We start from the raw sequence: 72,089 nt of genomic DNA on the forward strand, positions 1-72,089 counted from the left end.
TTCGATATTGCAGGTTAGAAGTATGTTAGGATTAACAGTTGAGTGCAGTTCTGGTGCATCTTGAGATGGTGGTATGAGTTTCTGTTGAGATGTGTTTGTGTTTCAGTTTCTGATGTGTTGTGTTGCAGTGGGATGTTGGAGCAGGAATGCAGTTATATTGTGAAATGAATGCAGGTTAAGGTGTTGACTGCAGTGGTGCTTGAAGTGTAGGCAGGTTGTTGCCAATGGATATTGCAGCTAAACTGAAGCTAAAGGAATGATGTTGTGTAGCAGGCAAGGATGCAATGTGTATGAATGAAAGAACAACTACTAATGGGTTCGATTGCAGGATGGACTTAGAAGTGGGTGTGTGCAGTGCTCAGGTTAGAAAGCTGAAGTGCAAGAATGAAGCGCCAAGATGGTGCATGAATGTACAGTGCGATGCAAGATGGCTTTGGCAGCTAAGTCAGCTGAGTTAGCTTATGACTCAGAACCTGACTCACATAATTCAGATCCCGACTCAGTGACTTTGACTGAGTAGACTCGATGGCCTGACTAGTTTTTTCGGTCACCTGAGATGTTTGCGGTGGACTTTCCGGCCAACTTCCGGTTACTTTTCCGGCCAATTTGTGGGACTTTCAGCTACACTTTTGGGCAGAGCTTCTACATGGATATTTCTCACACTTGGTCTTGGTGGACTTCCATCTATTGGACCTTTGAAGACTATACCTAATTTGGAAGAAGAGGACCTACAAAAGGGAATGTCTTCTACAACTTTTATCACGTATTCTACTTGGAGTTTTTGGGTGATAGCCGCAACTAGGGTTTGCTTTAATATTTATTTTTCATCTTATTTATTTCAATTTTTATTGATGATGAACTCCAAAACTATGAATAACTAAAACTATTTTTGATTGAGGGTGATTTAAAACCCGAAATATGAACCTATAATTGATATGAAATTGTTGGAATTTCAGCTTTATAATCACCATTATTTATGCTTAAACAAGATTATAAGAACCCTTATACTGATAACAAACCATAACCCTAGTCTGATCATACTAAAGAACATCTTTATGGGTACACAGAACATACATATAGTTACTTCTATTAGCTGAATATAGTCTACATAACAGCACAATATTACAAGTCAAGAAGAAAGAATTAGAAGCATATCAGACAAAAAACATGAACATGACTTAGCTTCTACTTCTATTTCCTCTCATTCCATAGATGGGTTAATTGCTGAAAACAGATATCTATAAGAGGCTAGAAGAGAGCTTAGTCATAGCCTATGTTTCAACCAACCTGTCCATCATCAGTTGGTTAACACCTCACTAGGTGAGTCATAGGACAAGCAGCTGACTGTAATCCAGCTTAACACTAATCCAAATTAACCAAAAATATGATTACCTTAAGCTAAGCAGGAATATCTTAAGCCAAGTATGATTTGTTGCTAAACCAACATTAAGTCTAACATTCTCGCACTTTGGTTAGCAACAAAACTCTTTTGTAAAACTGTATGTTTGTATCTGAAAATTACGCTAAGATTCGACCATAGAGACCCATACACCATTTAAGAGATGCATACGCCATTTCTATTAATCAGAAAACTAGACGGACCATGTAATCTCAAGTGAACTACACTTTAAACTTTATGCATACATTTTAAATGGCTTTGCCTTATGCCTAAACAAACTGCACTTTAAACTTTATTTTTTCAAAAAAATAAAACTTAAACCTGAATCAATCTATATATGCTCTCACCGCAACTTTATATGCTTTTACCGCAATCAAATCTGATTTCTAGATACTTCCCGTCGAGATTAGTATACATATGGCTCAATTGAGATATGTCGTACAAGACATTTAACATCTCCGAAGAGATTCTAGTTGCTCAATTGAGTATGTCTGTCAATACATTTAACATCGCTGAAGAGATTCTACTGGCTCAATTGAGGTATGTTTGTTGAGAAATTTAACATCTCCTAAGAGATACATCTTCGAAGAGAATAACTGTCTCAATTGAGGTATGTCTGACAAGACATTTAACTGTCTCAATAATGAGTAACATCTCCGTCGAGATAAGTATACAGACCTTCTCAATAAGAGATATATCTCCGAAGAGAAAACTTTTGTCTCAAAATGAAACAAGTCTCCGTCGAGACCCTTAATTCATCTCTTTATTGGATTAATCTCTGAAAGTTTTATTCTGTATCTCAAAAGGGACCTTTATCTCTAAAGAGAATTTTATCTGTGCCCAAAGAGATATGTCTCCTAAGAGATTATTCTGTGCTCGTTACAAGCTGTCTCGAAAGGGACTTTCTGAATTGATCCCCCACCGATCTTCTGTTCCTTGAACAACATAAAAAACAATATAAATTAAATAGTTAAGATGATAATCAAAATAAATGTTATCATGCTCCCGCTGTTGTCCAGGACTCCATACAATGTTGTTTATACTTTAATCTACACACAATTGAAATATTAGAATAGATTCATTACCATCGGGTGCACCTTTGGGTAAACATTATGCATCTTTACTTCCAAGTTTCAAAACTTTATTTCATAACATACATGCTTATTATCATTTTAAATATCTATGCATACAAACAAAAACTGATAGCACATTAATAAGCATGCATAAACATCTTAAACTTAAAATACAAGACTCGGTATCATCGCAAAACACCTTTGGGAAGAATTGCGACATACATGAGTCAAACCTAATAAGTTCAAGATCAACATTTCATGCATAGAAATAACAACTCTATTAAACCTCTGGGTTCAATAGAGCACAGGATTCAATATGTAGGAAACATGATTCATTCCGAATATCACAAATATGAATTAACTTTGGGCAAAACTCATAATCATAGCATCCGGAAAAATCATAAACAAACCTTTCTTTTACCGACAACTAATGAAGAGCTTCTTTGATACTTTCTGGTTTCCATGGTTTTCATCTCTTTCTTAACCTAGGCTCACATATCCAGAGCTTTATATTGTAGCACTTTAAGCATTGGTTTTTGTGGCAATTCTTCAAAATTACTGAATCACAAAACTTCATTTTCATTAGAACACTTTCATTACTCTCAAAGTATCACTTTGGCAATACTTAGTCGAGTAATGAAAAATGCAGAAAATAACTATAATCACGATTAAAAACCAGATATACCTGTATGTTCTAATTTGTACCTCAAGGTAAAACAATACCTTGAACTTGACTGATTTTATCATGCAACCATTAGAGCCAGCACCCTTTTCTTTATGACAAATAGTTCTGTGGGACCGTAAAAACCATATTTGCCTTTTACCAACATTCTGCCATTATGTCACTACTTGACTTAACATTTGGAGAATTTTTTTCAATGGCTGGTCAGCTCAACCCCACATACCTGAAGAATGCCACCAGAACGTGCATCTCCAGTTAGATACATGGATACAAGCTGACCTCCCTCAAACTCCAACTTCTTCCATTCATAAGGCTTTGCAACTATGTTTCTTTCCTTAATAGATGCAACTGTGACTTGTAGTGCAACACTTCCGGTATTTCTTTTCTGCAATAACCCTTGCAAAACAACTAGACTACAAAATAACTTAATTCTTATTAGAAAACCCTTTCGTACTCTCAAAGTATCACTTTGGAGACACTTAGTTGAGTAATAGAAGGTACAAAATATTTTTTTATAATAACTTTCAGACAATCAAAATCAAATGACCATGTCTTAAGTCAAATCTGCACCTTAAGAGAATAACATACCTTAAACTTGACTATCAAACCTTTGGGTTTAATAGAAAAGTTAGATAACAAGATAACTCAATGACCTTCTAGCTTGTCCTCAAGAATGAGTAGCACTGTCTGCTACCTATAACATCCACAACTTCCCTGACATCTGTACCTGCTGAGCAGGTTATGTACTGAAGCCGCGAAAACAAAAGACTGTCATGTGTGGAACCTACAGGCAGGTTTGAAGTTGAGACTATGACATGATCCTTATCATCAGTCCTTAACTTAGTAAACTGTATATTTTTCATCCTAAGCAGACATACTCCATAACCAACAACTTTCTTTTCAAGGGACTTCTGAAATCACTATTTAGCAGCAATTACCATAGGTTCAAGTCTGTTGCTTTGTCACCTTACTCTTGCTGCCGTGTGTTGTAGGAAGCACCAAATATTCACCCACCTTTAGTTGATATAAACTGCAAGCCTCATGCATACAGTGAAACTTTCCAACAACACTTTTCAGAATTACAACCTTATGATCCTGGTACCCGAGAATAATCAGTCCATCTTGTGTAGCTTTGAACATGTGGGATTATTATTGTGCATGCCAATGCATCTCCCACTTTTCAATTAGACTGTTATACTAAAACAAGCACCCGGAACCATGATATCCCACCGATGAATAACCAACATCAGATTCCTTAAAACATATGAGATCATCAAATTCTGGCACGTGGACACAAACTTGACGGAGAATAGAAAATGGTTTCATTTTACTAACAACAACCACCAGCTTTTATTTGTTCCGAAAGAATCACATTTGTCCTGTTACTTGATGAGCACCGTGTACAACTTTTATCAAGATAACCACAGGTCCGCAGTAGTGGAAACCTTCATGAAAGTACCAGCTATAAGAGATTCAACGTGGACTCAAGTGGTGGTAGGGTCTGACAAGTTTCTCCTTTTGATATGCAACGTCATCATCACAGGAAAAACACTAACTGTCCAATAATTGCACCAGTATCACTACCCAAAACAACTACACACTTCCTTGTAGAAACGACAGCAGCTGATCCTACTGATGTAAACATCCCATAATTTGTTGTCACCTTAAAACAGAAACCTCACTAAATGATGGCATATCAAATCATGTTTAGAGACTAACAAACATCATACGATAGGAACAGAAAACTTGGCACAAAAATACTGAGATATGAAAGGTCATACCACCAACAACATGATTGTGAATATTAACATAACATGCAACTTGTGAGTTTCTGTTTTATGTATCACTGATATAAACTAAATTACTTCTCAAAAGGACATTAAAGTCTCAAAAACAAAATCAGTAGACATTCTTTTCACAGCAGAAACTCGTTCGGCCATCTAATCATTCCTTAACAACAGTATGCATGCAACACAAACATGATCAGAAAGTTTCACTCATCAGGATAATAACCATTTAATAGGTTACAAAACAGTAGACTTTGAAAGCTATAATAAGCCCATGTATATACTGATTTCATATAGGAAACATTAAACATGGCAAAATCTTTCATGTTTACAGAAATCAGATCATGCTATCATTCTTAAAGATGAGCATAGAGGAAATATTACTGAAAAAATACTTGAGAATAGTTTCATGTGATACCTAACCAAAAACAAAGTTTTGTATGTACCATAGTTTAAGAATATGAAACAACTAGAGGAAATAAAAGTATAATGTTGGAATTTCAGCTTTATAATCACCATTCATTATGGTTAAACAAGATTATAAGAATCCTTATGATGATAACAAACCATAACCCTAGTCTGATCATACTCAAGAACATCTTTATGGGTACACATAACATACATATAGTTACTTCTATTAGCTGAATATAGTCTACATAACAGCATAACAACATGAAACATAGGAATACCATGATACACAATATTACAAGTCAAGAAGCAAGAATTAGAAGCATATCATACAGAAACACATGAACATGACTTAGCTTCTACTTCTATTTCCTCTCATTTCATAGATGAGTTAATTGCTGAAAACATATATCTATAAGAGGCTAGAAGAGAGCTTAGTCATAGCCTATGTGTCAACCAACCTGTCCATCATCAGTTGGTTGACACCTCACTAGGTGAGTCATAGGACAACTAAGCAGCTGAATGTAATCCATCTTAGCACTAATCCGAATTAAGAGAAAACATGATTACCTTAAGCTAAGAAGGAATTAAGCCAAGCAAGATTTGTTGCTAAACCAACATTAAGTCTAACAGAAATAACTTGATCTCTTGCACTTATTCTCATTATTGTTTGATTTCTACCATGCTAATAATGCTTATGGATTATTCCTTAATTGTTTAAGTTCGAAAATAAGTAGTTATGTCACAATCTTATTGCTAGTTTAGATTTTCTTCGACCCGTAATTGTCTAGAGAAGATAAATACAAGTAGAAATATATGGGTATTGATGATGGGACTTTGTTAAGTACCCATATATAGAAATTGACACTAGTAGGTAATTTATGCCTTTGAATTTATCACTAGGAACAATCTTATCTCATAGAACTTAGAGCACTTGTTTGAATCATACCTAGTAAGCGTACCTCTAGGTAACTTAGATAAGTAGAAACCGGTAGTCGAGCGCTTCCGTATCCGGCGAGCTTAGGAGATAATAACGGGATAGTTGAGCGTACTAATTATCTTAGGGTTTTTAGTAATGAGATAATGCGAAGAACGTAGTTATATGTTAATTTGGTTTATATTCCATGGTCTAGAATGATTCCTTAATCAATTTCATCTCATATTTGAATACAACTTTGTGATTTTCAGAATTTCTACAACAAAAATTTTCTTTGCTAAGAATATTTGTATAACAACTTTTGCTCAATACCTCCCTTGGGACGAATCTGCTTTCATTATATTACTTTATAGTGTAAAGAGAAGTAGAATATATTATTTGCGAGTTGACACCTCTCCATAGCTCAACCAAACTATGGTCAGAATCCCCAAGAACAAATAAATATGCTATGTTACAACACTTGGATTAAAAACCTAGCCAGTTCAACTGTCATAATTTTTGTTACAGATAATGGAGGAAAAATCCATGCACAGAGGCTCTTCAAATGCGAAGTAGATTCTTGGACCAGAGAAACACGATGGAGGCAATCAAGGCTCTCAAATGGCAGAAACAACGACAGAACCGAACATACAACATAAAAATTCAAGGGAAACTCCTGGTGAAAAATCTGAATCTGAAGTGGAGGCATCCATCCAAAGCCTCTAACAATGAAATGACTGATGATGCTGCAGATTTGTTTACTTATTTCAGACAACTTACTTGCATCCCTCTAAGGCTTGATTAGAAGCCAAAACTTAATTCCCTAGCTACATTTTCAGCAACATCGACTACAGATGATAGTACTGCTAGCTCTTTTAATATTTGTAATCCTATAACTAGACCTAATGCTTCTCAGATCTCAAATTTGGGCATCTAAGTTTGTATACGTAATGTTTTCCCAAGGAAAAAAAATAACTAGCATACTACTCCCTCCGTTCCTAATTAATAGACTTGTTTTGTTGGTAGAGAAAATTAAGGAAATTAAGAGAACTAATCATTGAAAGTGGTCCTCATGACACTTATCAATAAAAGAAGTGAAGTGAAATGGTCCCCATAACACTTGTCAGCAAAAGAAGTAAAGTGAAATGGTCCACATGACACTTGTCATCAAAAGAAGTTAAGAGAAAAGTGGTCCCAGAAAACTAAAGTAACATTTGATTTTCCCAATTAGGAAACCAACTTGTTTTTTTGAAACATCTATCTATAGAAACCAACCTATTATTTAGGAACGGAGGGAGTACAAGAATATATATATTGAGTTTCTTTAAAGCTGTAATTTTTTGCAATGGAAACAAGTTTTGCTTCTTTCGTTAAAGGTACTTTGGACCATTTTCAGTTTTGTCGGAGGTTCGGACATCAACTTACTAACTATGTTTACTCATTCAATCACGCATCTAGTATTTCATGTTTCACCTGAAGAAACAGGTTGTCCATGCAAACATATTATCTATATGTTTACCTATTGTGGACCACGTGGGTCAATTCATCATGCATCCTGGGGTAATCTGAAGGTTAAAATTTACTCTCATTCGTGTTTAGCAAGTCAAGTAAGTTTTAATTCAGTGGAGAAAATTTTCTTCTGAGAACCAACTAGGGACGATTATCCAAACATATAAAGTCATTATCCTGAGATCCTTAAGGACATAGATATTTTTGAGGGGTTGGCGTGTTCTTAGGTCGATTTCTGGTATGAACCTGATGTATGGCATAGTTTTCCACTCTTGCAATGTAATTGGATGACTGGTATATTTACCACTTAGCCGATTGCGATAAAGATTTCACCGAGGGACAAATATATATTTCATCGTTTGATGGTATTTATATCACTTGATGGTCAGTAAAGCGCTAGCGACATGGAAACTATCGCTTGACTCTATGGTCATCGCTTAGAGCATCTCCAATAGAGGACGAGATTTTTATTTTCTTATGACACATAGGATTTTAGACCCTCATTTAAATTAAATTCATCTCCAACAGTAGGTCCTACAAAAATAGAATGGGTATCAAAATAAATACAAAGGTCTTAGAGAGAATTTTATCCACACCTTCGGAATGGCCTCCATGTCATGTTTTTCAATATTTTTATAATTATTGTTTTTATATAAAGTTTTTTAAACCAATAGGAAAAAGGGAATCATTTTTATTCTTTATCCAAAAAAACAAATCATAAAAATAAGACCCCACACCATTGAAGATGGTTTATGAGCAAAACATATTTATTCTTGCCACACATATAAAACCTCATAAATAAATATCTAAATAAAAATTCCACATAAGATTTTTAGCACCCATTGTTGGAAATGCTCTTAGTAGTTCATCACCCAACAGTCAGAAATATGCTACCCTCTATAAAAACTCAACTTCAAATTCATTTCAACTCACATCATAATTTCTAATCTAAGTGCAATTTCTTATTCTGCCACTCACATTTCTATTTCACAAGCAATGTCGTTCTCGGCGTTGCTTGTGAAGGGATTTTAGCGACTGATATCTATCCTTTTGCAACCATGCCTTTGTAACAGCGATTCTGTAACGCCAATACAGCGTCGCAGATTCACTGTTTTATTATTTTCCCTCTTTTCACTTTTGTAAACATTTCTTGAGCCGTGAAAAAATCTTTTGAGGGTGTTTTCAACATGAGGAGCTAAACCCTAATATTGAGATGATGGAGGAAGCCATGTTTCATGCTTGTGGTAATTATATTTAATTCTTATATGAGCATTCTTATTAATCGATTTATGATTTTTATTGAATGATGGTGATTTCAATTGATGGGTCATGCTTAGTTTAAGACTTTTGATGTTCCATGCTTTCGATTTACATTCATCACTTTGAAAATTTGCTGTTGGCAATGAATCAGAGTCACCAATTGAGCGATAATTGTTTAGAATTAATATATGAAGTGCATGAATGAGTGTATGGTGGAATCTTGAGTCCCAGTCTCTCGTAATATTAGTGTCATCTTTTGTATATATTTGCTAGATAAATTAGAAGTCAAGTCCAAAATCAATCTTCACAAGTCTGAGTTGAACGAATCTTTACTACAATTTTTCTATAACTGTTAAAATCACATCACCATGACCAACACTCCCACGAATTAAAAATGGTCTTGATAGTATGAAGATAATCAAGAATAGATGAGATTCACTTTTTAGCATTATGCAATTGATTCCTTAACAACGTTTTCCTAGCAAGAAATTGAGATATGAAACTATTTTCAAGAAATAGCCATAATTCAAAATCAGTAGTAAAACCACGAATGTCACCTGAAATTGTTGGAGTAATAGTAGCCGACTAATAACAAAGCGATCTAACTTCCTCCAGTAGATCCATCGTGGATTGAAAGTTAAGACACCATCAAGAACAACTTGCTCTGGTGCTGCAACAAATTCACCAACGATAACCATATAGATTAGTGGAGATCATAATATATTCAAACTGATCACGCCATAAGAGATAAATAGTTGAATCCAATTTGTTGGAAACAAAATTAGAGATATTGGCGATAGGTAAAGTGAAATGTGTGTTAACAGATTCAGCGACAGAATTACTTGCAATATTGTTGTTAATTGAAGACCAAGGATTTTGAAAACTTTTTTGTTATTGCTTCGAGTATTAGGGATGAAAGATTTCAATAAATGAATGAAGAAAAGAATAATGAGGGTTAAATTCTTATATCGAAACATAGAAAATGAATCTTGAACCATAAAATAATGAAGATGTTAAGAATTGATAATCAATAGATGAAGAACGATCTGTAGATAATGAAGATAAAGATGAATCAAATGATTGATGAAATTTTTTGAATTTTCATCAATCATTCGATTCATCTTTATCTTCATTATCTACAGATCGTTCTTAATGAAAAAAGATCATCCCTAACTGATACGTACCATGAAAAAGTTTAGAGAGAGAAATAATAATTGTTTTATTACTGAATAAACAGAATATTCATCTTATTGTTACATGACTTAATCAGAGTACCAGGCAGTATATAAAGAGAGTCAACAATAGTCAATAAAAAAGACCTTGACTCAGAGAGTCACAAGTCAACAAAGACTTGATATTATACTTACAATATTTTGTATCTGGTTTTGAAGCGTAAAATTAATATTCTTAACTGGAGTGTCAAACAGAGCACATGCAAGCATATACGAATACTCTAACGGATGACCTGTTTTTATCCTATTAGTGACGCCCCTCTATTGAAATGTGACGCCCCAATAATAGACTTCATTCAAAAAGGAGTTGGAGCCCAGCTTGTTGCTAGGTTATCAACTAAAGTTTTGTACCAGTGATTTCACCAAAATAAAATAAAATAGAAAAAGTAAGAAAAATAGAAAAAGTAAGAAATATAAAATAAAAAAAAAAATCAATTTTTATCAAGGGATTGGCACATGAAAGAGAAACATAAAGGTTTTTATTGTGGATGCATTTATAAAATCAGATAATTTTAATATCCGGCTAGTTTGGGATCTAGGTAAATTATTTTGGGCCTATCACTACGTGATAAAATAAGACACTTTGAAGTAAAATAAAAAAAACCCTTAGCCAACTATTTGTCTTAATGACTACTTTGCTTCTGCGTAATTAGTGTTAATTCGATTGATTAAGAGATGTTTAATTAAGTTAACCCCGAAATCAACTAACGTTAATTCACCATCAAAACTCGAAAAATTTTGATTTTTTTTTCACGGAAGTAAACCCAGAATCGGTATATGTTCCGGGTTGATGTTTGTATTTCAATGTGTACAACAAGAATGGGTTTTTATGCTTTAATACATACACCGATTATCTTAAACGGAGCTTATAAATGTACATATAAACCGATTTTCTTAAACAAAATATTCATTTATAGTTTGGGAAAATCAACATATTACATAGTTTCTTAAATTAGCACATTAAATAAGACAATTCAGAATATAGAATCAATACATCATGAATGAATTTCCGAGCATAACGATACAACACCACATATTCATTGTGATGAATAAACATTCATTCCCCTAACGAATTCGACATAGACGATTGAATTGTTCCAGCTGAAATTAAATAAATTACGCTTCCCTGGCAATGTTATAATATAATAACAAAAAAAAAAAACAGACAAAATGAAAATATATTGGTAAAATGAAAACTTTAGAGCCTGTTTGGTATAGTTTTCAAAAACAGTTTTCTGTTTTTAAAAACAGAGAAAACAGAAAACAGGAGAAAACGCGTTTGGTAGGGACATTTTCAGAAAATGTTTTCTATCTGTTTTCTGTTTTTAAAAACAAAAAAATGAAAACAACAAACTATTGTTTTCTGTGTTTTTTCTTTTTTTCTTTTCTTTATTGTTTTCTTCTTTTCAGAACAAAGTAAGAGATGGGGGAATGACTGCAAGTGAGTCATGGCTAATATCACTATCTCTTAGACGAATCTTTACATTTGATCCGATTTAGTTGGTTTTCCTTGTTTTCAAAAACAGTTTACCAAACAATTTTTAGAAAATAAAAACAAGGAAAAAAGGGTATGTTTTTAAAACAGTGGAAAACTATTTTTGAAAACTGTTTTTCAAAACTGTACCAAACAGGCCCTTAGTTTTCGTTAGCTCATAAAGTTTTCGAAAACAACTTCCACCCCAGTTTCCTCAACCGATGTCGTCAGTGACATCAAAGCATTTATACCCAGGATACGTATATTCGTGATCTAAAATAAAATCCTGGAAATCAAATGGGCGGGATTTATGAAAATTGAAGCACCTTGACCTAATTAGCTATAGTTAAAGCCCCAAATCAGGTAATCTTTTATCTAGGTTAAATTTTCTTTTCTGAGATGCTGCCTACAAGTTGTTTGAAAAATTGCTTCAAATAATGTGATTAAGTTTTGTATTCTCAAGCTACTGAATAATTTCGTTTTAGGATTTATTTAGTATCTTACTTGATTCATTTTACTCTACTCGCCTTTTACCAGATTGAAGAAAATGGATAATGAAGCTGACAGATTTAGTAATCTACCAGAAGCTCTTATTCATCATATTCTTTCTTTCCTCGACATGAAATGTGTTGTCCAAACAAGCATTTTGTCTAGGAGATGGAGGTATGTATGGACTACTGTCTCTACTCTTGTCTTCAGCGTCAATGCGTTTGTCAGTCCTGGAACTGTACTACAGATGAATAAGTTTACAAGGTTTATAGACAAGGTACTCTTACTAAGAGGCATATCTGACATAAAGAAGTTTCATCTTCGGTGGGTAGACAACTTGTTCGATACATGTACAGTAAGAGAACTTCTGAAAGAGCATCTAAATACATGGATACTTGTTTCTCTAAGTCGTAGTGTTCAAGAATTACTGATACAGATTGATACTGCTGCTAATTATCATTACCTGGAAATTAGGTTTCCACATTGCCTCTTCAATTCTCAGTCGTTAAGGAAGTTGGTGTTAGATTTGACTGGTGAGGTACAATCATGTGTTCTTCTTCCTAACTCGATTGATTTACCTAGGCTCAAATTTTTGTCGCTTAGTTCATTTTATACTCAAGATGTGAATTCGATTAATAAGCTTATCTCAAGCTGTCCAGTTCTTGAATCGCTCGTCTTAAGAGAGATTTGGATAGAAAGCGGCAATGACATGAGTATCAGTATTGAGTCTCCTGAACTGAAACACTTAGAAATTGTAAGTGAGAGTGAGTTACATGAGCCCGAGTATCAAACGGCCAAAACTATCAGGTTATCTACTCCAAAGCTTATATCATTCGTTTGTAGTGCTTACATGGTGCAAGAATACTGTCTAGAGAACCTCTCTTCTCTAGTCACTGCTACTATTCAAATGACACTAGAAGGCAGCTTGCATTTAGAGGGAGTTGATTTGGAGCTTTCTGTGAAAGAGAAAAATAGAGCATATCCTAAGCGTATGAGGGAATTCTTGAAAGGACTTCATAATGTGGAAGAACTAACTGTTCCATCGCCCGATTTTGTTCAGGTATGGTTGCTTCCACCATGCATTGGTTACAATTTTTCTCATGTTTTCTGCCAGCCTTATAAAAGTGACAGTGATTGGACTCGTCAAAACATAAGCATCACATTCAAATACTTCTACCGATGACAAGCTATTGTGTCTTTTGATTTTTGACCAGATCGAATAATGGTAATATGTAATCTGCTTGTTATGTATGTACTCTTACAGTATTTTCAAACAGTTATTCATGAGGCAGATTGATTGTCTTCCAATTTGGAATCTCGAGCTCTCAACATCTAAAGAACAGTTTCATAGCCTAATGGAATGCTTCTTTAACCTTTTGAAAAGGACAATGTATTACCATGTCACTATTCTTTTCAGTTTTCATTTAGCTGACATTTAAGGGGCCTATTACTTTTTTGGATGATATTTTTCTTCATTCTGTTTGATGTTTATATACTTTCAGCCATGTAGAGTGTAGCCTAGGCGCAACACTAATAAAAATGATTTTCCAACATGTTTGCTAAGGTTCTCGGAGGATCTCCCAGCTTGATAGAGGTCCAACCCTCTCCTCAGTTCTATAATCTACGACGTTTGAAGTTGGAAACATCGTTTACAAGATGCTGCTTGCGTGCAACGATATACTTACTCAAAACATCTCCTTCTGTAGAATATCTGTTTCTTGCAAGATACGAGGTAATAACTTACCTCGAACTTTTGTGTGTTTGATATCGGAGCAACCTATTAAAGATCTCAAATATCTTATTATCAGTTTCTGTGATTTCTTGGATGTAGTCGGGCTTACTCGATATTGATGCTGATGGTGAATTGGGATTGGCATTGTCATGTCTAATGTTTCACCTTAAGCATGTTGAGATCAGAAATGTCCAAGGCTGTGAGAATGAACTTAAGTTTCTGGAGTTTTTGCTGAAGAATGCTGTAGTTTTGGAAAACATGGTTATGTCTTTTGATACAACAAGCTCACGAGATACAACTACCTCAGCTGATAGACGGAAGCTAATGAAGACATATAAGGAGAGGCTAAGAACACTTCCTAGAGCTTCGCTAAGTCTGACAACAATCTTCCTTTAATTTTATTAGATACCAGTTCAATTGATGATGTTCTTGTTCTTCTTTAATACAGAACCTGTATTTTTGTATATCCCTTTTATCGCGGAGTTGCTTTCATGACTATTTACATGAGGTTATTTTAAATTATAACTATCTTTTAGATACAAGTTCTTCAAATCTACCTGAGATCTAATGCAGTTGTTCTTCTTTGTAGATAGTATATATAAGAGTTGTCAGAAGTACCATGTTCCGTCTTTTCCTGCTTACAGTACAGTATTCGAAATAGATAAAGTCCAGTTAGAAGTGGAAGACTACTGATGGACGGAAAGTCTACCTGCTTGGACCTGTTGAAGACCACGCCATGAACTGAAAAGCAAGCATTTCCGGCCATACCCCCAAGTGCAAAGAACACTGCACAGGAAAAATAACTGCCAACATTACTAGGAGGATGCTTTTACTATTTCCACCCCAGCTTTTCTCAGAACATGGACACGTGTACCTTGCCCATTTTCACTTGCATAATTTGGGTCAACATTCCACTAACACATAAAAGTCAACGACCACCAAGATGGCAGTAACTTGTCTGATCACTAACTTATCTGTTCTCTGATCAATTGCGAGTAGTGATTTGTTTTGTACAGAGAGAGAGATGGTAGGATCACAGTGTTGTGAGAATCCACCAGGTTTTAGTTTAAGTTCAGGAATTGGATGTGTTGAAGATATTGGAGGTCTTGAAAGCTATACTACAGGTTCTTTGAGTTCAAAGCTTGGAATTCTTCTTGTTTCTGATGTTTTTGGTAATTACCCCACTTTGATTATTGCTTCTTTCCCTTTTAATCTCTTAAATTAACACTGATTAAAGATTTATAAAACCATGAGTTTGTTGTCTTTTTATTTGTGTATTCTGCCACGGCTTCTGCTTGCCTTTTCAGCCAGTTTTTTTTATCTGGAATTACGTGTATTACCCTCAAATGTGTTGTTCATTTTTGGATGTTTTCATTGGTGGGTTTGCTTGTATTGGAGTTAGTATAATCTGGGTTCACATAATTTTATTGGATTTCATTAAGTAGTATACCTTTGCTTCTGTTGCAGTATTGGCATGGAATGACAGGTCTAACAAAATTGATTGTATCCTTAGCTGATTTCGGAACTTCAATATATATTATACACAGTTCATTTATTTGCAATCATTTATAATCCCGCTGCATGCTTTATAATTTGACTCACTCGAACTAGAGACAGCTTGTTTGATTTTCGTGTAACTAAATAGTCTCAGCTTTCTTTTGCAGGATTTGAAGCACCTAACTTAAGGTATGTCAAGTTAAATTGATTCCTATGACTCTTGAATGCTTTATTTTGCTTCACTTGGCATTCAACCGCTTAGAATTTGATAAAATTAAAGTTTGTAACTTGAGATAAGTTTGGTAAATATTGTTGACTGTTAAATTAGGAATACAACATGATGTCACATCTAGTGATAACGTATATGTTTTCTAATATCAGGAAGCTGGCAGAGAAAGTAGCAGCCGCTGGATACTATGTTGTGGTTCCTTATTTCTTACATGGGGATCCTTTTACTCCTGGACAATCTCTGATGACATGGTATATGTCTCATCTAGCAGTTGGTGCACTTTGGTTTGCTTATTTCCTTTTGTTTTATTTTTTTCAGTTCAGCTTCATGTGAATAATCCTTCATCATATCTAAGGACAGACTTCTGTTCTAAAGCTAAAGAATCATTTGTAGGAGAATGCAGCTGAAGAAGCTAGACCGGTAATGGAAGCTCTAAGAAGCAAGGGCATTTCTGCAATTGGAGCCGCAGGGATCTGCTGGGGTGGTAAGAGTTAATGTGTATGTTTACCGGAATTACAGTTAACATGTCAGGTGTGGCATGGGTTACTAATTAAACCGGTTTTTCTGGTCTTTCTATAGCAAAGGTACTCGTGGAACTATCGAAGTTAGATGATCTTAAAGCTATAGTGATGCTCCATCCTTCACTCGTTACTGTCGATGATATTGAGGGTAGGAATTTTTGATTTGCTTCAAGGTTCTAGCATTCATTGGTCATTCACCATTAGAAATAACAAAGGTCATTTCGGCTTATAAAAATTCAGAAATCAAGGTACCTGTTTCAATACTGGGAGCTGAAAGCGACCATATTTCTCCACCGGAACTCGTGAAAGAATTTGAAGAAGTTTTATCAACTAAAGCTGAGGTAAGATGATGAAAATTTCATTGTGTATGAAATATTTTCAGGTATGTCTTTAGGACTGATTCGACTGAATACAAATCACTTCTCTCAATCTATCGGATTCTGCTGATCATGTATACATATATTAACAGGTGGATAGCTTTGTGAAGATATTTAATGGGGTTAGACACGGATGGACTGTGAGATACAACATCAAAAATGAAGAAGCTGTGAAGCGTGCAGAGGAAGCTCATAATGACATGTTAGAGTGGTTCTTTAAGCATGTGAGGAGTTCTTGTGTTTGCCGTAAAAGTGCTTTATAGCTACTATTGTAAGTCAGGGTTGATAATGGTGGTATTAGGCCAGACCAGAGTGTACATGCTTAAGGTCTTATAGGGCCATTGCATGCCAAAAGGTAAATAAAAACAGATTGTTCTTCCAGATCAAATTCTTCTTTTTAAGCACTCAGAGCTGTTTCCATTTTTAAATGCTACGTGGAGGTAGCTCTCTGTACAAGATATAAATGGCTAGCTGAAACCCGACCTGTGTGAGTGCATGCTGACTTTTTGAGTACTGGTGCCTCTTTCAAAGATGCAGGTTCTAGCACCCCTATTTCTGTCCTCGCACATAAGCTACTAGGTCTGCACAATGCGAGATATCTTATGTTGAAGATGTGTTGTAATTAATGGTCTCAACTTTGTTTTGCAGGATTTGAAGCACCTAACTTGAGGTATATATACAAGTAAAATTGGATTTCTATTATTCTTGAATGCTGCTTTACTTGGCATTCAACTCTTAGAAGCCTTGGTACTTTTTGATAATATTAAAATTTGAAACCTCTAGTGATATGTACACGTTTTCTAATATCAGGAAGCTGGCAGACAAAGTAGCACCCGCTGGATGTAAATGATAACATGCTTTCTAATATCAAGCTTTTTCCCAGTTTTTAAATGCTATATGGCGGTAGCTCTCTGTACTAGGTCTGCACTACGTGGCTGACTGGCTACAATAGCTTAACTGAATATGAATAGTCATAACAAAATTTTCTTCACTAAAAAATTTAAGATTTGGACTGCAGATAACATTAAGAAAGTAATCTAGATTATCTAGGTTCCTCAACCTATGTCATCAGTGGCGTCAGAAGATTTATAATATATAGAGTTTTTGGTCAACATTCCACTACAAAGAACCCAACAACCAATTTCTGTCACCATCTCTTTTCTGTTCATTTTTGAAGCATTAAAATAGTGTAAGAGAGTAGGGATTTGCATTATTGAGAGAAGAATGGCAGGACTTCAGTGTTGTCAGAACCCACCAGATATTAGTTTAAGTTCAGGAAGTGGATGTGTTGAAGAAATTGGAGGTCTACAAAGCTATGTTTCTGGTTCTTTGGAATCAAAGCTTGGAATTCTTCTTGTTTCTGATGTTTTTGGTACCCATTTTGATTCTTGACTGTTAAAATCTCTAGTTACTACTCATACTGCAAGTTATCTCATGACTTTTTGGTAATGACCCATTTTGATTCCAACTTTCTGTTGCAGGATTAAGTGTGTGAAGACTCCAAATGTTTTCAAGAGTTTTTTGAATAGTTGTTTAACTTCTGACTTGATCGCCAATAGAATTTTATAGAGCACTTGTTTATACACTGACGTTCTAATTAATCCATTTCATTTATGTTTGTGATCAATATCTGACATCCTTCATGTTCTATGCAAAAGGAATTTAGCTGACAAAGTTGCAGCAGCTGGATTTTATGTTGTAGTTCCTGATTTCTTTTATGGGGATCCTTACACTCCTGACAAGGATTTACTAGTCTGGTTTCAATCTCATGGAACGGTTGGTACACTTGGTTCATTTTTTTCCTCTTTTCTTAGTCACACGGTTGAGATATTTTCCTTAACAGAAATAATCATTTGTAGGATATGGGAACTGAAGAGGCTAAACCAGTTATTGAAGCTCTAAAAGTTTAAGGAATTTCTGCCGTTGGAGCTGCAGGGATGTGCTGGGGCGGTAAGAATCTCGACGATTACCAAACCTCTCTTTCTATCTTTGTAAAAGCGACCTGAATATGAACTGTGCTTTCGGACTCATCACAGGGAAAGTAGTTGGTGAACTAGCAAAGTCTGGTGATCTCAAAGCTATAGTGATGATGCATCCTTCACTCGTTACAGTCGATGATATCAAGGGTATGGGTTATTTTCTTTCAAGAATGAATGTCTCTGTTCCATGTTTTTTTAGTAAGTATTGATTTTAGTGTTAGAAATGACAAGTGTAAATTTTCAGAGATCAAGGTACCCATCTCCATATTGGGAGCTGAAGTCGACCAACTGTCTTCACCAGAACTTGTGAAGCAATTTGAACAAGTTTTACAAACCAAATCTGATCAGGTATGCATGAAAATTACATTGACATTGACGTTGATGCTATTACCCAAAAGTGATTAAGACAAGATGTGATCTTGTATGCATTTATAGGTGCCTAGCTTTGTGAAGATTTTTAACGGGGTGGAACATGGGTGGACTGTAAGATACGAAATCGAAAACAAAGAAGCTGTAGAGCATGCTGAAGAAGCCCATGCTAACATGTTGGAGTTGTTCTCTAAATATGTCAAGTAAGAGTTACGCGATGAACGTAAACACCAATATAAGTGTGCCAGACTAAAATTATCATCCTATCCGTAATAAAACTCATGTTTCACGTCATTTTTTATAGAGCTGGCAATTTCTGACCCTCCATGGAGGTAGCTTTCTGTAAAAGATGTTAAATGGCTGAAACCCGATCTGCGGTGCATACCGTTATTTTGAATATTGGTGGCTCTTTGAGTTTTATGAACATGCAGTAGTCCTGTTGCCCCATAACTAAAATATTCTTTACTCAAAAAAAAAAAAAAGAAAAAAAAGAAAAAAAAAGGGTTTGGAATGCAGATAATTTCAGTAGTCCTGGTTGACACAATAAAATATCTACCTTTTATTGTGAGGATGGAAGTAACCCTACCATTGTTTTGGAAGGTTTTTTTTTTTTTTTTTTTTTTTGATGTTGTTTTCAACCCAATTTCCTCAGCCGATGTGAGGAATTGAATTCCAGGGGAATCGGCACAATTCCCCGAACCAAACGCTTTACTTGGACAGATTTTTTTGATGTTGTTTTCAAACCCGGAATCCAATTCTCCTGAAAAGTTCGAGAGTGGAATACAAACACCACTGCTTTACTTGGACAGATTTTATATAGATTCTGTAAATGTTGGTCCATTCTTTTGGAAACCAATTCTAGGAATAGGATTACCCCATAATTGGATTCCTAGGCTTGAAAATCTTGAACCAAACGCACTAGAGTTTTTGTCCCACATGTGCCACTATAAATAACTCGACTACCAACTGAATTTCTATGACCATATTTCTTGTTTTCATTTTGAAGCAACACAAGAGAGTAGGGGATTTGGAGTAGAGAGTGTGAGTAAAATGGTAGGAATTCAGTGTTGTCAAAGTCCACCAGATCTTAGCTTAAGTTCAGGAAGTGGATGTGTTGAAGAAATTGGAGGTTTACAAAGCTTGGAATTCTTCTTGTGTGTGATGCTTTTGGTTACCACCCAACTTTGATTCTTGACTTTCTACTCATACTGCAAGTTAGTTATCTCATGAGTCATGACTGATCATATCTTTACATCTGTGTCCCCTATAATGGTTTTTGCTGGTTTGCGCGCGGCTAGTCAATAAAGCGCCCTAGGCGTGAAGATGTGTAAAACTTTTTAAATCTTTTCTTTTCAGGGGTGCCTAGGCGAGCGCCTTCTAGGCCCTAGGCGAAGGGCATGGCGCCTCGCCTAGCGCCTAACACAACATAGATTTGAATTGCTATTTTCTTTTCTTTTATTGTATTTGTTTTTTGGATATCATTAACCAATATTAAGAGAAATTTTGTCAGTTACATATTTAGGTTCTTGGAGGCTTTTGATTGTCAAACTAAAGATGGGTTCAGCTTTAGTCTTGGTTTAACCAATGTTGTCAACTTTGTGTTGCAGGATATGAAGCGCCTAACTTGAGGTATGCCCAATTTCTCTCCATCTCTAAGACTAATGGTTCATTTTTACACAACATTAGTTTTCGCCAAACATATCACATCCTTGTTGTTCTATGTACCAGGAATTTAGCTGACAAAGTTGCAGCAGCTGGATTCTATGTCGTAGTTCCTGATTTCTTTCATGGGGATCCTTACACTACTACCGGTGATAAGGATAAAGGATGTCTGGGTGTGGCTTGAATCTCATGGAACGGTTGGTTCATTTTTTTTCTTCTCCCGAGTCTACTTCAGTTCATTGTTCTCATATCAAAATTTACATTTGAGATTATGTCCTTGACACAAATAATCATTTGTAGGATGTGGGAACGGAAGATGCTAAAACAGTTCATGAAGCTCTAAAAGATATAGGAATTTCTGTTGTTGGAGCTGCAGGGATGTGCTGGGGAGGTAAGAGTCTTGATGCTTAGTTAGAGCTAACCTGGTGATCTATTTATAAAAGTGTTCTCTCAGGGAAGGTAGTCGGTGAGCTAGCAAAGTCTGATGATCTCAAAGCTATAGTTATGTTGCATCCTGGACTCGTTAGGTGGATGATATCAAGGGTATGGATTGTTTTCTTTAAAAGTGTTTTTGAGTAAGTGTTGATTTTAGTGTTAGAAATGACAAGTATGGTTTGGGCTTACTAAAATTTCAGAAATCAAGGTACCTATCTCCATTTTGGGAGCTGAAGTCGACGAAGCGTCTCCACCAGAACTGGTGAAGCAATTTGAACAAGTTTTACTAACCAAATCTGATCAGGTGAGATAACAAAATTATATTGATATTGACGTTGATGCCATTATCTGGACTTCATTGCGAACCTATTAGTGATTAAGATGAGATGTAATCTTGTATATGCATTTGTAGGTGGATAGATTTGTGAAGATTTTTGAAGGGGTTGAACATGGGTGGACTGTGAGATACGACATCGAAAACAAAGAAGCTGTAAAGCATGCTGAAGAAGCCCATGCTGACATGTTGGAATGGTTGTCTACATATCTCAAGTAAGAATGATGCGATGAATGTAAACACTATTATACATGTATCAAACTAAAATTATCGTCCTTTCCATAAAAAAACTCATGAAATTTTCATGGAACTGCCAGCAATTTCTGACCCGCCTGTTAAATCTTGTGTGAACAACGTACTTGGCCTTCCAGAGGTACAGAGCAGTAACCTTGTCGAAAACTTCTTGAGAAATCTGAGAACATGGAGTCAACTGGTTCATAATATTTACGGTATAAGGTAAGACACAAGCTTCACCCAATCCCTCCTTAAAGCGTTTGTTTGCTAGAAGTTTGAACAAAGTATATCAAAATGGAATCTGGGAATGAAATTAAAATGCCGCGTGCACAAAATCCGACTCATGGGCTTGGTGGCTGCTCTACGTCAAACACCTCAAACACGTGTATCAGCCACGTTGGTGTCAGTAGTAGAATGCAGATTTCCGTTGGTCAAATAATACGCACGATCAAAAGTTAACCCTAAATCTCCAAGATTTATAACAAGCAACTAGGGTTCACTCTTTTCATCTGCGTTAGATCTCATGATCTCGTACACAGACAAAAACAATCGAATCATGATCTCATCGCCCACAACGTGTTCTTCCCGCACAATGATTTTTCCTCTCAGAAATTCAACTTTTATACCCTTCTTGGCATGAATGTCCGTGCAATAGCACCTGTATCCACGAAATGTACCTCCTGTCTAATCTCAGTGAAATCCCATATTCTTTTGAATAAATGGCACACAGAAGTGAAGTTTATGCTACGAAAACACTATACCCAATTTAACAGTAAACAGAATTTCTTAACGCAGAAGATCTTCTTTGTAATTAGGAATACACCATGCTTTCACACTGATAATCCCTCTTAGGTTATGAACTCGGCAAGTTCTTTTCATTTATAGAAAAATCTATGTTATTGTTTTTATTTCTCTAATGATCAGTTTTATCTGTTGTTTGTTGTAAGTCTAATTCTTACTGCAGATGATCTTCTTTGTCATGTATGTGAGAGTTGCGATATACTATAATTGACTGATGTTTTTAGTTTCATCTCTTAGTTCTTTCAGTCAAACCAATATTAATTAGTGATATAATAGCTATATTGAATAAGGGTTAAGTGGCAAAATGGACACCATGGACAATAGTTAAAATGGGGCATTTTAATTTTTTTTAACCGGTCAACTGTTGCATGAATGCCCCAAAATATCCTTCGACAGAAATAGCACCGGACATGATTCACACGTGTGCTAATGTACCCATTACACGCGTGCAATGTAGACTGTTGACACGTGGACTTGACTGACACCTGTACCACATGTGTGGTTCGTTCGAGTACCACAATTCTTATCTTCTCGATGAGCCACAGAAATATCAAAACACAGAACGATAGAGAGAGAGAGAGAGTGAGAGATCGACAGACGAGGAAGAACTGTGAAGTTGCAGATCGAGAAGAGAAGATAGATGAGACAGAGAAGATAAGATCGGGGAAGAACTGTGAAGTTGCAGCGAAGAACATGTAACTTATAACCCTAATTTTGTTTTACGATTTGGGGTGTTCGAAACCCAACCTTGCTCTGCTGGTATCTGCGATTAAGGTTTCAGAGAGTAGAAATGAAATTAGGGTTTCATTAGCTGTAGAATGGCTTTCACCAAAGTTGTAACTAGGGTTTCAGGGAAACAAAATTGGGATTCATGGAAACAAAATTAGGGTTTCAATAACTCTAACAAGGGTTTGAATAAAACGAAATTAGGGATTAAAATGTTGGGTTTTTGAATTTTTAGCAGATGAAAAATGTTTATATGATTTAGGGTTTAATATATTTCAATGTTTTTATGATTTATGTATGGAATGTATCTCCCATGTATACTCAATTGGGATATTTCTCTATGGTGTGTTGTTTAATTGAATTAATTCTCATGCAAGGTGGAGCTAGAGCTCATTTTGTCTTGTTAGTGTGTTCTCACAAATAATCCTTGTTTAGGAAATTGCCCCTTATGGCTGCTGGACTACCAGCTGAGGGAAAAGATAGTTTGTATTTAGTTAGCTGAGATAGAAAATTTATTGCATTTAGATGTTTGTTTCGGGTTTGTGTAGTGTATTTACTAAATTGTCGAGCATTAGGGAAACCATTACAACCAATGTGAGGATTGGAGATCTTTGTATGTTTGGCAGAAATGAAGCATCTTATATGTAAAGAACACAAGATTATACACCAGACATTGTGTTTCACCAACCACGTGACAAATATTAAGTTTCAATAGTAATTACAGTTGCTGTCCTTTAGTGTACTTAAGGTCTACAGACTACAATCACAGGCTGACCCTAGACTTCTTGAGATCCTAGTGCAAACTTACCTGATCAAAATGCTCTAAGTTCTGCTGTTTTCCTTATGTGAAAACAGCAGAACTTGCCATCTCCATTGTTTCTTATTAATTATTATTCTTAGTGCCTGTCAAGCTTCAAAGTCGTTTATTTAGTACTGTTATGCAAAATTGTGTTAGGGTTCAGTATATCCTTGATTGATGTAGAACCTGGCTGATTTTACAGTGGGTCAGCATATTTGGATTTGGGTTTGGTGCAAAAGGGATTTATTGTTTAGTTTATCATGTTTTCGAGACCTGGATTCCTTTCTACATATGGCAGGTGTGTTGCAGTTCCATATATTTGTGATCGTATGAGTGCGCTGCTGATATGTATCATTCCCATATCATGTAAATTTTCGATTCTTTCCTACTGGAAGAGTCTATAAGATGACACTTCCAGCTGTCTCTAGATTGTATTGCTGTGATGGATGCACCTTTTTCCTTGTTCTAGTTATTTGCTAACATTCTTTCCTTGTTTCTCTGTGTTTTTTATGTGGTGTGTAATGTGTGTTGTTATCACTTTGTAGCTGCTGAAACTTCAACTTATAATTTTGGGTATGCATTCTGAAATGTGTATAGTAGATATGAAATGCAATAAGCATATTAAATCTGTTTCATGGCATTTGAAATCTAGAAATTCAGCTGTATTTGCAACAAGTAAGTAAGCTAGATTACAGACTACCAGTTTGTGTTGTTTTGTCAATAACTTTTAGTGGATGTTTTGAATTGTATAAGTTGCTCTTCAATATTTTATTTGCTGTGAAATGTAACTTGAAGTTGCCCTGACTTGCATTTACACTAGTTAGGTGACTAATGTAACTTGAACTCTGCGTAGGGACTTGTTAAATGTTTCATTGATTTGTTTTATTTTTGTTTAATGTTTCAGAATGGGTAGTGAAGATAGGGAATTCTGGATAACTGATGCAGGTAGAAGATTCAAGGAGTTGTATTGTTATGATTATAAAGATGGTACAAGTGGAGAAAAATTCATGGCTATGCTAAAGAGAAGATTGGTAAGGGAACAAGGTATGGATCCAAAACTTGGATTGTATTTATTTAATGATGAGGATGGGGATGCTGGTGATAAGTGTGAACCAGAAGGATGGGGATGAGTTCTGTGTTACTGTTGCACCAACAAAAAAGATGAGGAGGGCCTTGTGGGCACCAACTACTGCAACAACATCTGCATCAAATAAATCTACTGATATACCACTATTGTCAAAGGGAAAAGTAGCTGGTTCCTAGAAAAATGGTAAATAAATATACACCATCTTCTTCTTCACCTGGTTCCCAGAAAAAGGGTAAGACAACTGCACAATCCTCCTCTACTGCAGTTGATGTTGGTGCATGCTAAAAGGAAGGTGCCACATCCGTCTACTTCTTCTACACCTTCTACTTCCTGTTTTAACCAAACTTATAATGGTCCTGTTAAGATTTCTAGCCAAACAATCAACATTACTGAACCATCATCAAAAAGGGATAGAAAGCCTAACACTAAATATCAGTAATATCAGAAATGTTGGGCTCCTGTTCAATTATGTTTTTTTAGCATTTCTAGACCTATGAAGTTTTAATGGAAGACATACTAGTGTTTGAGGGTGAAAACCGTTTCTGTTGATTTCGGTAATTTCGGGTGCGTGGGTGAGAAACGAGTCTAAACCATAAACAATGTACTGCAAGGGAGTACTTTCGATTCAAGAGATCAATCTGTATAAATCCGTCCTAAACCGAGAAATGGTTGTTCCAGACTTACTTCAGTCACAAAGAGGAGGAGAAGGGTTGGTTTTGGGGAGGGAAGCGAAGAGAGTGTTGAGACCAGAATAGTCGATCCTGGAAGAGTAGTTGTTTTGTGACTTGCATCAGAAATTGGGAAGCTACCAGATGGGAAAGCTAGCGAAAATTTTTTGAGTGTTGTATGCTCCTGACCAGAACTTGTTGTTCGGTGGAAATAGGTAAGACCTATTTATACAAGTCGAAGTGAAACGTACTCTGGTCTCGTAAGAAATGGAAAACGGATGAGTAAATGGTAGGAGGTGGTAACCGGTAACGCCTGGAATTGATGTTCTATAAAAGAAAGTGTTTCACCATTACTCCCTGTATTTACTAACCGCCTCATCCTTATGACACTGTCTTATAACGGGCATAGTGTACGCCGCACGCTGTAAACCGTCAAACCAATACCCAATGAGCATCCCCCAGTTTTTTACATGTGTTGATGTCTCGAGTGTTTTCGTGGAAATCATGTAGCATGTTGTTGTTCGGCAAGTTGATCTTGTTAGACTTGCCGGCTCGGTGGTGACCTTCGACGGTCGAGATTTTGCATCTTGAGAGGAAGGGTAGCCGTTGATTATTGCAACCCTTCGTTTGGTAGCCAGTGGCATGAAAGCATGGCCAGTACGACTTTAATATGGACTAGTTTAGGTGCGGCCAAAAGTCAGGGTTTTGGCTTTGTTTGGGCGCGACCAAAATAGAGCTTGGCGTCGGGCCAAAGGTTGCCATGCATTAGATGGTAACCTTGGACGGCTAATATCTGCATCTTAAATGGAAAAGTGGTCGTTGATCTTCGCAAGCCTTTGTTTTGGTAGCCGCATATGGAATGCCAGCATGGTATGGCGCGATAAGGTGGTTGGCATGACATTGGCACATGTGGCATGGATGGCATGGCTTGGCGCCGTTTGGGCATGACCAAAACAAAGGTTTTGGCGTTGGGCCAAAGGTTACCATGCGTTGGTTGGCGACCTTGGACGACTAAGATTTGCATCTTAGATAGAAGGATGGCCGTTGATCGTCGCCAGCCTTTGTTTTGGTAACTGCATAGGGAAGGCCGGCATGGTATGGCGCGGCAAGGTGGCTGGCATGCCATTGGCACATGTGGCATGGCCGGCATGCCTTGGCGCGGTTTGGGCGTGACCAAAACTAGGGTTTTGGGCCAAAAGTTACCATGCGTTGGTTGACGACCTTGGACGGCTAAGATTTGCATCTTAGATGGAAGGATTGCCTTTGATCGTCGCAAGCCTTTGTTTTGGTAACCGCATAGGGAAGGCCGACATGGTATGGCGCGGCAAGGTGGCTGGCATGCCATTGGCACATGTGGAATGGCCGGCATTCCTAGGCGCGGTTTGGGCGTGACCAAAACTAGGTTTTTGGGCCAAAGGTTAACATGTGTTGGTTGGTGACCTTGGACGGCTGAGATTTTCATCTAAGATGGAAGGGTGGCCGTTGATTGTCGCACGCCTTCATTTTGGCAGCCGTGAAGGGAAGGCCGGCATGGCATGGCTTAGGCGCGGCAAGGTGGATGGCGCGGCATGCCTTGGCGTGGTTTAAGCGCGGCCAAACTAGGGTTTTGGCATTGGGCCAAAACTTACCATGCGTTGGTTGGTGACCTTGGACGACTGAGATTTGCATCTAAGATGGAAGGGTGGCCGTTGATTGTCGCACGCCTTCGCTTTGGCAGCCGTGAAGGGAAGGACGGCATGGCATGGCTTAGGCGCGACAAGGTGGCTGGTACGGCATGCCATTGGCACATGTGGCATGGTCGGCATGCCTTGGCGTGGTTTAGGCGCGGCCAAACTAGGGTTTTGACGTTGGGCCAAAGGTTACCATGCGTTGGTTGGTGGCGTTGGACGGCTGAGATTTGCATCTAAGATGGAAGGGTGGTCGTTGATTGTCGCACACCTTCGTTTTGGCAGCCGTGAAGGGAAGGCCAGCATGTCATGGCTTAGGCGCGGCAAGGTGGCTGGTACGACATGCCATTGACACATGTGGCATGGTCGGCATGCATTGGTGCGGTTACAATCCCAATTATCTAACACTTGTTTTCTAAAATTTTCATGGCTAAAACATGTTCTAATAACCCTAAATGGTTTATGATGATTTGCTTTAATAGGCTTGCAGTTTAGTAAAATCGGTGTGTGGTCAGAACCGACTCTAGGTAAGTGACTAACAATCGCATCAGGAAACATAATAGACCAGATATGAAAAGAGAGGACTCTATCTATTCTTTCTTTTATATTTTCATGACCTTCCCTATTATTAGACTAAGTAAAACGTATACCTTGAAACCTAAGGTCCATAAGTCCTAATTTTTGGATGTTGTCATGGATATATTTGTTAACATGAGTGTTATTTTTTCCACCATGCTTATCATTAACATGCAGGATAAAGTTCAGGTCTCCAATGATTACCCAAGGGGTATTAGGATTTTGATTGTAAAAGAAATTTATTTTATCCCATTGCATTTTTTCCCCTAATTCATTCAGAGAGCCATGCATACAAACAACATTCCAGCAATTATTGAAACAGTCATGCAATTCAAAAAAGCATATGTCAAAAAATTCAGAAATTCATATAGCTTTAATATTATTATGCCAAGCAATGAGCATCCCACCAGATAAACCTATTCTAGGAACAACTAGCCAGTCATGGAACTCAATATTTCTAACTAAGATGTTCATACTATCTTTAGTAGCCTTTGTTTCAGCTAAGAACATAAAATCAGGATTTTGTTTTCTGAGAATATATTTCAAGTGATTTCTAGTGAGAGGTTTTCCAACCCCTGCACATTCCAAGATAAAGGCTTCATAATGGTATTTAAAGAAAAAACTTTAGTAAGAAGGGGTAAAATAACTTGAAAGGTATCAGTATCAAACCAATTTAGAAACACACAAAAAGAGTGAAAAACAGATGTGTAGAAAAGAAATGGCATATAATATTGATTGCAAAATTTGAAATAAAAATTAAATTTGTCCTGAGATTAAGAAGAACCTGTTTAATTGGAAGGTTTTGAGTTCCAGCATCCACAACAAAAGCAGTTTCATACCCATCCATTCTAATATCATTGTCAGCTTCAAACACATTTGTCATCTCTCCTCCTCCAGCAGAGGTTTCTCCTAACTCCATATTGTGGACAGACACTCCATTCACCACCACTTCATTAGCAAAAACATGTAGTTCTCTATTAATTTCTTGCATATATTCCTCCATTTCATTAGCTTCCATGACAATATCTTGTTTCCTTCTTCTCTTATTAGTCCTGATATCATCTCTATGTATTTCTGAGACATAAGAAGCACTTGCAGAGTTTTCTTCTATAATATCCTAAATGACATGCTTATTGACCTCAATATCCACATCATTATTGTTGGCAATTTCAGTAATATCTGTCACATGCTGATTATCCAAGACCAATCCACTTGTATTGTCATTGCCTTCAACTACATTATTCAGCACTGGATCTTGAATTGCTCCTTCATCTCCTTCTTCTTGAATTTCCATATTTTGTTGTATAACCTGAACTAGCTCTTCCACTTGTTCATCAAAAGGATCTACACCTTGCATATTCAGAACTGGCACAACTATCCAGGCCATATTTGCTATTAAACCACAATAGTTTTCATTATGGTTGAAAACATAACAGTGTCTACAGGTTGCTGATGGAAAACCCAGATAAAAAATAGAAATCTTAATTCTTTCTCCATCCTCCAGAGTAATATTCACCTTTTTAACCAATGACAAGTTAACATCCAATCTGACTTTTGCTTTCACCACACCAGTTGGGTCTCTGTTGTAGATAATGATTGGTTCACCAGCCTGAGAATCAATAAGATGAGTTATATCATCTCTATCAAGATCAACTATGAGTCTAAATTTTATGTAGAAAACTTCAAATTGGAATATGGCTCTCTGCACATTCATATGGAACTTCCATGGATGTAAAACCAACAAGTATCCACCAACTGAGTGAGGCCTCTCCGTTAAAACCCTTTGAAAAATTTCCCTAGAATGAATTCTGAAAATGAAAACATTCCTCCTTCCAGTTTTGATCACAACTACTTCATTTTGTGCACCCCATCTTTGTCTAATTGAGTAACTCACTACATTCCTAGTGACTTCACTTTCTCTGCATACATATCCAATCAAAGCAAAAGAATGATTGTGTCTCCCTTTTCCTTGTCGGTTTACATGTTTGTTATTCCTTCTAGTAGCATTGTTATTCCTTTGTGAATTGTTATAGATGGCATCAGAAGAATTTGATGACGAGGCCATTGAGCTTAAAAAGTGGATTGAATAATTGGTTTTGCAAAAGATAATAATAGATTATCTGGGTTTTTTGAGGTAGATATACAGTTCCAATTTTGATAACAGGGAACTTTGGGGCTTATGAGTTCTTTGAGAATCTAAAGAATCATGGGATAGTATATAGATGATATTCCAGTGAAGATAAAGATTTGAATTTCGCCAAGTGTTTGCCATGATAATGACTTGGAATCGAAGAAAGAAGCAGTAGAAATTACTTGAGAAGAAAGCTGAGCTTCGACCTTGAAGAACCAAAAGAATGATTACTGACAGCAGCAAATTACAGAGAGGCGTGTGGATATAAGTTTATTGCACGGGAGATTGATGAATATGAGGCGTTTACATAGATTGAATCCCACCCAAGCTGAATAAAATATTGGGAATCTTCTTTAACTAACAATGATTTGTAGAATAAGAATATATGAATTAGGTAACCACCGCTTCAATTGCTTCAGCAAGGAAACCCTATTCCTCCCAATCAGGCTTGGGAAAGGAGAGAAGGGATAAATCTGAAAACAGACGCAATCACAAGAAAAACCGTGTTAGTTAGCTCGAGGTAATCATAAATTAAAGAAAATTATCAAAACCTATAGAAACTAGGGTTCCTCGTTTCTGTAGAGAAAAAAATAGGAGATTAAGACATTAACATAAAAACAAAATCGAAATAGGGATTGAGTATTCGATGTAAACAAGAGAAAATATGATCATAGATGTGCAGGAGGAAGGATTGACGAGATTCTGGTAAGAAAATTTTTCAGCGAGTCATGAATCGGGTCGCCCAATTTTTCGAAAGAAAGTCAATTAGGAGTCCACAAGCAAATAGGGCCCACTCTTACATTTGCGACTCCTCCTTCCTTAAATCTCTGTCTCTCTAGGTAAACAAAATATAGAACTCAACAAAAACAGATCTCTCATGATGTAAACAATCGAATCATGATATACTGTTCACCATCACCCACACTGTTTTCTTTTCACACAACGATTTTTCCTCTCAAAAAATCAACTTCTGAGCCCTTTTTGGTTGGATGCGCGTGCAATAATATATATCAGCATGAAAGAAGCCTCTTCAAGGTCAGTAGAAGGTCTACTGTTGATCCAACTCTTGTCTCTAGATGTAAGATACTCTGAAGTGGAGTACAATAACGGAATACTATACCCAAGTCATAGGCTCACTGTTCATCAAAGGTAGGAAAATCCTTGACAGTATATTGATCGCAAATGAGTGTATGGACCCAAGGATTAAATCTAAAAAGCATGGAATTATTTGTAAGATCGATCTCGAGAAAGCGTTCGACAACGTTAAATGGTCTTTCGTCGATGAAGTTCTTCGACAGATGGGTTTTGGTTCTACTTGGAGGATATGGATAAAGGGGTATATTCAGAAAATTCCTTTCTCTTTTTTGGTCAATGGTAGCTCTTGTGCAAAATTCTTGAGTGAGAAAGGTTTCCGCCAAGGAGATCCTCTATCTCCGTTTCTTTTCTTACTTGTTTCTGAGGTGCTCAGCATGATGCTATCCAAGTCTTTGGTGGCTGGAAAGATGGGAGGGTTAAATGTGAAGGAAGATGGCACCACGATAAACAATCTGCAATTTGCTGACGACACATTAGTGTTCCTTGAAGCAGATTTGGAGCAGGTCAGATATTTGAAGTACATCCTTCTCTCTTTTGAATTCGTTTCAGGTTTAAGTACAAATTTTAGCAAATGTAGTCTGTTTGCGGTAGGTGAAGTGAACAATCTTGATTCTATGGATACTATTTTCGGCTGCAATTCTAGTTCGTTCCCGTCTATTTACCTCGGTCTTCCATTGGGTGAGCATGCTCTTTCTAAATCTAAGTGGGATCGCGTTGTAGAGATTTTCAAGTCAAGATTAGCAACTTGGAAAAGAAGCACTCTTTCGAAAGACGGTAAATTAACTCTAATTAAAAGTGTGTTGTTAAGCTTACCCATCTACTACTTTTCTTTGTTTATGGATCCTTCTTTGGTGATTCAAAAAATCGAAAAAACAATTAGAGATTTCTTGTGGAACAATTCCGCGGAGAAGAAAAACGTTCACTGGGTTCGCTGGTCCAAATTAGGATTGCCTATCAGTAGTGGCGATTTGGGTATCCGTCACATCAGGTCAATCAACAAAGCCCTGTTGAAGAAATGGTGGTGGAGGCTAGGGAAGGAAATAAACGCTTTGTGGGCTAAGATTATGTTGGAGAAAATGAGTTTTTAATGTTTTGATTTTATGGTCTTGGTGGGAATGGAATTTAGGACCTTTGGGTCTCTAAGAGCTCTTATTCATTTTCTATGAGTAAATGAAATAGGTCCTTTAGTCCCACATTGGGCATAACTAAAGAGGAGTTCCATTATATAGCTACTCCTTTATGGATAGTTAGTAAAACAGTGTAGGTGGAACGGGTGGGGCAAAATATTTTGTTTCCACTAAGGGCTTGGACTTAGGGCTCGAGCTCGTGCTTGCGCCATGGACTTTGGTCAACCAAAACTTTCCTTTTTGGAAATTTTTTATTTGATTTATGTCCTTATCATTTTGAAAATCAAAACAAATTCTGTCTTAAATATGGGGGGCGTGTGAGCCGGTGAATTTATTCTCTTACCAAAAACATTTTTCTTAACGGATTTATTTGCATGGATGTCGACATTTTCTTACCATTTTTTGAATGTTGATGACAGAAATATGTCGACATCATGGCAGCATTATTTGGCATGCAATATTAATTCGCACATTAATGTACATTGATTTCACCCTCTCTGTTTTCCTATAAAAAGAAATATTTTGTTTCCACTAAGGGCTTGGGCTTAGGGCTCGAGCTCGTGCTTGCGCCATGGACTTTGGTCAACCAAAACTTTCCTTTTTGGAAAAATTTCTTTTGATTTATGTCCTTATCATTTTGACAATCAAAACAAATTCTGTCTTAAATATGGGGGGCGTGTGACCCGGGTGAATTTATTCTCTTACCAAAAACATTTTTCTTAACGGATTTATTTGCATGGATGTCGACATTTTCTTACCGTTTTTTGAATGTTGATGACAGAAATATGTCGACATTATGGCAGCATTATTTGACATGCAATATTGATTCGCACATTAATGTACATTGATTTCACCCTCTCTGTTTGCCTATAAAAGGAAATATTTTGTTTCCGCTAAGGGCTTCGGCTTAGGGCTCGAGCTCGTGCTTACGCTATGGAATTTGGTCAACCAAAACTTTCCTTTTTGGAAAAATTTCTTTTGATTTATGTCCTTATCATTTTGAAAATCAAAACAAATTCTGTCTTAAATATGGGGGGCGTGCGACCAGGGTGAATTTATTCTCTTACCAAAAACATTTTTCTTAACGGATTTATTTGCATGGATGCCGACATTTTCTTACCGTTTTTTGAATGTTGATGACAGAAATATGTCGACATCATGGCAGCATTATTTGGTATGCAATATTGATTCGCACATTAATGTACATTGATTTCACCCTCTCTGTTTGCCTATAAAAAGAATTTGAAACTTTCATTTTCATTTGTGTCCAGAAGAGCTACTATCCTCTTCTTTTCGTCTCTCTCCCTCTGTGTGGTCTTTTTCTTTTCTTCCGTGATTTACTGTTGAGTTCGTATGAGTGGGAAAGTATTGTAGTGCTAACAATACTTGCGACGGACAGTTTTATCCTGGATACAACTTGACCACAGGGTATAGGCATCATTCATTCTTGAGGTGTACCGGTCAACTATTGTGTAAGGACAGTGTGTTAAACACGTGACTCTGTCCTCTGTTTGCTGTCCATTTGAGTGATTATTTACCTTCCAAAAATTTTACTTCTAACATCTTTCTTTGAGTGTTTTATTGTTACAGTTGCAACAGATTATTTTCGAGAAGCATGGATTTATTGATCTTGGGTGGAGGACTAAAAAACCAACTTCCTCTCATGGGGTTAGCGTTTGGAAAAATATAGCTAAAGTCGAAGAAGATTTCTTTAAGAATACTCAATCTAGAATTGGAAAAGGTTGCAAAATTCGTTTATGGGAGGATAAATGGTGTGTTCAAGGACCCTGAAACTCTACATTTCCAAGACTTTATGCGATTGCAAACAGCAAAAACAGTTCCCTGCTTTCTTTGTTTGCTCCCGATGATTCTGGTTTACATTGGAAATTAAATTTTTCTAGGAGAAGGTTATATGATGTTGAGATCAGTGACCTCACTTCTTTGTTGCAAATACTGAATGTTGTGGCCTTTTTTCCTGAAGAAGACGATGAGCTTGTCTGGGTTGGAGATAAAATAGGAATTTTCTCCGTCAAATCTGCTTATTTGAATGACTGTCCTGCTCCTTCGGCTATCGTTTTTCCTCGCAAAAAAATCTGGTCAAAGCATTGGCCTCATAAAGTGGGATTTTTTCTTTGGTAATTGGTGCAAAACAAGCTTCCAACTATCGATAATTTTCAAAAGAGGAAATGTGTTCTTGCTGCTTTCCCAGGTAATCCTCCGTCTTCTCTTTGTCCTCTTTGTTCCACGGTGAATGAGACTGGCAATCATCTCTTTTGGGATTGTAACTACACCAAGAAAATTTGGACGTACTTTTGTGATCAAGCCAACATTCAATTGCGAGCGGTCACCAGCCTTCTAGATTTGTACAAGGACTGGCCTTGTTTAAACGGTTATTTCATTGGTAAAGTTGTTTGGAATTGTATCCCTGCGAGCATTTATTGGAATGTTTGGTTAGAACGTAATGCTCGGTACTTCAGTGATAAAAGAAGAGTCGTAGATGCTATCATTACTGAAATTAAAGTCATCTCCTATCATTGGGCTTCGGCCAATTCAATTTCTGTCAACTATGTTCTCCAGGATATCGATGTTATTGCTAACTGGAGAACGTTATTATTTGAACCTCCTTAGTTTGGGTCGATTTTTGGGTTTCCTTTGTTTCTCCTTTTCCTCCTCTCCCTCTATTTGGTGGCTTGCTTTGATGCTGCTTCCTACTACTTACCGAGCAAACAAAAAAAAAAAGGCTCACTGTTCTCTTGGGTTATGAATTTGGGGAGTTATTTTCATTTAAAGAATAATCTATGTAATTGTAATTGTTTCTCTAATGATGTTTTTAGTTTCCTCTGTTGTTTGTTAGTTTATTTCCTAGTGCAGAAGATCTTCTTGGTAATGTATGTGAGAGTTGCAATATAATGGAAATGACCGATCAGAAACTACAATCTTGAATGTGAAGTTGTTTGTGTTTAAATTTTCCTATGGATGACATTAGCTTCTTAGACTAGCAAATTAGCTCATTTGGTTTTACAGTGGACATAAAGGTCTACACAAATGTGATTTTGGATGAGGATGTCTTCATTATAATTATAATAATATACATAAACCAATCCTTAATTAATGGCGCTCTTAGCATAAATCTTAAATCCACACACTAATACTCATGTCATCTTCATAGACAGTGTACATAGATAAACACTATCAACGTTTATGTGGAAACGTCAGAGACGGTTTGAAGGTCTAGTAATCCTATCACCTCAACCACATTTAGGATGAAGAAAACCATCTGGTTGCCTGCACAATACAACATGGCAAGTCAGATTATAGAGGAATAAAAATTAAGTTTTAACAAACGGAACGGACTCTTTCAATATTAAGGAAGTGATGGAAGAACGTGCTATCAAAAGAGATTCAAACCAGGAAGAAATGAAGCATCCATGCGGGTCTGTGACCATGAAAAGAGAACACCACCACCAGCTGGACCAACTGCTATGAAAAGAGACATCGCAGTCATTGAAAGACCATTCGCAGCTCCTCTTTGATTTTGAGGTTGTTTATTAAACACCGAAGTGCAAAATTATTTAGTAAGTACAAAGATCTTATGAGAATCGTACGTTAGCTAGAAATGAATGGTGATAAATTGAGGAAGGTACCACTGCGTTGTTTTGAAGGATGAGTAATCCAGTGATAATTGCAAGCTGCGGTTAACAGTCGAATTAATATAATTCTTGCTGAATAGAATGTTGATATAGCAGATCAAAGCAACCTTTTTATATTCGCATTCTTTGTGTATAAAGATGAGATTTTAGTACTTACAGTAAGAACATTCTTGAACAAGGATGCAAAATTTAGTGCTAGTGCGAGACTGATCCTAGATAGTTTTGCTATTAGTGTGTAACTTGCCAGCAACGGTACAGATGAAATCTGCATTTAGCACCATAAAGTAAACACCACCAACTATCCCCTTGAGAACTAACTCCGACAGTTATAAAAGGTGTTGATTAAGACCATACCAGCTGCAACACGAGTTATCTTTATGTGTCCAAAAATCTTTATATAGAAAAATTTGAAGCGCTAGAAGACTGAAACCTGTGATTGCAAGAACTTCACCAATGTTCTCAGTGGTAAAGCTCAATCCTCCAAAATTTCTAGGACTAACAGCCCATAGCCAGAAAGTTTTATTCGTATCCAAATAAAATTACGAGAGTGGAACCATGGAAGGCTAAGCAAGAGTACGTAAAACCATTTTCCCCTTTTGTTTTGAAACCCTCAATTAACCTACCTCTGAGTAGGTTGTTTCATGAAGTGAGAAAACAGAATATAACCGCCTAAAAAAGGGCCAAACGATTATTTCCCTGCAATGAAAAATACCATTGTATGCATGTATTAGTGCAGTTCCTATGGAATGAACAAATCAAGGATTTATTCATTGTGCTCCCACTATGGACTCATCAAACATGAAAAACGGATGGAAAAACCAGCAAATTTGTTGGTTTCTTCATTGAGTTGGAAGAATAGGCGCACGCTCGATGGAAGACCGGGCGAGCGTGTCTCAATCGCTGGCGGATTTTCTTCCACCGCCCGCGGCTATTCCTCCCACACCCATTACAATTCTTGATTCCCAACAATTACTTTAACACTTTTTTATTTAGTTTATCCTATTTTATCTCACCTAAATATTATATTTTATATTTTATCTTTATCCTACAAAACATTTTATATTGAAAACAAATACTAGTGGGCCGGCCCTGAAAAACCAAATATGTTCATTTTACTCTAATTTCTTCATCCACGTGGTTCAACAAAATAAAATAAAATAATTGTTATAGGAACTTCCCTTAGAACTTCTATCCCATGATTTCCTAGAACTGGCAACTTTGACTCACGCGCTTGCGTCTCTCGTGAATAATAAAGGTACGTACTTGATCAACTAAGCGTATGGAGTAAATTTCTTGGAAACTCCTTTCTGAAATGTGAAATTATACGGGTGAATTGTTCATAATATTTGCATTGAACACTCGGTTAGAAAATGTGCGCAATCCGACTCATGGGCACGGTGGCTACTAGACGCTGGCCAGGCCCGTAAACACACGCAAACCCAAGCCAGCTCGTATCTAATCAAAAGTAAACCCTAAATCTCCAAGCTTTATAACAAGGAGTACTAGTGTTCGCTATCCTCTTTCATTTGCGCCGTCTCCTTCCTTTTGTCGTTCTGGATAACAAAACCCAAGAACTCATCAAACACAGATCTCTCGTGATCTCATAAACCGGCAGAAACTTTTGTATGAAAATCAAATCATGATCCAAGAACATCTCCTCTTCCGACAAAAGAATCTTGAGATGCAAGATGCTCATTATACCCAACTGGAGTATAGTACTAGGAACAGTATACCCATGATATAGGCTTATTTAGTAGAAAAATCTTATGTAATTGTTAGAACTGATGTTCTAGTTGTTACTTCAGAAAAACTTCTTTGTAATATTTGTCAATGTACTAGTCCTTTTAGTTCTTCCAGTTTGTATGTCAAAAGAATGTGAATCGGTAATAACAATCTTGATGTGGTGTTGTTTAACAAATGAGTATGAGCAATCTGGAAGTGGTACCAACACAGATTCACAATTTAACCACATAGCATTTTGTGTTTCTCTTCTAAATTGCTTTCCGAAGATTTAACATGGGTGGACTGTGAGATGCGACGTTGAAAACAGAGCATGCAGTTAAAGAACGAACAAGAGAGAGGAGAGCACAAACGCAGAAGCATAAAAGACTACATTAATAGTAATTCGATGTGATAACATTCATGGCTCAACAGCCTATTTATATTGTTCACAAACTTGACTACCACTCAAGACACTTTCCTAACTAAGATCAAACTCTAAACATAAACGCTTTCCTAACATAAACCAATTTCCTAAAATACAAAAGACTTGTTTAACAAATAAACGTGTGTTACTTAACACACGTACTGTATGCCTTAACACCCTCCCACAAGCGTAACGGGTGATCTTGAACCGTGAGCTTGAACCTGACATCAAGAAGTTTCAAAGCAACCATAGAACCGGATGTGATTGAGTGAGGTTGAAGAAAAATTGAAAAGATGACATAATAGAAGATTGAGAAGAAGAAACAATAGATGATATTAAAGAAAGAATAGTAGATGATTAAAAGATAGAGAACGTGATTAATTAAGTAAAGAAGGTTAAAGAATAAGGGAGGCTGTGTAGTAGAACACAAAGTTGAGAAGAAAAGAGGATCGAGTAAATAAGGTAGTTGGGGCTAGTGGAGAGGGAACAGATTAAGTGGAGGTACGTATGCCAAACAGATGGGAGATCAAGATTAATAAGATAATGAAAGATTAACATGGTAGTGATCAAGATTAAGGAATAAGTGGTAGAAGTCGTGACAGAATAAGAAAGAGGTATGGACGAGATGTACTGTTGTGTAGAAAGAATAAGAATGGGAAACAGGTGGTAGTGATGAGAAGTTACAAGTTTGGTAGCGTGCTGCGAAGTCGTACATGGAAGAGAATACAGAGAAGATGACGGAGGACTCGACGTTGGCTTGCTGCCGATGAAGGCTTGAGTAAACAGAGTCACGGACGATGACGGAAAGGAGTATATGGACTGAACTTTGGAGTTTGGTGATCGTGGAAGCTGAAGGAGATAATGTGGTTATGGTGGAGATATAAACGGAGAATAGAGCTGGTAGTTGTTGGCAGTAGTGACGAAGGAGTTAGAATATGTCATGGTGATCGACAGAAGATAAAGAGAAGTGGGAACCTCGAACTGTTGTTGCCGTCGTCTTGGCTGCAGTGTATGATGAAGTTGGTGGACTTAGATGCTTTCGATGGAGAAATTGGCTTGATGCCATTGATGTATCAGTGAAGATGGACAGCGAGGATATGGCTATTGAGAAGAGCTGAGAAGAACAAGAGACCTTGCTGCCAGTAATGGTGATGATGGAGAAGCTCGTGATAATCACGATGGTGCAGTGAAGAGATGAAAACAGGAAATGATGACATCCATAGCAGTGGTGATTGATGGAAGACGAGTAGAGGAGAAGACCTCAATTGTTGTGATGACATTGATGCTGGAAGTTGTTGATGGAAGACACGGTGATGATCGAGTTTAGTTGTGTTGTACGGGATGAAAGGGATATAAAGGCAGTAACAAGGGTTTTGTGTTGTGGTTGATGGTGAAGACATGAATGGTTGGCAGTAGCGATGGAGTTTGAGCATCATTGGCGATTGACGAACAGAGAAGAAGTGATGCTTGGACTTGGAAGTTGGCTCGAGCTTGGTAGCGAAGATGGAGCTGATGTTGGAGCTAAGCTAATGGCAGTGACGATGAGAGATTAATGCTGGTAAGATTGAGAAGAATTATTAAACACAGACGTGAATAAAGAATTTGATAATAAAGAATTGAAGAAGAAGATGCGGAAGCCATGGAAGACATGAAAAGAATTTGATAAGTTTAGGTTTTCTGTGTATGAAAAGAAAGTAGAGAAAGAGAGAGAAGGTGAGGATCGAAACCTTCTCTGATACCAAGTTAAAGTCTGCTGGCATCCAACTCAAAACCAATTGGAAATGAGTGGAGAGGCCCTACGAGATTATAAACAACAGGATCTTAGATTTCCCAACAATGTGGGACTAATAATCTTGTTAAAGTCTGCGGGCATCCAACTCAAAACCAATTGGCAATGAGTGGAGAGGCCCTACGAGATTATAAACCGCGGGATCTTAGATTTCCCAACAATGTGGGACTAATAATCTCAACACGCCCCCTCACGTGTAGCCTCGTTGGGTCTAACACGTGGACAATTAAATCGGGTGACGCGGAGTAAAGGAGCGTTTAAAGACTCGTCGCAAATAGCCTGCTCTGATACCAAGTTAAAGAACGAACAAGAGAGAGGAGAGCACAGACGCGGAAGCATAAAAGACTACATTGGTAGTAATTCGATGTGATAACATTCATGGCTCAACAGCCTATTTATATTGTTCACAAACTTGACTACCATTCAAGACACTTTCCTAACTAAGATCAAACTCTAAACATAGACACTTTCCTAACGTAAACCAATTTCCTAAAATACAAAAGACTTGTTTAACAAATAAACGTGTGTTACTTAACACACGTAATGTATGCCTTAACACATGCTGAAGAAGCTCATACTAATGCTTAAGCTATGGGCTTGGCTACTTAGGAGTTCATTTTTGTGAACATTCAATTTTGGAACTTCCGATTTTGACATTACACTGGAAATGCTAGGTTTACAGACGCCCAGTTCTGATAAACATCTTGTAAAAGATAGAAAATGGTCTCACTTTTAATTTTTTATCATCACAATGCTGGAACAGCCGCCCAAACAATGTATGATCTCTTTCTTGGGCGGTCAGTGTAGCATATTCTGATTAATCCCAGTATCACACGTGATAGAATCTTGTCTTCTCGTTACACAACTACCAAAATAAGATGCCACGTGCACAAAATCCGACTCATGGGGTTGGGTGGCCGCTCCACGCCAAACTCCGTTAGCACTCCCAAGCCGGCTCTTTTGGGAAACACCAAACTCTTTAACACCCTCCACCACGTGTATCTGCCACATTGGTGTCAGTGATAGAGTACAGATTGGCGTTGGATCAAATAATGCGCAGAAACAAAAACAACGATCATAAGGTAACCCTAAATCTCCAGGATTTATAACAAGTCCTGGTGCTCACTGGTTCATGTGCGCCGCCTCCTTCCTCTTCTCTTTGTCTTTAAAACAAAACCCTAGTTTTCAACAAAAACAGATCTCTCATGATCAGTTGATCACGTACACACAGAACCATTGTTGAAAATGAAATTATGGTCGATTATTCACTCATCACCCACAGTCTATCTTGTTACGTCTAAGCATAATGATTTCTCCTATTGGTAAGTATACCCAAGTTATAAGCTCACCGTTAATGTAAATTAGGCAAACTCCCTCCCTCTTATCTTTTGATCGGAAGTTCTTTTTATTTAAAGAAAAACTTATGTAATTGTATTCTATAATGATTTAACAAATACTAGTTGTTACTGCAGAAGATCTTCTTTGTAATGTGATCAGAGTTGCAATATGCTAGTCATTTTAGTTTTTCCACCTTGTATGTCAAATGAATGTGAATCAGTAATAACTGTAATTGAATGAATTGGGAATTATTTGTCAGAATTTACAATCATGATTAATGGTAACTGCAAGATGAAATTTAGCTTATATAAAGACAACTCTCTTTATTGATGTTTAGAAAATATTTCAAAACTAAACACAAGCTCTAATCTTGCCCATATGATCAACGACAACTTTGGTGATCATATATATATAGAACCATGAATTCCTTTTCCTAGTCCTATTACCTTATTACATGTCTTTCCTTTTCTTAGAACTAGATGACTTCTAATTCCCTTAGGATTACATCAATTTCCTAATCTTGTCCTAGCCAGCTTGTTAGTGACTTCTATGTTGAAGTTTAACCAACATTCTCCCCGTTAAGCTTCAACCTTACCCGTGACATATCTTGTACTCCAATCAATTGTCTCATTTCTTCAAACTTGATCCGAGCTAATGCCTTTGTCAATATATCTGCTTTCTGCTCAGTTCCTGGTATGTGTTCAACGTTCATGATCTCCTTCTCGATACATTCTCGTATGAAATGATACCTTTTGTGAATGTGTTTCGTCTTCCCATGAAACACTGGATTTTTAGTGAGTGCAATTGCAGACTTATTATCAATCTTGATGAGAACTTTTTCAGGTTCTCTTCCTTTGATTTCACCCAACAGTTCTTGAAGCCATATTGATTGTTTAGCTGCTTCTGTTGCAGCCATAAACTCAGCTTCACAGGATGAGAGGGCTACATGTCTTGCTTCTGTGAACACCATGTAATAGGTGCTTCCTAGATAAAAATATGACCAGTTGTACTTTTCCATCATCTTGGTCAATATTATGACTGATGTCACTATACCCAACAATTCCTTTTGATCCTCCTCGACCATACTTCAATCCAGCTGATTGTTCCTCTTAGATATCTCAATATCTGCTTTATTACATCACCATGAGACTTGCGTGGACTCTGCATATAACGGCTTGCTACTCCCCAGAGAAAGCCAAGTCTGGTCTTGTGTGTAACAAGTATCTAGGCATCCAACATTTCTTCTATAACTCGTTGGATCAATCTCTCTTCTTCTTGTGCCTTTGAAACTTTAAGTCCAAACTCCATTGGTATCTTAGTTGGATTACAAGTTTCAAGTCCTGCTTCTTTCAGAATTCTCCTTGCATAAGCTTCTTGTTTAATCTGAATCCCTCTACTCCTTGATGGACTTCTATGCCAAGGTAATAAGTGAGTTTTCCGAGGTCTGACATCTCAAACTTTGATGACATTTCTCTCTTGAACTCATTGATCACCTTAAGGGAGTTGCCAGTCAAAAATAGATCATCTACATAGACTGCAATCACAAGAAGCGTTCCCTTTTCTTCTCTTCTGTATACTGATGTTTCTTTAGAGCACTTAACAAATCTGATTTCTCTTAAGATTTGATCTAACTTTGTATTCCAGGCTCGAGGAGCTTGTCTTAGACCATATAGAGCTTTTGATAACTTATAAACCTTATGCTCTTGTCCTTTTACTTCAAAACCTTCTGGTTGTTCAACATACACATCTTCTCGCAATTCACCATGTAAGAATGCTGTCTTAACGTCTAAGTGGTGAATTTCCCATGAGTTTGATGCTGCTTCTGCTATTAAGAATTGTCTCTAGTCTAGCAACTGGTGCGAAAACTTCATCAAAGTCTATGCCTGATTCTTGAACGTATCCCTTAGCTACAAGTCTTGCCTTATATTTGTTGACAGTACCATCAGCATTCCGTTTTATTTTGAAGATCCACTTAAGACCAATCACTTTTACCCCACCTGGCTTATCAACTAGAAACCAAGTCTTGTTTCTGTTGATTGAAATAATTTCTTCTCTACATGCTTGTGTCCATTTAGTCGAGACCTTTGCTTCCTGAAAATTCCTTGGTTCATCATTAACAGAAAGTAGCATAATCTCACATTCTTCTGCAGCTTGAAGAACATAATCCTCCAGATACTGTGGCTTTTGTATCTGTCTTGTTGATTTTCGCAGTGGAATGGGTTGAGTTATTTCATCGATCTCTTCTTCTTCTTCTTCTTCTCTTCTTCGTTATTCTCAGTGTTTTCATTATTCTCTTCTTCTTCTTGATTAACATCATTGTTTCCATTGGTATTGATGATTATGGGTCCTTCGCCTTCATCAATTACTTGACCCCATCTCATGTGAAACATTCCTAGATCCCTACTTGGTCCATCATTAGTTTCTTTCCAGTTCCAGTTTGCTTTTTCATCGAATACCACATCTCGACTCACTATCACTCTTTTCGTTGTTGGATTGAATAATCTGTAAGCTTTGGATCCAGGCTCAATTCCTAGATTCACAAGAGTCTGAGATCGATCATCCAGTTTCTTAAGAGTTGCAGAATCAACTTTTGCGTATGCTTTGCAACCAAACACTCTTAAATGATCTATGTTTGGTTTTCTCTTTCGCAAACTTTCATATGGAGTCATGTCTTTCAGAGCTTTCGTAAGTATCCTGTTTCTTAGGTATGTGGAGTGTCGTACAGCTTCTCCCCATAGATAATTAGGTACCTGCATAGCCTTTAAAGAACTTCTTGTCATCTCCATTAGAGTCCTGTTTCTCCTCTCCACCACTCCGTTTTGTTGTGGTGTATATGGTGTAATAGGACCACATTAATCAGCATGAAGAAGCTCTAATGGCTTTGAGGATTTGAATGTTGTTGCTTTTGGAAAACCTTGACGCGTTTGTTTCCCAATTAAACATGATTCACAGATCCTTGATTCATCGTTTATCTGTGGTAGCTCTCGAACCATCTTGTTCTGAGACATTGCCTTTAAAGTTCTAAAGCTTAGCTTATATAAAGACAACTCTCTTTATTGATGTTTAGAAAATCTCTCAAAACTAAACACAAGCTCTAATCTTGCTCATATGATCAACCACAACTTTGGTGATCATATATATATAGAACTATGAATTCCTTTTCCTAGTCCTATTACCTTATTACACGTCTTTCCTTTTCTTAGAACTAGATGACTTTTAATTCCCTTAAGATTACATCAATTTCCTAATCTTGTCCTAACCATCTTGTTAGTGACTTCTATGCTGAAGTTTAACCAACATTGATGTCATGTTGTTTAACAAAACTATCACAGATTCACAATATAAACAACATAGCATCTTGTAATACACACTTCTTTAGTGTTTTCTCTTCTGGCAAAATTTGACATCTTTCTAAATTGCTTTGTATTGCCTCTCGTGCCTTCAAAGCTGGTTGTGGTGGTAGTAATCGGTCAGTTAAAGGGAAGATGAATCCCTTTAAGCTTTTTTTTTAATCAACTCATACCACGGTTTTTCCTCAGTCCTTAGGAAAACGGTTCTGTACTCTCACAGAGAAATTCAGTAGTAAAAATTAAAAATTGATATGGAACAGCCAAAGAAATACACATTGAAACCTTAACCCTTAAATTCGATTTTGGGCCATACTGCAAGTTAATTAGTGACTGATCATGTCTTACATTTGTGTATCCAATAATGGGTTTTGCTGGTTTGCAGCTGGTAAATACGGTGCTGACGAGATTTGGATTGCTCCCGCTTTTTTTGATATTGTTGTTGATTTCATTAAACAGTACTAGTAGAAATTTTGTTTTGCATAAGTTGCAGTTGTATATGATGTTAGGCTCTACAATTCGAATTATCTTTGGCCAAATTTGCAATTTAAGAAATCATTTTTCAAATCCAAATTTAAATTGCTTTTTTTTTGGGTTCATCTAAGTGGGTCTTACATAATTTTCTTGGATTCCATTACCTAGAAATTTGATTGCAAAGGCTTTTGATTATCGAATTATAGATGGTTCATTTTTAGTCTTGGTCTAACCAATGTTCTCAACTTTATGTTGCAGAATATGAAGCGCCTGCTGACTCGACGTATACAATTTCTCTCCAAATGTTCACAATTTTTTTTCTTTTGTTTTAAAATGCATAGTTGTTTAGTTTGTAGAACACTTGTTTATATACTCCGATGTTCTTAATGGTATACATTAGAGGTGTAAATTGGGATGGACCCGCATGTTTATGGCATCGCACAACACGTTAAAATTTGAGCACAACACGTGACCGGCCCAGCACAGGCACAACATGTTTGTTTAATGTAATGTGATGTGATGTGCCAGACAAATAGGCACAACAACACATCACATCACGCGGCACAACATAGCACAACACGCGAAGAAATCACGCCACGTCATGCGTAAAATACTACACAATACATCACATTTGATGCATATTTCACTAAAAAATCATTGTTTTAGCCAATTTCTGACATTTTATTTTCGTTATGCTAATCTATTTCTGTAATAATATATGTACTAACTAAAATCTCAAAAATATTTATTTTGGAAAACATAAAATAAGTGTGTTAGCACATCACAGCACGACACAACACGTTTATTTTTCTAGCACAGCACATCACGTCTGAATCTCTGGCACAACACAACACGCAGCACGCTAAGCGCGTGACTTCGTGGGCTGGACTGTGCCGGACCGGCACGTTTTACACCTCTATACTATACATTTTATTTATGTCCATGTTCATCTATATGAATGGCCTTCGCAACAGATTTTTTGAGTTTTCTTAGGTGTAAAATGATTGGTGATTAGTCTGCTCTCTGCTGGCATGAGTTTCACATTTGAACCCTTCATCTGACATACGAGTCTTGTTCATTAAAAAGAGCCTTGGTACATAACATATGATAGCAATTTATAGGTAGGATAAATGTTTGTTTATGAGTGTCGAACATGCCACATGATATGACGCTAGAGGATATCCAACAATTCCTTCCATTGAGTGATAAATATTAATCTGGAAGACATCTACAGACTAGACATAACTGTTTCCTTATGAGCGTAAATGGTTGCAGAATAGTTTGCTCTTCTCTAGCATATGTTCTGTGTTGCAGTATTTGAACCCTACATTTAGAAGCCTTAGTACTCTTCACTAGAAAGAGCATTTGTAACATATGATACTAATCTATAAAGGTACAACTAATATTTACTTACGAGTACTATTGAATTTCTGACCCAACGTTTAAATCGATCTTTCGTGAACAACAAGGCCAACCAAAGATCTGTAGTAACCTTCTCGAAAACTGTTTGCAAAATTTAATTAAGAACACTTTATAACATAAACAAAAGAATTCACACTTTATACCCAATAGGATTCGAGATCATTAGGCAATAGCACCTAATCCATGAAGAGAACCCAGTGTGTACAGAGAAGAATTCAATTCTTAAAAAGATTCTAGGGTTTTACAATCTTGAATGTGATGTTGTTTAACAATGAGTATGAACAAAATCGGGAGTGATAGTATACAAGCTTTTACACCGAAGTGGCCGGTGAGAAAAATTAGACAAACCGAATGGCTAATGTAAGAACGCAACTGGTAATGTAAGACTTGACGAAGATCTACACGTGGATCCTTCGCCATTTCGATCAATTGTACTTATTACTCCTCTTTAGGAGCATCTAGTTTTATTGAAGATAATAATTTCTTAATTAAGAAGAATATATATTAAAAAAAAATTTAAATGGTGGATTATTAATTCTCAGACCATCTCTCAATTGAATTCCTCAATGAAGTACATAAATATGATGATTTTGTATATTAGTATTTTTTCATGTACTTATATTTGTATGTTGTGTCTCATTGATGTAATTGAATGTATTCATGGCTTCGAATTGGCCATTGTAACTTTTCTAACCTAAATTAAATGAGGTATTTGAAATAAAAGTTCGGGGCAATAGCTCCTAATTCCTTGGAAAAAGTCAATACAAACTAATTAAGTAGGAATTACCAGTAGGTACTATTATAGTGTTCTTAGTTAGTGGCAGGTCCACCCACTAAAGCCCAGTAACGGTAGGTCCATAATTAAAAGAAAAGAGAAAAATTGACCTAATTTTTTAAGCCCAGGTCCTGCACACGTGTGTAAATATTACGTGCATTTTTAGAATTCCCAAAATAGCCTTTACTATGTAACAAAAACATAAACCAGTTTCTCTCCATATTCTTTTTCTTCTCAGATTCAGTTTCTCTCTCTCTCTCCCCCTCTCCCTCTCCTCTTCTCTACTGATGCAGGATTTAATAAAATCAATTCATTTTCTTCATTCTTTAATTTTTAGTTTTTTGTATTAGGATAAAGCTTGGAAACGAAGATTTTTAGAACATCTTGATCGATTCAAGAACCCAAACCGATTCTAGCCTTTGGTAAGTTGATTTTCCTTATTAATCTTCTTCTCGTAATGTTTATTCGAAGGTTTCAAGATCTAATCATTAGTTAGTTGATGTTTGATTATGTTTTCCAATTTGCACGCATGATTAATCAAGTCTTCCTTCATTTTCATGAAAATAATCCAGATCTAGATGAATAGTTACGTTTTTTATTCATTTCGTTACTAGATCTGATTATACTAGTTTTCTTTTGTTGGGTTTAGGTTTTCTTCAGTTGTTTTTGTGTATGAACTATCAGTACGTATATGATGTACTGACAAAAAACCTAGTTAATTGTTTAGTTTTTGTTTAAATAATTTTTTTTGTTGTTGTTTGATCCAGCAGTAATATATGCATACTGAGTAATTACGTTTTTTTATTCATTTTGTTACTAGATATGATTATAATAGTTTTATTTTGCTGGTTTTAGGTTTTTTCGGTTGTTTGTGTATGAACCATCACTACATATATGCTATACTGACAAAAAACCTAGTTAATTGTTTATTTTTTGTTTAAATAATGATTTTTGTTGTTTGATCTAACAATACATATATCGCATACTGGAAATAAGTTGTTTTGATTTTATTTTTTTTTATTCATAGACTTATCACTTCTTTTGATTTTGTTATATTCATAGATTCCTTACTTATCTGTTGATTTTTAGGTTACTATGAATCAACAGTACATATATTGAACACTGAAAAAACTGCTTTGATTATATTTTATTCATAAATTTTATTCACTTAATTCATATGATCTGCCAGTACGTATATGGCGTACTGATAGAAACTTCTGATTCTGTTTTACTCAGAGTTTTGTCACTTTTTTTTGTTTGATCCATGAGTACTTATGCTCAATACTGAAATATGTGCTAGTTTTGTATAGACTTTTCTGTGTTTACTGTGGATTTGTAGGTTTTCCTTTTTTTTTTTCTATGATTTAATACTGTACTGAAGAAATATTATAGATTAATTTGTATGATCCTACAATATATGTGATGTAATACGTTTTCTAATTTATTTATCATTGATTCTTACAGATTTGTACTCTACATGGAAGCAGTGCAGAAAATATGTACTCGAATTTGTAAGCATTCAGATATATAATCGGATTTGTAAGCAGTACGACAGATATGTACTCAGATTTCTAAGCAGTGCAACAGATATGTACTCAAATTTGTAAGCAATGTAGCAAATATGTACTCGAATTTTTAAGCAGTTTACCAGATATGTACTTAAATTTGTAAGCAGTGTAGACACACACGTTTGGTAGTAATGGGTATTATGAACATTTCCATATTTTAATTAATTTTGGGCCTCCGGATAGAAAAAAATCCGGTTGGACCCTACTATAAATAACTATATGGGCCTAGGACCAAACAAGAAATTTTCCACTAATTAATACACAACCACCATACATAAGCTATATGGGCTTGGTGTCTGCTCGATGCCCAAACTCAAAAACACACCCAAGGCAACGAATAATGACTGCCGTTGGATATAAAAACAACGATCAAAATAGTTAACCCTAGATCTCCAAGCTCTATAAGTACAAGTTTAGTGTTCGCTCTTTTGTTTGCTCCACCTCTTTCATCATATCTCTCTCTGGATAATCAATACTGTCATGGTTTTTATTATTCATTAAACTAGTCCTTTTAGTTTTTTTAGTGTAAAGAGAGCGTTAATCAGCAATTTAATAAACGTCAATTTGAAACTGCGATGAAATGTTAGATTTACGGACGTCATGGGGTCAATTAGTGTCAGCATTAGATTACAGATTGCCGTTGGATCACATAACACGCACGGTCAAAAGTAAACCCTTAAATCTCCAAGATTTATATATTTATAACAAGCAAATAGGGTTCACTCTTACATTTGCGCCTCCTCCTCTTTCTCTCTAGGTAAACAAAACCCTAGATAGAACTCAAAATAGATAACAGATCTCTCATGATCTCATGCACAGACAGAAGCAAGCGAATCATGATATTGTTCACTCATTACCCACAATGTTATGTTTTATCGTAATGATTGTTCTCTCAAAAACTAAATTTTCAATCCTCCTGTGATCAAATATGCGTGCAGCCACACCTCTTAACATAAATTTCATCTTGCAGGGTCACTAGAAGGTCTACTGTAGAATCACCATATGTTGCGAAGATCAGCAGGCCTTCTTCACAGGATGTAAGGTATGCCGAAGTGGAGTGAAAAAACTATACCTAAAGTTATAGGCTCACTGCTAATCTCTCTCAGGTTATGAATTGGGGAAGTTCTTTTTATTTAAAGAACAAATCTATGTAATTGTTGATGTCTTTAGTTTCCCTAAATCTCCAAGACTTATAACAGGTAACTAGGGTTCACTCTATCATTTGCGCCGCCTCCTTCCTTTATCTCTTTCTCTTCATATAAACAAAACCCTAGACCTCAACAAAACCAGATCTCTGATGATCTTTGGAAGAAATGGTTTACCGAAGTGGAGTGTGCAGTAAGAAAACACTATATAGGGCTCAATGATAATCCCTCTCATTTAATTGGGGAGGTTATTTTCATTTAAAGAACAAATCTTTATGTAATTGGTTTTTTCTCTAATGAGAATGTTGTTTTTGGTTTCATCTGTTGTAAGTCTATTTCTTAATGCAGAAGGTCTGCTTTGTAACGTATGTTAGAGTTGCAATATACTACTAGTCCTTTTAGTTCTTTCGGTCAAAAGAATGTTTGTTAATCAGTAGATATAATTGAATTGAATGGGGATGCCTAGTCAAAATTTGTAATCTTGAATGTGATTTTGCTTAAACAAACATGGGACTCTATGTTGTAAAAGGTGTGCGCCTTTGGCGCTTAAGCCCCAAAGGGCGTTAAGACGAGACGATATGACCATTTTTTTTTCCTTGACGTCTATGGCGCCCAGGAAGCGCTTAAGCCGTAGCCAGGCCAGGCCAGGAGATGGGCTTGGTGCCTCGCCTCGCCTAGCGCCTTTTACAACATAGCTTGGGAGTGACAACCAAACTATCGCAGATTCACAGGATACAAGCTTTTGCACTTTCAGGGAACTAAGAATACTAGAATAGGATTAAATAAACGGCTAATGTGAGAACGAAATGATCTAACCAGCCGTTTAAAAAACATAAGCAGCATGAGTGGATTTCCGTTCATATCCATGGTTTCATAAAAATGAATTTCCTAGCAAAATGACATCTAAATTGCTTTCTATCTTTCAACTTCCTTTTGTGCCTTCTTCTCAGCTGGTTGTGGTGGTAGTGATCGGTCAGTTGAAGGGAAGATGAATCCTTATGTAAGCTTATTATGAATCTTCTTCCGGATACAAAATAATGACAAGGCACGAAAAGTAGTTTAGAAAACATCATCGGCAGCAATAAGAATCCAAAATTGATATCGAACAGCCAAAGAAACACATATAGGTGGAGTAAGTAAGGTGCTTCTTTTATGTGCAATCAGGGGAGTAAGTTTTTCACTATCCTACATATAAGTTCCACGATGACCCTCTATGGACACTGACCTGACGGCCTCATCCCCCTGCATTTGAGTTATTTCAAGGCATGGAGAAGAGAATAGCAGAGTGACAGAAGTGTGGGTTTCCAACTCAAAACCAATTGACAATGAGTGAAGTGGCACCACACCTTATATTATATTGATGTTGGAAATAGTAATTTGTAATCTAGAGTTAGTTGTCTAGATTTGTAGTCGGAAATGTTAGAGAATTCTACACAGTGAATTATGAAAGTTGTAATAACTAAACAGTTGGCTAGTTATTAGTAGAATAGTTTAGGAAAAAAAAATATAATGATAGAAGTGTGTCGGCTTCCAAGTCAAAACCAATTGCCAATGAGTGGAGTGGCACCACACCTTATATTGAGGAGTCATGTTTAAAAAGTAGTCTATGTGCGACTATTTTAGGTCTCCAACATGCCCCTCCACGTGTAGGGCTCTGTGAGTCCTCTACATCGTGGACCGCTGTACGATTGCCCTGTCTTCTTGTATCTTACTGGGTTTTACTTCTCATACAGGGCCTAGCTCTGATACCATGATAGAAGTGTGTGGGCTACCAACTCAAAGTCAATTGGCAAGAACGGTTTTTTGAGGACCATCCTTTTTTTTGGGTGACCACTGTTTTACTTTGGGTAAGACATTAGAAGTAAATCTAGGTCACCCTTATCTAAATATAATACCAACATTAACCCTTTTAATTAAGTTAGTGTAATTATTAGTTGTATCATTAGGTTAACATAATTAGTGATTAGTGCGAGATTAAATCAAAAAAAAATTGAACTAAATTAAATAATCAAAAAAAAAATAGTTGTATTATTAGGTTAACTAAAATTACCTCTTAACATATTTAACTTGTTCGAATGGAAAATGTTTTTTGCAACGTAATCGAACTGATGTTCGGTTGAGAAATATTTTGCGAAATGACCAAACTAAAGTTCAGTTGAGAAATATTTTGCGAAATGACCGAATTAAAGTTCGGTTGGGAAATGTTTTTTGCAACTAACCGAACTTAGGATTCGGTTGGGAAATGTTTTTTGCAACGTAACCGAACTATTAGGGTCCGGTTAGGAAATGTTTTTTGCAACGTTACCGAACTGATGTTCTGTTGGGTAATTTTTGCGAAATGACCGAACTAAAGTTCGGTTGGGAAATGGTTTTTGCAACTAACCGAACTATTAAGGTTCGGTTGGGAAATGTTTTTTGCGACGTAACAGACTAGCTGAAGCAGTTGGTTGAGGATGTACTGAACAAGTACGAGGTCGCATGTTCGACTCTCACCCGAAGCATATTATTTTAGCATTATATTGTTTTATCTTTAAAATAAAAATTATTATAATATTATTTAAATAAAAAAAAGGTTAGGAATTATTTTTACGAAATAGCCAAACTGTTCATCATTTCCATTAAGTTCTGTTAGTTCGACAAAGTTTTTCACATAAATCCTAGCCGCGAACTTCTCTCTGCAACTTCCATTTTCAACTCATTTTGATGGTTAATACTCATTTTTGATTTTGTATGCTTCTCTTTCAATCAAAAAAATAAAATAATAATCTGATTCTGGATGAGGATGTCCTCAATAGTTCATTTTAACTGATCATCCTAGCTCACAGACGCCATACACATAAACCATGCATCCTTAATGGTGCTCTTAGCATAAAATCCTTAACCTACACACTAATACTCCTGTCGTCTTCATAGACAGTGGACATAGATAAACACTATTAACGTTTTTGTCGAAACGTCAGAAACGGTTTGAAGGTCATTAGTAGTCCAATCACCTGAACCACATTTAGGATGAAGAAAACCATATTGTTGCCTGCACAATACAACACGGTAAGTCAGAGAGTATAACTTCAAGAGGAATAAAAAATAAGCTCGAATAAACTGACTCTTTCGATATTAAGGAAGTGATGGAAGAACGTGCTATCAAAAGAGATTCAAACCAGGAAGAAATGAAGCATCCATGCGGGTTTGTGACCATGAAAAGAGAACACCACCACCAGCTGGACCAAACGCTTTGAAAAGAGACATCCGAGTAATTGAAAGACCATTCGCAGCTCCTCTTTGATTTTGAGGCTGTTTACTAAACATTGAGGCACAAAATTATTTAGTAAGTACAAAGATTTTACGAGAATCTTTAGCTATAGAAACGTATGGTGAAAAATTGAGGAAGGGAGAGAGAGACCACTGCGTTGTTTTGAAGGATGAGTAATCCAGTAAGAATTGCAAGCTGCGGTTAACAGTCAAATTAATATTTCAATAGAATGATGAAATAGCAGATGGAAGCAACCTATTTATATTCATATGCTTTGTGTATAAAGATGAGATTTTAGTACTTACAGAGAGAGTTAATTAGTGTTTGGGTCCTAGATTTTGGTATGGTGGAGGATTTGGGTCCTAAATTTGTCCAATTTTGAATTTGGGTCCTTAAAAACGTTTTGTGCAACCTCTGCAACCTTAAAATCGCACCTCCAAAATTGAAAACCCATATTTTGTTAAATCAACACACAAACAAGTAATCGATTTCATCAAATCACTAAACAGAAACTCAAAATTCCAAAATCATTAAACAACACTATTATATATTAGGGGTTATATTAGGGGAAAATAAAATATAAAACCTATCATGTGAAATAAGAGTTGATGCTATTATGATTTTGGAGGGATCTAGAAACTTAAAAGAACTAGTAACCGGTTTTTTAAGGAGCCAAACTCAAAATTGGACAAACTTAGGACCCAAATCCTCTACTATACCAAAATCCAGGATCCAAACACTAATTAACTCTTACAGAAAGAACATTCTTGAACAAGGATGCAAAATTCAGTGCTAGTGCGAGACTGATCCCATATAGTTTTACTATTAGTGTGTAACTTGCCAGCAATGGTACAGATAAAACCTGCATTTAGCACCATAAAAAGGTAAACACTGGAGAACTAACTCCGACGGTTATAAAAGGTGTTGATCAAGAGCGTACCGCTGCAACACGAATTATCTTTATGTATCCAAAAATCTTCTCAACGACCAGATATAGAAAAATTTGAAACGCTAGAAGACTGAAACCTGTGATTGCAAGAACTTCACCAACGTTCTGGTAAAGCTCAATCCTCCAAGATTTTTAGGACTAACAGCCCACAACGAAAATATCTGTCGAAAATTTTATTAGTATCCAAATAAAGTTACGAGAGTGGAACCATGGAAGGCTAAGAGTACGTAAAACGGTACCATTTTTCCCTTTGTTTTGAAACCCTCAAATAACTTACCTCTGAGGAGGCTGTTTCATGGAGTGAGAAAACACAATATAGAATGATTGAAGATATTAATGGCCAATTCGTCCAAAGACTTTCTTTAGAATCTGTTGAATTTGCTGCTTCTATATTTTCTTTCCCACTCAATTCACCATGGTTGTGTAATGTTTCCTAGAATAATAATAAGATCAAAATTGAAGGAAGATACATATTAACATAAAAAATGTTAATGGATTATGATGAAACATACCGGCAGCCAAAAACAAGCTATAAATACAGCTGCTGCATATACTGATATGCAGAGACAGGGTAGGAAATATGGAAATCTGCAAGAAAGAAAGAATTATGATTAATTAATATGTATGATATTATGACAGGAGAGTCTGAAATCAAGCAAAAGCATTAAGAATATGTAAAATGAAATTTCTAAAAGTGCATACGTTGCAAAGAGAGATCCGTCAGGAAATAAGCTTGGATACATCTCTGCAGGCTACAACACCGTCATTTGATTAAGTAGCATGGTCTGTAAAAGTAGAGTTAACTGAAACTTCATAATTTACTTGAAAAAGGATGTCGTATTATTATACCTGTGCGAAAAACCCTTCGATAGCTGGACCAATGATCAGCCCTACTCCCCACGCGGTACTAACCTGGAAAGAAGTTTCAAAACTAAAGATTATTCTGGAGTTGATATCGATTACAATTAAGAAAAGAAATTAATGTACGATTTTTCTTACAAGCGACATCGATGAAGCCTGATATTCATCTCGGCAAACTTCGCACGCATATGCCTAAGAAACAAAGATAATATACTTTAGCATTCAGTTCCATCTTAATCACCGTGACATATCAAAAACATACACACACACACACTTATCTTAATTGGACCAAGTAGACCATTAAAACATCCAAGAAGAAACCTAGAAGTAATTGCCATCCAAAGGTTTGTACTGAGACCAAATAGAGTGTTGAAGATAACCCTGAAACGTACGTAGAACCAAATAATTTAATTAATTTGTCGACTTATTATTTATCAGAGATTTGTAAGAAAAAATTAGAACAATACTTACACTGAAAAAGTACCAAACATTATAACAGGTTTCCGACCATATCGATCTGCTACGACTCCCCAGAAAACAGAAGTGAAAACTTTTCCAAACATAAACGCAGACCCTGAATATTGCAAAGAAAAATACAAACTATACAAGTAAATGCAAAAGAATTACTAGCACTGCATGTTAAAGAAATTAAAGATAACACAAGGCCTTTGATCCGTAAAATATATCTCCGTCGTGTTTGTCTAATAAAAATGTGCAGATTCTGACCTACATATCCTGCATAGTATCCAATATCTTCAACTTTCGTCGCAATGTGGAAATCTCTTACCTAAACAAGAAATCAAACAAAAAATCAAAATGCAAGTTAATTAATTAGTTACCCTCCAAGTAATTATATAACCTTAAGCACTACACACAATTCATTTATCTAAAATCTTTTACATTATTATAGAGACAAGTGAAAAAAAAATCTAAATTCGGTTTGCAAACCAATTCCATGAATGAGCTGTTATAGAAACAATCCTTTTGACATCACACTTGAAGTTATATTCAAGTTAAAGCAGATAATATGTACACGACATATTGCTTACCATGAAGTATAGAAATGGAAAGAGAGATGATATTGGCAGAGCTGAAACAAACAAATAAGAATCAAGAAAGCCTACGTACATATCAAGAGATTGAATCATTAGAGTTAACAAACATAATCATATGAAGGAGTGGAGTTATTATAAGTTTTATTTTATATATACATAACTATATATAATGGTTAGATCTTGAACAAACATGATAATCACATCATAAGCATAGTTGTGTTAAAAATTAAGAGTACCTGAGGATGCCATTGATTGAATCCAATATATCCTCCAAGAACACCCCTAGCACAGAATAGTTGTAGAACTTTTGGTTTCTCCTTCTTGACCTTTTTCTTTGTGTAATGAAATAATAATAATTCATAAACTCTATTCTGATGGTAATAGAGTTCCTTTTATAGGTAGAAGGAGGACCAAGGTTCATAGGATTAAAATTAACATTCAATCTCATCCGTACATCAAGGAAGAGGGAATATGAAAGTAGGGCTGCACATGGGTCGGTTTGGGTCGGGTTTGACCTCACCCACCACCCAATGGTGGGTAGCAGAAGTTGTCACCCACAACCAACCCAACATAACAATGGGTCGGTTTTCACCCGACCCACATTACAATGGGTTGGATCGGGTGGGTGGTGGGTTACCCACCGTAAAATACACATTACAGTTACATTGCATCAAAAAAAAAAGTTACAGACTTACCTAAAACTCTTACAGATGATAATTAAAGAACTGACCCCAAGTCAAGTGTAAACAAATGATAATTATAATCCAGAGAAGTAAGAAGTTGGTGCAAAGTTGCAAAGTGCATACAAATTACAAGAAATGAGTTCAATTGTTCGAAGCTAAAAAGATAAAAGACTATTCAAGGAAGTGATTGAAGAAGTGAAGACTGAAGTGAAGTTAGCGATTTAGGTTTAGGCATTATATATCACTACTTCAACGGCTGTGATTCATCTAGGATTGGTAATCCAAGGGTTAATATTAACTAAGAAATATTTAGGTGGGTGGGTGGGTTGGGTCGGGTGAGGGAAGATTTGACCCATAGTCGACCCACAATACTATGGGTTTTGATGTTGTGACCCATAGTCGACCCGCTCCTAGGTGGGTTGGGTCGGGTGTGGGTAATTTCAGGCGGGTGTGGGTTGGGTCGGTGGGTTGAGTCGGGTTTGTGCAGCCCTATATGAAAGGATCCCAAAATATTCTTACATTAATATTTAGCATCAAGAATATATTTATATATGTATAAATATTCTCACATTACATATTTAGCATAATTCATAATTAACCAAGTTATTGCATGGACCAAGAGTATATTTATATGTGTATAAATATTCTTACATTATCCCACTGGTCCATGTGATAATCTATTTAACGGTTAATCGTAGAAAAACATAAGCGCCCATAATTTCTAAACAAATATAATGGCTAAACATAATACCTCAACCAAGTAAATTACTTATGCGAGTCATGGCGGTGGCACGTTGTCTTGTTATCAACATGTTCCCTTCCATGTACCCCAACACAAGAAAATTACTTAATCAGGCCTTAAATAGGGATATCATAATGGTCCAGTAATGTCTTCAAAAGAAAACAATTTCTGTAACATTCATCCAATAACATAAAAGTATACTAAAATGGATACATAAATAATTTCAGAATAATAACAATAATAAGATCTCAATAAGTGTTCAAACATAAGCAAAAGTCTAAGTGAAACTAATTATTTGTTACTCCATCAAGACCCATGTTTCCAACATGTTCCAGAAAAGTCTTGGGAGGTAACGCCTTCGTAAATGCATCTGCAATCATAAGTTTTGTGCCTATGTGTTCAATGAACAACTTTTTTATCTGAACAGCTTGCTTCACGCATAGGTACTTTAGATCCATGTGTCTTGAACCCTTAGTATATCTAGCGTGCTTTGAAAAAAATAATGCTGCGTCATTATCACAGTAAAGTTTCACAGGTGCGGAGGCAAAATTTAGGTCTCCAAACATTGAGATGAAATTCCGCAGCCATGAACAGTGATTTGTAGCCTCATAACATGCTACAAATTCAGCTTCCATTGTTGAGCCAGTGAGAATAGACTCTTTTGCACTTTTCCATGATATTGCTCCTCCAGCTAATAGAAAAAGATATCCAAAAGTGCTCTTTCGAGTATCATTACATCCCATGAAATCGGAATCTGAATAGCCAACCAACTCAAATTGATCTGACTTCGTAAATGTGAGACGATGATCCTTCGTTCCTTGTAGGTACCTTAAAGCTTTCTTTGCAGCTTTCCAGTGTTCCATTCCAGGATTCACAAGATATCTTCCCATCATACCAACTATATAGTTGATATCTGGTCGTGTGCAAACTTGAGCATACATTAAACTTCCCACCACAGAAGCATAAGGGATTTTATCCATTTGCTTACGTTCCAGTTCATTCTTAGGACAAAGATTGAGGACAAACTTGTCTCCTTTAGAAACCGGAACTATACTTGGCTTACATGCACTCATCTCAAATCTCTCTAGAATTCTTTCGATATATGCTTTCTGTGAGATTGATAATTTTCCAAGTGATCTATCACGAGATATTTCTATCCCAATCACATAAGAAGCTTCACCCATATCTTTCATTTCAAAATTCTTTGATAGATATTCCTTAGTTTCATGCATAAGGCTAAGATCACTACTCGCAAGTAGTATGTCATCTACATACAATACCAAAAATATGAACTTCCTCCCACTGATCTTAAGGTATATGCATGGATCTACAGCATTTTCTTCAAAACCAAATTTTCGAATGGTTTCGTTGAATTTTAGATACCACTGCCTGGAGGCTTGCTTAAGTCCATAAATTGATTGCTTAAGTTTGCAGACCATGTGTTCCTGTCCTTCTAAGACAAAACCTTCAGGTTGAAACATGTAAATATCTTCCTCAATCTCACCATTAAAAAAAGTTGTTTTCACATCCATTTGATGTAACTCAAGGTCATATTGAGCTACAAAATTCCAGAATAGTTCTGAGAGAGTCTTTCTTTGACACGGGAGAAAAAGTCTCTTTGTAATCAATGCCATCTTTCTGAGTGAAACCTTTGGATACAAGTCTAGCTTTATAACATTGAATATTTCCATTAGCATCGCGTTTGGTCTTAAAGACCCATTTACAGCCGATTGCTTTGTGTCCTTCAGGCAATTCAACGTATTCCCAGACTCCGTTATCATCCATCGATTTTTTCTCTACTTTCGTAGCATTAATCCATTTATCAGAATTACTATACTTGATAGCTTGTGAATAAGAAACTGGATCTTTCATAATCCCTAAAATCAAAATCCGATTCTTGTAGATAAACCACATAATCATCAGAAATGGCCCTTTTCTGTTCTCTATGAGATCTTCTTAAGGCTGGTTCTTCTGATTGTTCTACAATATATTCATTGGCAATAGTTTCATCATGAAGCTCCGGTACCGTTATTTGTGTTGCTCCCTCATTAATCGGTTCAACAATCGGAGGAGTCACAATATCTGTACAAACTCGAGGTAAAGGGATTATTACTCTGATTTCTTGAACAGATTTTTCTTGCACCGGTGTACTCACACTAACTTCGCCATCCTTAATGAATTTTGCATTTCCAGTTTCAATAATTCTCATACTATGTTTAGGACAATAAATAATATACCCCTTGGATTTTTCAGGTAAACCAATAAAGTGACCGCTAACAGTTTTCATATCCAATTTCTTCTCTTTGGGATTATAAACTTTCGCTTCTGCTGAACAACCCCAAACTTGCAGGTGTTTTAAACTAGGTTTCCATCCCTTCCACATTTCAAAAGGAGTCTTTGGAACTGCTTTGCTTGGAACTCTATTTAAAATATACACAGCATAACGAAGAGCATACATCCACAAACTTAAGGGTAAACTCGCATGACTAATCATGCTTCTAACCATTTCCATTATAGTACGATTTCTCCTTTCTGCTACACCATTCTGCCAAGGTGAACCTGGCGTTGTATATTGAGCAACAATTCCAAGCTTTTGAAGAAGTAAAGCGAAAGGTCCAGGATGTTGTCCTGTTTCGTCATACCTTCCATAATATTCTCCACCCCTATCAGACCTAATGATTTTCACCTTCTTTTCTAATTGCCTCTCAACTTCGGTAATGAATTGCTCTACAGCATTCACAACTTGAGATTTATCATGCAATAAGTAAAGATAACAGTAACGTGAAAAATCATCAATAAAGGTGATAAAATATTTTTCTCCTCCAAAAGTTGGAACGTCGAAGGGTCCACAAATATCTGTATGTATTATTTCAAGGAGTTCTGAACTTCTTGTGGCACCTTTCTTTGTGTGTTTTGTCATCTTGCCTTTAATACAATCCACACAACTTTTATAATCGGTAAAATCAAGGTTCTGTACAATCCCATCTTTTACCAATCGTTGAAGATTTTCACGAGATATATGTCCCAACTTCTTATGCCACAAGAATGAGGAATTACCCTCAACATGTTCAGTTCTATCATTATGATGCATGGTTAAATAGGTTCCAGGTATTGATGATGAAGATAAATTTAACTTATAAAGACCATCATAAAGATAACCAGAACCAATAACTTTAAAATATTTAAACAAACTAAAACATCCATTGGCAATTTGAAATTGAAAACCTTGTCTATCTAGTTGAGAAACTGAAATTAAATTGCAAGAAATAGTTGGAACATAAAGAGTGTTTTCCAAATCAAGAAAGTATCCATGATCTAGAATCAAACGATAAGTGCCTATAGCATTGACTGGGGCTTTATTGCCATTGCCCATAAAAAGGAAGTTTTCATTCTGGTTTGTGATTTGGGTTGAAAGGTATCCCTGCATCTAATTAGAAACATGAACATTAGCACCAGAATCAAACCACCATGATAAAGAAGATTCTTGAATAGTCAAATTTGTTTCAAAATAAGTTACGAATCCCAAAGGATTACCTTTCTTTTCGAACCATTTTTGACGCTTAGTGCAATCTTTCTGAAAATGACCAGGTTTCTTACAGAAACGACACTTATTGTCATCTTGTTTTGCCTTCTTCTTTTCAGGTTGACCAGAATTACTCTGTGGTGCTCCCTTATTGCCCTTTGCAGGCTTACGCTTATTGTTCACTCCTCGGTTGACAAAATGCGCTTGATTAAGACCTTGCTGGTTTAGCCTAGCTTCCTCTTGAACCAACATGTTTGCCAATTCATTTGTAGTCCACTTTTCCTTAATAGTGTTGTAATGCACTTGAAAAGAAGCACATTGGGGTGGGAGCGAGTTGAGAATGAATTGGACAAGAAAGTTCTCATCCACAGTTAATTTCATCTCAGTAATCTTAGCAGCAATGCTACGCATTTCTATCAAGTGCTGGTGCATTGACCTGACACCGGTATACTTCATGGTTGTCAGATCAGCCATCAACTTCCCAGCTAGAGACTTGTCCGCTGTCTTAAAGCGTTCCTTTACGAATTCCATAAAGTACTTAGCATTTTTAGGTTCGGGAAGCGATCCTTTAATGTTTGCATCAATGTGCATTCGCATCAGCTGTATGCTCAGCCTGTCACTTCTCTCCCACTTTTTCAAGAGATCCTTATCTTCAGGGGTACTCTTATCATTCATAATTGGCTTTTCAATTAGGAGAGCAAGGTCAATATCCTGCACACCCAAAGTGAACTCAACATTCTCTTTCCATTCTGAGAAGTTGGTGCCATTGAAGAATGGGATAGAAGAAGTATACGAATGCAAAGACTTAAAACTAGAAGTTGTAAAACATGACAAAGATACACAAAGTCAAATTCACACATATACAAATTAAGAAACTCCTGTGGGTAGAATCTTAAATAAAACAACAATCATGTCATAAAACATTCACACATATATAAGCAAGCAAAGACAAACATCTGTGGACATTATTCCTTTCATGGTTACATACATAATCATAATATTTATTCAAACATGTGAATTAGAGTTACCTGTGGGTAACTTTTCATTCTAATATGTATGACTAAATAGCTAATTTCTTTATGTTTATATATACAAACACTTGAACAAACATCTCCTGTATAGTTATTCTTATGTGATTGCACAAAACAATGTTGACTTACAATGACATGTTAATATAGCATAATACTTTAGTATCACTGTGGCGATAGCTAAAGAGCATACAATTCATACACTTTAGTGATCTAAAACATGTTATAGTTATTACCACACAAGGGCTATACATGTTCATATCAAAAAACCAAAATAAAAAAAGTCAAAAGTCAAACTCAACATGCGAAAGTCAGCAGTCAAAGTCAACATGCGAAAGTCAGCATTTGAAGGTCAAAAGTCAAACAGTCAAGTCAACGATAAAAGTCAAACACTCAGTCAAAGTCAACAGTCAAACAGTCAGTCAAAGTACAGTCAAGTCAATGACGGAAGTCAAGCAGTCAGTCAAGGTCGGACAGTCAAACAGTCAAAGTCAGACATTATGGTCAACAATTTTCTTAATGTCAAACCAAGAAGATTTTTTTAAAAAAAAAAAAAAAACTTATGGGCTTGTCCAGAACAAAACCCAACATACATTTCATGTTTATGTTATAGTTAAGAAATATTAAACCAAGCCCAATAAACTTTCATAAACATCATAGTGAGCTCATACACATAAACTTTCATTTTTCATAAACGTTTCATCTTCACATACCCGTAGCCGCATACTTTGCATATTAAACAAACGTTTTGAATACTTTACGCATGAATCAAACAAAACATACTTTTATTCATGAACTAATCACATCATCATGTTATATCACGTCAAGCAAAAAATCATACGAGATCATATCATCTTCAATCGGATGAAACAACACATCAAATCTTTCTTATATGTTATAAATCCAATAATCATAGAAATATATCAAGCTATTACAGGTGAGCCCATATTATAATTAACAGGATCTTAAAAAAATAAATAAATAAATATATATATATATATATATATATAACCGCATGATTTATTTTCTCAATCAATCAAAATTGAATATCAATTAAGTAAGACAAAATATTCATATTTATAAATGGTATATAAACATAAATATTAGTAATCAAACAGACATACTATTGATTGATATAAACACAACAATTACACACAAACATCAAGGAAAATCATGGAGTTCTAAACCAGGCTCGATGCCAAATATAAGTTTTATTTTATATATATACATAACTATATATAATGGTTAGATCTTGAACAAACATGATAATCACATCATAAGCATAGTTGTGTTAAAAATCAAGAGTACCTGAGGATGCCATTGATTGAATCCAATATGTCCTCCAAGAACACCCCTAGCACAGAATAGTTGTAGAACTTTTGGTTTCTCCTTCTTGACCCTTTTTTTGTGTAATGAAATAATAATAATTCATAAACTCTATTCTGATGGTAATAGAGTTCATTTTATAGGTAGAAGGAGGACCAAGGTTCATAGGATTAAAATTAACATTCAATCTCATCCGTCCATCAAGGAAGAGGGAATATGAAAGGATCCCAAAATATTCTTACATTAATATTTAGCATCAAGAATATATTTATATATGTATAAATATTCTCACATTACATATTTAGCATAATTCATAATTAACCAAGTTATTGCATGGACCAAGAGTATATTTATATGTGTATAAATATTCTTACAGTTATACCAGTGCATAATACAACAATCCATATGAAGGAAAGTTCTTTGTAAGGAATCCCAAGTTTGGTCTCTTTGAGATGATCAACTTTACAACCACGACAATTCTCGTTATATATTTTTCCCAGCAATGGTTCTTGATATTCAGCTTCCATTATATGATCACCACCCAAAAACCAAACAACTCACTCAGTTTTAAAAAAAGAAATGCAATCGTAAACTATATACAGGAACTCCAGGAAAGCACAATTCACGTGGTTATGAGAGAAAAATATCTGAGAAATTGTATAATTGGATGGATCATTTCTGTAAAAAATATTTTAAGACAATGGACCGAACATAGTACTGCTGGTGCTAGACCACCACTGTAGTACTACTACAGCTTTGACACATTTAACGCCAACAACAAAAACTGAAGAAAAAGAAGCTTTGGCTGTTTCCCACTTTGGATACCTAATAACATTGTGCGCCCCACGGATCTAAACTCTAAACGTTTGGGTGGCCATGATCTCCATCAATTAGGCATTTCCTCAACGGAATTAAAAAAAATACATGGTTGAAGATAAAAAAAGCTGTTATTGATTTTATAATGTCAAATGTCCTTTTTATTAGTATTTATTTAGAAACAGACTGTTTTCCTCAAATATACTATTTTCCTGTGATCTCTTTTTTGTTTCTCTTCATTTAAAAATCCTTTTTGTTCCTTTGTTTTTTCCCTTACTCTCTGCCATGAGGATTCTCTCATGTAATGTACACAGGTATTGGAACTCCAATTACTAAAGATCATCTTGATCATTTATGGATTTTCTATAACCCAGATATTATTTTCCTTTCTGAAACTAAGGCTTCACTTGATAAAATGGAATTTTTTATGAAAAAATCTGAATTCCATGACTGATTCATAACTCTGTCGGTGGGAATAGCTAAGGGTAGCAATTGCCTGGCATAAGAATGTGGAATTTAGTTTCAGCTCATCTTAATGTCTGTCACTTTGAAGCAATTTGTGGAGATAAAGAAGTAGAAATAACATGTATCTATGGTGCAGTTGAAGCAAAAGAAAAAAATAGTCCAATGGTCTTATATTCAGAGCTTAGCGGGACAAGTTCAAAAACTATGGGCCTTAATCGATGACTTGAATATAATTCTGGATCCAGGAGAAAAGCAAGGGGCAATATTTCTAGTTCAAGCAGTAAAACTTGCGTCAGACATACAATAGACTCCATGGGGCTAGTGGGTTACGAAGGAGCTCCTTTCACATGGTCGAACAACATAAGCGGAGAAGCTAATATCTGCGAACGGATCGATGGAGATTTATTATCATATCAAATGGATTCAATTATTCCCAAATTCTAAGGTAAGTCACCTAACCAGAGTGGGCTCTGACAACACTCCCATTCTCTTAGACTCCAACCCAAAAATACTTAGACTTCATAATCCTTTTAGATGCCTTAGATCCTGGATCTCTCATCCATCCCTTTCAAAGATACTTCAAGCGTCTTGGAGTTTGCACTCCTCCACCTCTTCGCCCAATAACCTTTTCTCGCTTTTGAGATATCTTTCTTCGGATCTTGCCTAATGGAATTCTGATGTTTTCGGGAATATTCATAAAAATATAAAAAACCTTAATAGGAAAATAGATAACATCCATAATTCTGGGAACATCTCCTCCAAAATAGATATCCTCAAAAATATACAAGATGAGTTACGAAAATGGTACGAAATTGGAAATGATTATTTTCAGCAACTCTCTAGGGATAAATCTTCAAAGAATTTGACCAAAATACTGAATACTTTCATGCTTTTTCTCCAAACAGAAAAAGAATTAATGCAATTCATTCTCTTAGAGAACCATCAGGGCTCTGGATCTCCGATCGAGACCAAATAAACTCCCTTCTAATTAGTCATTTCACCCAAATTGGCAACTTCCAAATTCAGAATTACAATATAAACCTAGATGAATTCTTACATCCTTGTGTTTCTGATTCGGAAAAATTTGCTATAACCCAAATTCCTTCAAATGAAGAAATCTGTGGAACTATCTCCAACATGAACCCTTGGAGTGCTCCAGGTCCGGACGGCTTTCAACCAGGTTTTTTCAAAGATAATTGGGATACCTTGGGCCCGGATATAATTAGTTTTATTCATGATTTCTTTAGGACTGGTCTTATGGATAAGGATCTTAATCATTCCTTCATTACTCTCATACCAAAAATCTCTACTCCCCAAACCCCGACAAATTTTCGGCCCATCAGCCTCAGCAATACTGTTTACAAACTCATCTCAACAATCCTTGCGAATAAGCTAAAACCCATCTTAAATATGTTAATCTTTGAAAACAAATCCGCCTTTCTTCCTGGTAGACAAATAACAGACAATATCATCATAGCTCACGAACTGATTCACTTGATGAAGACGTCCAAGAAAAAGAAGGGGTTTTTAGCTCTGAAGATATACCTATCAAAATCTTTTGATAGAATAGAGTGGTCGTTTATTAAGAAAGCATTATTTTCATTTGGTTTTAGCGATTGTTGGGTGAATCTAATTTATCAGTGCATATCCACAACCTCCTTTTATATACTTATAAATGGTTCCTTGGGCCCAAATTTCACCACCTCTAAAGTATGAAGACAAGGAGACCCTCTATCCCCTTATCTCTTCCTAAATGCATGGAGGTTCTCTCAAGAATTCTTGAAAAATCCACTGAAAAAAATAAAATTTCGGGGATCAAAATAAACAATCATGCCCCCGCTCTTTCCCACCTATTCTTTGAAGATGATTGCTTTCTTTTCACCAAAGCAGACTTAGAGGAAGCAAAAAAATTACTGGATATATTATCTACGTTTGGGGAAATTACGGGGTAAGTTGTAAATCTACAAAAATATGGGATTTACTTTAGCCCTAAAATCCACCCAAAACATTGCAAGATAATTGTAAAAATCCTAAAAGTTCCTCTTTTGACCAAAAAGACAGATACCTTGGTACCCCTCTTTTCTTCGATAAAAATAGAAAAGAAAATTTTGAACCTCTTCTTGAAAGGTATTATAACATACTCTACAAGGTTGGAAAGCAAAGTTGTTATCTTAAGCGGGAAGAACCGTCTTAATCCAATCAATTCTACAATCTTACCCAACATACCAAATGCAAATGCTGGGCTCGGCAAAAGAAACTCTGGATAAGCTCGATAAGATTCAAAGAGATTTTTGGTCGAATAAAGACAAGTCAAAAGGAAAAGGTGGCTATATAAAAGCGTGGAAAGGCATGTGTAAACCAAAATCGCAAGGCGGGTTAGGTATCAAGAATCCCCACAACTTCAATATTTCTCTATTAACGAAACTAGCAAGCAGAGTTTTGTCAGAAAAGGATCAATTGTGGGTAAAACTACTAGAAGCAAAATATTTTCATAACTCAAATCCTTTTCAACCGACCAGAAACTACGAACTCTCGTGGATTTGGACAAGCATCCATAAAGGCATCAATATTATTAAAGGTAATTATGTTTGGTAAGTGAAAGACGGAGATAATACGAAGATATGGGAAGACAATTGGATACCCAATACAGGTATAGTTCCACAACCAAGTGATAGCGCCGATAATCCGCCTCAAAAGGTCAATGAGCTAATGAATACTGATAAGTCTTCGGACATTGAAAAAATAGAGAAACATTTTTCTCCAGAAGTCAAGGAAAAAATTCTTGTAATTTCCTCAAATAAAAACAAGAGAGATAGAATTAGATGGAAACATCATTATTCTGGGGTTTTTTCGGCAAAAAATATTTACAACTATCTCATAGATCAAAATAATAATGAGGAGGATATTACTTTTCTGTGGGAATTTTTTTTGGAATTTTCAGGCTATCCCTAGGATTAGACTGTTTATTTCATAGTTCAAAAGGCGCTCCCAACTAATAGCAGACTAGCAGCTCATAATTCAGAAATCTCTCATGAGTGTCCTTTTTGTGACAACCAAGTGTGGGAAACAGATGATCACCTGTTCAGGAAATGTCACTTCGCTCAAGCGATCTGGTTTGGTGGCGATTTGAACATCGTCATGTCTCACATTAACACAAACTCAATGGTTCAGTGGGTTGAAATTTGGATTTCTAATCCGGAATTCTTGAAACTCTGCGAGCAAATTGCTACAATTATCTGGTTTATTTGGAAGTATAGATGTGATGTGGTTTTTAGGAAAACAAAACCATACCCACATGTTTTGATTCAACAGATTAAGAAATTTTCCCAAGCTCAACCGCACAAAGAGCTTCTGAAGAAAGATATCCAGAAGAAAAAAAAGTACTAAATATACTTGGAATAATCTCAACGCGGATTGGATAATTTTTACAGATGCTTCGTTTAACAAGTAAAACTTATCTATGGGATACGCTTTCATTCTATTTTTGCTCGAACAAGAAGTCTTTATGCATCTCTCTGCAGGTTTAGATAGGGCATCTTCATCTCTACATGCAGAAGCAAAATCTTTTTTAAAGGCATTAAAGTGGTTAGAAGATAACATTCTCTCCAGCGTCTGTATTGTTACAGATTGTAAAGTCCTAGCAGATTATATCAACAAAAAAGAAACAACAGTAGCCTGGGTAGAGGAAAATATTATAAAGCAAATTACCACAATTCTTGACAAATTACCACAAGCTAGGGTAACTTTTATTAATAGGGAACACAATGCAGCAGCAGACTAAATAGAAAAAGAAGCAAGAATACGAAGACTACAACATATGTCGACTCATTTACAACAACAAGTGAAGAAAGAAAGTATCCTTTCTAATGTTTCTACAAAAATGAAATTGTAAACCTTTTGTATTATATTGCTTAATTAATGTATTATCCTTCCTATAAAAAAAAACAGATCTCCTAACTCATGGGTATCAAATTCCCTAAAGATTCCTTCACATACCCACCAAAATTTAAATAATCGAAAATACGTTTAATTAATCAAATGCACTCAGGAAGAGTAATGAGGCCACGTCTTTCACAAGATAAACGAGTGCATGAACAACTTTGCTAACATAAAGAAGGAACTGTGTATAGCCACCACCAGATAAACGAGTATATGCTAAAATAATCAAAAGTGTTACTTGTTTTTTCAGTTTGAGTTAGATCTGACTCGCTACCTAATTCAGACTTAATTCTGTCTCGATCCAGTTCGACTTCGGGAACAAAATATCCTTGAATCATAGGAATATAAGATCAAGTCACTGAATCGCATATTTTTGAGTCAGTTGAGTCATGACTGATTCGAAAAATAAACAAATTGAGTAGTATTTAGACGAATCAGATCTAGAAGAAAAATAAAGAAAAATACATGATGTACGTAACCTCACAGGAAATGTACAGAAGCTATGGTCCTGGGAGTTCAGTTTTGTGCATACTGTCTGATAGGTGTCTAAAACATCTTGATATTTATCTATTGTTTATGCTTTCTTTGCGAGTTTTCTTGTAAATTATGTATCTTATGATTGATTTTGAGTTTATTAGGTGTTTTGGAGTAATTGGAGCAAAAGGGAATGGAACTCGTTCAAGTTCTTGATATTCCTCATCATGTTGAAGAGAACGAAAAGACGAAACCAATGGTGAAAGAATGAGATATTTCGACATTGTATGAATAACTGAGATGAACTGTCAGTCTCGCAGAACCAACAGTTGAATGGAAAATATTGTCACTGGTGGTGGTCTACAATCCAAAACTGGGTGCCTATATCAATTTCTATTCCTACACATAATCTAAAAATCAGAGAAGAAATGATTTCTTCTTATCATCATTTTTTATTCCCCTTCTTCTGTCTGAAATTGAGAGAAGGCGGCCATGGAGTTCAGTGACGAGAGATCTACAGAGAGATCGAGAAATCAGGAGGGAAATTCAGGAAGAATACTGAGGAAACGATGGGTTCTATTATTTGGTTAAATAAGACAGAGGAGAAGAAGAATCAGGAATTGGGTTTCTGCTGATTGATTGAGAACTCAGTGAAGGTAGAATCTGAAGTTAGGGTTTGAAGAATTAGTGGTAAATGAGAAATTCAGAAGATCAAGAAGAAGGGTCGATTATGGAAGTAAACTGATCATATATCAAAGATGTTTTTGTAGTTGGATTCCAGTGAGAAGAAGAAGTTGATGCTGATTTAAGGAGATAGATGACTGTAAGCTTGAGAAGGAATTGATTTAGCGTTTGCTGGTGATTGATAAGGTAATGGTTCTGGTGCTGTTTTAATGGGTTTTTAGAAGTTGAGATGGTTTGTTGGTTGGTCTGAAGAGAAAGTGTTGGTGGTTCATGACTATTGTGTGTGTTTGCTGAGATGAAGATGCAGCTGAGTTATGATGTGTGCTGTGATGGGTCAACAAGAAGAAGTGCAGCTGAACAACAAGAAGTGCCATGAATTATGAATATATTTCCTGACTTAATTGATCCTCCTGAAATAGATGTATGTTAGGATTAAAAGGTGTTGTTGCTAGTGATGATATACTGGGAATGATGGTGATGGTTTGCTTGTGAACTGCAATTAGAGGAAGTGGTTGTGTAGTTCAAAATCTCAGTGGGAGGAAGGAAGATCAGTGGTTGCAGTTGAAGCTTAAATTGGATGTTGATGCAGTTGTTACTAAGAAGTTATGGAGATGGGATGAATGGAATTGACACAAGAAGAGATGTTACAGGCTGAGTCTCAGGAGGAAGAGCCCGAGGAGAGAAGAAGGCCGAGTAACGCAACGGAGATAAGCTCAAAGAATTAGAATAAAAGATCAAGAAGCTAACAGGAAGCAATGAGGACGACAAGCTAGCTGAAGTAATAAGCGAAGCCGAGAAGACTCCTTTCACCCGAGAATTGGATCAAGCGGCATTTCCACCAAAGTGCACGCTCCCTGCGTTCCCTGAAGATTCGACGGAATAGGAGACGCGGTCGAACACGTCAAAATGTACACTATGTCGCTACTTTAGTGGAAGGGCAGTGACGTGGTCATGTGCAAATTTTTTACGGCGAGCCTAAAAGGCGAGGAACTGGTTCTATGCACTCCAAGCAGGGTCAATTAATACTTATGATGTCTTATTCGAAACCTTCCTTGAGAATTACATGCACAACAGCAAAGCTCGACCCAGAGTCAATAGATTGTTCACCCTAGCCCGAAGATTCCAGGAGCCTCTGAGAAATTTGACAGACCGATGGAGAAAATTATGCACGGAAATAGGCAAAGTACCAGTCGACCAACAGATATTCGGATTCGAAAACGCATTAGGAAAATCAGACCCGATCTGGATAGCCATGTTCACTGAGAAGCCTCAAACCTTGAAAGAAATGAGGAGAATGCAGGAACATTACATAGCCTTGGAGGAAATACAAGAGGAATCAAGGGACCGAGGAGTGTAGGAGGCGAGTGCAGCGGCTCAGACGGCCACAAGTGAGACCCCCAGGCGACCCGATAAACGGCCAGGACCACCACCGAGAGGAGCTGGAAAGAGTGGGTCGAGAAAGGAAAAACGCCCCGACACGAGGCAAGGGCCTACACTGAAGAGGTTTTTTTTATTGTTGTTGTTGTTGTTGTTGTTGTAAAGATTGGAACTCTAAGACTTGTGAAGATTAAATTTAAAGGTTTAAATAAAATAATAAACAAAGGCAAGAGGTACTGGGACTAGGATTCCACCAAATATTCAAATTCATGTGATTCACCTATTTATTCTAAACCATTATAGCTCATTCAATAAGAATTTTGACTCTATTTCTTTGCCTAAGGTAGATTCTTAAAATATTAATTGTAAATCTTAAGCATGACATATCAAAAGAATTAATCCTAAGCATAAACCATCAAATGAAATGACAATTAATTAAGAAAAATCTTTTTTTTTTCTATTTTAATTCAATGCGAATAGTCATATAAAGAATTAAATTAATATACCACATGATGAATTTTGGTTTCCTCCGTCGTCCCAGAGAAAGGTTTAGCTCCACATAGTGAAAACCACGCTCAAAATATATTTGTATAGCTCAAATGGTGTTTACAAAGAAGAAAAGAGAGGAAAATAATATAAACCAGAAGTTTGCAACGCTTAATGGTCGTTACAACTCACTGTTACAACTGTTGCGAAGAACTATAGTTATACGGTATCGCCGAAGAACTTCCGTTAATGGTTTGGATATGTGACGGTCAAGAACGACAGTTCTTATCAGTTTATTGCTCTTCATCTTCTCCTTCTCTGCAGCAGCAGAGAAATCTTCTCTGCATCTTCTTATTCTTCTTTGTAGCCTATCCCCAACTCTCGACAACTCAACTTTGACCCAAGGAACTCCTTTATACCCACCAACAGTGCAATCACTCCCAAAATCTTGTGCAATAAACCGACATTATTTTTCTGCCATTTACGAGAATATTTTCTTTTT

The 72,089-nt window shown here is 36.3% G+C and overlaps 2 protein-coding genes and 3 pseudogenes across 5 annotated transcripts; 3 read left to right on the top strand and 2 right to left on the bottom strand.

The window, feature by feature from the left end:
• Positions 1-11,918: 11,918 nt before the first annotated feature.
• Positions 11,919-19,415, top strand: LOC113278014 (endo-1,3;1,4-beta-D-glucanase-like). 4 transcript variants are annotated; one of them, XM_026526975.1, is made up of 14 exons: positions 11,919-12,103; positions 12,278-13,289; positions 13,794-13,961; positions 14,061-15,133; positions 15,626-15,647; positions 15,840-15,938; positions 16,081-16,171; positions 16,267-16,356; positions 16,449-16,549; positions 16,678-18,361; positions 18,445-18,535; positions 18,622-18,711; positions 18,809-18,912; positions 19,000-19,415. In XM_026526975.1, exons 2-4 carry the CDS (start codon positions 12,288-12,290, stop codon positions 14,355-14,357), a joined length of 1,467 nt encoding a protein of 488 aa, XP_026382760.1. In that variant the 5' UTR covers positions 11,919-12,103; positions 12,278-12,287; the 3' UTR covers positions 14,358-15,133; positions 15,626-15,647; positions 15,840-15,938; positions 16,081-16,171; positions 16,267-16,356; positions 16,449-16,549; positions 16,678-18,361; positions 18,445-18,535; positions 18,622-18,711; positions 18,809-18,912; positions 19,000-19,415. The 4 variants fall into 4 exon arrangements, with proteins under 4 accessions (XP_026382760.1, XP_026382755.1, XP_026382748.1 ...); XM_026526981.1 differs by having other exon boundaries at positions 11,929-12,103; positions 15,840-15,957; XM_026526970.1 differs by lacking the exons at positions 18,445-18,535; positions 18,622-18,711; positions 18,809-18,912; positions 19,000-19,415 and adding an exon at positions 15,429-15,464 and having other exon boundaries at positions 15,613-15,647; positions 16,678-16,739.
• Positions 17,810-19,140, top strand: LOC113274499. Its single transcript, XM_026524141.1, has 4 exons — positions 17,810-17,957; positions 18,622-18,711; positions 18,764-18,912; positions 19,000-19,140. Exons 1-4 carry the CDS (start codon positions 17,810-17,812, stop codon positions 19,138-19,140), a joined length of 528 nt encoding a protein of 175 aa, XP_026379926.1.
• A 170-nt stretch (positions 19,416-19,585) lies between the features above and the next one.
• LOC113278043 lies at positions 19,586-21,630 on the top strand (annotated as a pseudogene).
• Positions 21,631-35,467: 13,837 nt separating this feature from the next.
• On the bottom strand, positions 35,468-39,137 carry LOC113276066 (annotated as a pseudogene).
• Positions 39,138-52,865: 13,728 nt separating this feature from the next.
• Positions 52,866-63,873, bottom strand: LOC113276940 (annotated as a pseudogene).
• Between the last annotated feature and the right edge of the window lie 8,216 nt (positions 63,874-72,089).

This window comes from Papaver somniferum, chromosome 1 (assembly GCF_003573695.1).
Source record: "Papaver somniferum cultivar HN1 chromosome 1, ASM357369v1, whole genome shotgun sequence".
NCBI lineage: Eukaryota > Viridiplantae > Streptophyta > Magnoliopsida > Ranunculales > Papaveraceae > Papaver > Papaver somniferum.

Bases quoted from the DNA above. Each gene is read 5' to 3' on its own strand.
- LOC113278014 (XM_026526975.1), top strand. From the start codon at position 12,288: ATGGATAATGAAGCTGACAGATTTAGTAATCTACCAGAAGCTCTTATT. The intron at 13,290-13,793 runs GTATGGTTGCTT...ATGTTTGCTAAG, and splicing joins CATCGCCCGATTTTGTTCAG to GTTCTCGGAGGATCTCCCAG. The intron at 13,962-14,060 runs GTAATAACTTAC...TCTTGGATGTAG, and splicing joins TGTTTCTTGCAAGATACGAG to TCGGGCTTACTCGATATTGA.
- LOC113274499 (XM_026524141.1), top strand. From the start codon at position 17,810: ATGGCAGGACTTCAGTGTTGTCAGAACCCACCAGATATTAGTTTAAGT. The intron at 17,958-18,621 runs GTACCCATTTTG...GACTCATCACAG, and splicing joins TCTTGTTTCTGATGTTTTTG to GGAAAGTAGTTGGTGAACTA. The intron at 18,913-18,999 runs GTATGCATGAAA...ATGCATTTATAG, and splicing joins TACAAACCAAATCTGATCAG to GTGCCTAGCTTTGTGAAGAT.